Here is a 72,089-nt window from a genome sequence, read left to right as displayed (position 1 = left end):
TGCATAGCTTTGTTTCCATACAAATGTCCAAACCCTACCTCTGTTTACTTCCCCTCGGGTCAGAAACAAAAAATATCAATCTCTGTCATTGCATTAAAATATTTAGTAGACAGGGGTTTTGTACTCCTGGGGCCTCTGCCAGGTGTTTCTCATGGCTCAGTATCAGAATCAAGAAGATGCCAAAAGTTTCTAAAACTTAATGTTTCACAAATACATGTGGACCGATTAATAAATGAAGAGACCTCCCCTCATGTAGACTGAAAGTTATGAAGCTGCAAGACTTAAATATATACAGTTTGTGTGGACTTGTATCACCTCTTAGTCAAATGTGGTATATTACCTACATCAAATTAAACCTTCTTTGTCCAAAGGCAGTGTGAAATTTGTAGCAGTCTGTTCATATGCTCAGTATTGTGCATTCAGACAATTTTGAAGGTATAATATATATAAAAATCTCAGAATCTGTGATGTCCGCAATACGCACCCTTCTTCTGCAACCTCTTCAAGGCATCTTTGATTTCCTTGTTCCTCAGACTGTAAATCAATGGGTTCAACATGGGAATCATCACTGTGTACAAGACTGATGTAAGTCTGTCCAAATTGGACGACCCGACAAAGCTGAAATACAAATAGACAAAGCTACCTGAGGTATAGAAGAGGGAAACTACTGTCAGGTGAGAAGCACAAGTGTTGAAAGCCTTGTACCGGCCTTTAGCTGTAGTGATCTTCATGATGGAGATGACAATATAGACATAGGATATAATGACAACGAGGGCATTTATTATCCCAAAGATCATTGCTAATATAGAAAGTAAGATTTTGGCAAAGAAAATATCAGAGCAGGACAGGACTAACAGCTGGGGCATGTCACAGAAGAAGTGGCGGATGACATTAGGCCCACAGACGTGGAGTTGAAGAATGGCACACAGTTGGGATACAGAACCAGAGATTCCAGCCATGTAGGATCCCAGCACCATCCCAACACAGAGGGTGGGTGACATGATTGATGAGTAGAGAAGTGGATTACGAATGGCAGCATAGCGGTCATAGGCCATAGCTGTCATGAGACAAGTCTCAGTCAGTCCTGTGGTTGTAAAGAACAAGTACTGAATGGCACAACCCAATAGGGTGATAGTATGCTGTCCCTGGAAGAATTCAAAGAGCATCTTGGGGACTGTGGAGGTCACAAAGCAGATGTCTAGGAAAGACAGCTTACTGAGGAAGAAGTACATGGGTGTGTGGAGGTGGGAATCCATCCTTATTAAGATGATGAGGCTCAGGTTCCAAGTCAGAGTTGTAACGTAGATCACCAGGAACACAACAAAGAGCAGTGCTTTGAACCTGGAAAAATCTGAGAACCCCAAGAGGATGAAGTGGGTGATCTCTGTAAAATTTTCTCTTCTAATCATAGCCTTGGTGCTCCTAAGATCAGAAAAGAGACAATGAGTGCATTGCTGACTCAAGTGAAATGTGACCGCACGACAATTCCCTATGTGCCATTTTTTTCCTTCACGAAGCACCAGAAAAAAGGGAAATGCTTACTGTCCTGGTGCAAAAACCTTGGCTTTTCATCTCGAACTGTTAAGGAGTATCTGTTCAGTGTCAGGTTCTCTATTAATGCAGGAGGTGCCATGAGAATTGAAGATATATGTAGAAATTTGACTTAGACTATAAAAACAATAGATTATTATATATGTGTTTATTAAACTGATTCTTATATATGAAGTAGAGATCACTGATGAAAATAAAAGTTTTTTAAACACCTCTGACAATTATATAATCAAAAGCATGAGCAGCATCAAAATATATAATTTTGAAATAGGACTTCTGTTATACATGGTCTTCTGAGCAGATTTTTAAGTTTCTTCTATTATCCATGAAAAAATTATTTACCCTGTTACTAAAATTTTCCCAAATGTTTATATAAATGTGTTTAATGTATCATCTCCAATTAGAACTGAAACTTGTATCAGAATTCATAACTCTCATAATATTGTAGAGGGCACAGCATGGGAGCTCAATAAAGTTACAGAATGAATGTTCTAGGGATGCCTTCATATAAATATACCAAAGGGAGGCTAGTACCGTTCACTATTGATCACAATATATTATCAACTTAGACTATTTTGCTACCTGAGGAATAGCATGGGGCTTTAGTGAGAGGTTCAGACTTTGAAGTTTTTGTTCTGATACCCTCTTGCTCCATGTACCAGTCTCAGTGGCTTAAACACACTAAGATTGGCCACTTATGATAACCGAGAACAAGGAGAGCTCCTGAACCATAACGGTACTGGAGGGTTATATATATGAGGAAATTCACCAAAGTGCTCAGCACACAATCTGGCACACATAATTGTTTCAATAGAAGTTGGCTCTTACATCATTGCTTACAGATAGCCGTGAGTATCAGTTGTTCTCATGGATGGGAATTCCATTGGTCGTAGAGCTTTATGGGTTAAAGCAGAGAATTTCCTGAGAGATCATCACCCTTACAGACACTCAGGCATCATTGCCTCTAGGCAGATGTAGACTCAGACCTCATGGGAAAGCAAATAAATCACCTGGAGCCATGAAGACAAACCACATGCATTCATAAAATGAAGAACAACAAATCAAGAGAAAACTTCCCATCCTGCTGTGTTTAAACAGTTTTGGATATGACATTTAAAAAATACACATATCTTACCAATTATGGTTTTATGAAATTGAAATCTCTCTGCTACTCTTTGCATAGAGTCCTGCCATATAATTTCTCAATTGTTTATCCAAAATGAGTTAGAGTCAATGAAAATCTTTTAAAATCATAACCTCTCACACACATCTCCAAAATACTAACATGATAGATTAAGTTTGGAAAATAATTTAAACTGTGATGAAGCAGACACAGTGAAATTCTTCATTTTTTATCATATTCTGATAACAGCAGTGACCTTAACTAAATTTATTCTATGTACTTCATCATAGCTCCCCAAAAAAAGTGAACTGTGGATTCTTTTATTTATGAAAAACTTAATCCTGAAAATGTTATCTTGTTCAAATTGGACAAGCTAGAGAAAAAGAGAAAAAAATCTGAACATACTCACTCTGTTGGATTCACTTTTTCCATGTGCTCAGCATTTCCCAAGATATTTTGCAGAAGAAACAGTGATTGACATTAATGTGGTTGAAGATCTTTCTATGTGGATATAGTTAATCCAAACTGTTTCCAATCTGACCTACTAAGGACATGGTCAATTGGCAAGTTGTGCAGGCTAGAAAATATGGTTAAGAAAGTCAGGATCCTGCTGAATGATGAAAACTGTAAGTAAAAGAATCTAAGAGAGACACACCAGATCTGCCTGTGCTCGGGTGGGACATCTCTGAGATTGTGTCACCAGCACTAGTGCCTCCATAGCCCAGAGTTTCCAAAGATGACAATGGAAAACTATTTGAAGTATTTCAAAAGGCCACTGGAAATATACATGAGCACTCTGTCCTGTCGTTATGTAGTGACCAGCTTGTTTGTTAATACTCAGAACTTATGAATCAAAGCAATATACTTACATATATATTATATTAATTGTTATAATTGTAAAACCCATTCCTCAAACAAAAATTTTAAATAAAAGGGTCTTTGGGATGGATGATGTGAGGAAACACAGACAAGCGTGTTTTGATCTTAGGAAACTCTCCCAAAATTCATTTGATTAGTACTTTTTATTCAGAGTTCAGTTATGAACTTCTGAAATGTGTTAAGCTCAATAGACATTGTCCCAGCAGATATTATATGATCTTAATACCCTCATTTAAAAGTGAAAAAAAAGATAATGTGACAGAGTTCAAGACCGCATCCTTAAAAAACTATAGCACTAGGACTCGATTTCTATCCCTCACCCCAAAGTAATACCTAAAATTTTGGTTAAGATATTAAACTTTTCATTAAAGGTCAGACAGCATGGATTAGAAGACACCCAAGGAAGGACCCTAAGTGGAGGGTGTGGAGGTGGAGGGAGGGAGAGTGATGAACGGGGGACACTGAGGACCACAAGCCTCGTCCACACAGGTCCTACCGGGAGGACCACATGGCTATTGAGACACCACGGAATCCACTGATCCCTCTAATCTTGCCCTCTCACCTTGACCCAGATCTCCCAGGAACACAGAGTTCTCACCAAAGGTTGAAGTTGCTTATGTCTTTTCCAAAGGAGATTCCCGGTATTCCCTACTGCACTCCAAGAAAGAGCATTACACTATTAACTGGCTGTCCTCTCACTGCCAGAGAGATGCCCGCACAGGGTTCTCTCATATGTGTTGTCAAGGGCGGTGGTGCCAGGAGAAAAAGGCAGAGGGAGAAAAGCCCCAGGAACTTCCTCTCCAGAGATGTTGTTCTCACGGAGTTTTTATTCCTGCTCATTTCCTCCCCTCTTAGCCACGTCTCTCTGGGGTCCATTCCCTACATCCCCATAGTCCAATGATGAGCCCATGATGGTAGTTTTTCTTTCAACAAACTTGGAGTCATTAGAGCTGGAGATGATCTAGGGATCATCGAGTCCAGTGCCTTCAATTTCCAAGAGGGCAATCAGAAGTCAGAGGAGCTAAGGGACTTGCCAAGCATGAAACAGCTCGCTGGTAAAAGAGCCTCATATTGATAAAATAGGTCTGGGAATACTTCCCTATTTACAAAGCACTTTCATTTTAGATATATATATGTGGGCATTTCTAAAACATCTGACGTGAATCAATCATCACAATAACACTGTGAATCTTGGCATTATATCCCATGCATAAGTGAAAAAAAATGATTATAAAACACTTTCAGACTGTGTAATCCACAATATGTCTTCTATTAATAGTAGGTGTAACTTATGTGTTCTAAATTGGAGCCCTTTTCAACATACCATACTGTCTTACTGATGCTTCATTTAAAATACCAACTTAAGATCACTCCCACAATTATGGTTTTTTCCTTTTTTTGAAAAAGGAACTCGCTTAAATGTAATAAAAAGATACAAATTTCCATAAAAAGTGCACTAACAAATGGAAACTCATCCCATACTCCTGGCTAGGAAGAATTAATATTGTCAAAATGGCCTTCCTGCCCAAAGCAATATACAGATGCGATGCAATCCCTATCAAACTACCAACAGCATTCTTCAATGAACTGGAAGAGATAGCTCAAAAACTCATATGGAAACAACAAAGACCCCAAATAACTAAAGCAATCCTGAGAAGGAAGAAAAAAGTGGGGGAGCATCTCACTCCCCAACTTCAAGCTCTACTAGAAAGCCACAGTAATCAAGACAATTTGGTACTGGCATAAGAACAGAGCCACAGACCAATGGAACAGAATAGAGACTCCAAAAATTAATCCAAACATATATGGTCAACTAATATTTGATAAAGGGGCCATGGACATACAATGGGGAAATGACAGTCTCTTCAACAGATGGTGCTGGCAAAACAGGACAGCTAGATGGAAGAGAATGAAACTGGATCACTGTCTAACCCATACAGAAAGTAAATTCGAAATGGATCAAAGACTTGAAAAAAGTGATGAAAACATAAAATTCTTAGAAAAAAAATATACGCAAAAATTTCTTAGACATAAACATGAGTGACCTCTTCTTGAATATATTTCCCCGGGCAAGGGAAACAAATGCAAAAGTGAAAAATTGGGACTATATCAAGCTGAAAAGCTTCTGTGCAGCAAAGGACACCATCGGTAGAACAAAAAGGTATCATACAGTATGGGAGAATAAATTCGTAAATGACAGATCTGATAAAGGGTTGACATCGAAAATATATAAAGAGCTCACATGCCTCAACAAACAAAAAGCAAATAATCCAATTAAAAAATGGGCAGAGGAGCTGAATGCACAGTTCTCTAAAGAAGAAATCCAGACGCCCAACAGACACATGAAAAGATGCTCCACATTGCTTGTCATCAGAGAAATGCAAATTAAAACCACAATGAGATATCATCTCACACCAGTAAGGATGGCGACCATCCAAAAGACAAAGAACAACAAATGTTGGCAAGGTTGTGGAGAAAGGGGAACCCTCCTACACTGATGGTGGGAATGTGAATTAGTTCAACCATTGTGGAAAGCAGTATGGAGGTTCCTCAAAATGCTCAAAATAGAAATACCATTTGACCCAGGAATTCCACTTCTAGGAATTTACCCTAAGAATGCAGCACTCCAGTATGAAAAAGACAGATGCACCAATATGTTTATCGCTGCACTATTTACAATAGCCAAGATATGGAAGCAACCTAAATGTCCATCAGTACATGAATGGATAAAGAAGATGTGGTACATATACACAATGGAATATTACTAATGGAACATTACCATTAGAAAAAAACAAATCCTACCATTTGCAACAACATGGATGGAGCTAGAGTGTTTTATGCTTAGTGAAATAAGTCAGGCGGAGAAAGACAAGTACTAAATGATTTCACTCATATGTGGAGTATAACAACAAAACAAAACTGAAGGAACAAAACAGCATCAGAATCACAGAACCCAAGAATGGACTAATAGTTACCAAAGGGAAAGGGAGTGGGGAGGACGGGTGGGAAGGGAGGGATAAGGGTGGAAAAAAAAGAAAGGGGGCATTATGATTAACATGAATAGTAGGGGGGGACACGGGGAGCACTGTGCAACACAGAGAAGACAAGTAGTGATTTTACAGCATCCTACTATGTTGATGGACTGTGACTGTGAATGGAGATGTCGAGGGGACTTGGTGAAGAGGGGAGCCTAGTAAACATAATGTACTTCAGGTAATTGTACATTAATGATACCAAAATAAAATTTTTTTTAAAAAGGTACAAATTTCCAGTTATAATATAACTAGGTCAAAGGCTCAAGAAGGCAGCATGAGTAGGGCAGCAGAAATCTCCTCCCAAAACCATACATATTTTTGAAAATACAACTATTCCTAAAAGAGAGACCAGAAGATACAGTACAAAAGGCAGACTACAACTACATCTGTGAGAACTTAGCATCCCATGAAAAGGATAAGATAAAAAGCCGTGACCCAGTGGGACCTGAGCACTCCCCACACCCCAGCTCACTGGTGGGAAGAAAAGAATCAGAGTGGGGAGGGAGTGGAAGCACAGATCTCCTAAATAACCAGCCCTAGTAATCTTCCCCAGGAGCACAGACACACATTGCATGGTGTGCTGGAATTAGAGAAACGGGAAAGTAAAATTCGAGATGGAGACTGTGAACGGGTCCCAAAAGCCGGCTCCACTCAGACAAAAGAAAAGCAGACAGTTTTCAAAAGTCTTAAAGGGACAAGGGCTCAACAACCGGAGAAAATCGTCAGGAGAGGAAACTTGAGGAACTTCAGGCCCCCTTAGCCTCTGGAGGGTAAAGCATCCCCAAAGCACGGCAATAAGCACCCAGCCATTCATTCCCCCCGGCTAGTGCTGCAAGCAAAACGGCTGACCAGCCACCACTGCAGAGCAGTCGGTGAACAGCCCCACCTGCAGCAACCACACAGAGTCCCCTACCAGGGCACAGCTAACCGGGACAGACAGAGGAAGCCAGAGCAAGGTCCAGAATTCATGAAAGGCTGCCTTTCTTGCAGGAGAACACACCCAGGCATGTGTGCCAACACCCTCAGTGCACTGGACTATCCTGAGGGCTTCCCTGTCCATGGCAGCTCAGGAGATTAGCCCAGAGTCTGCTCTCAGTGTGTGGGTAACCAGCAGAGGCAGCAGAAGCTGGAGCAAGGTCTGGAAGGCATGAAGGGGCACCATTCACAGTGTACCTGCACACTGTGTGGGCGCAGATCCGACCACCCACAGTGTGCTAGGCAATCCTGAGGGCCACACCACCCACTGCAGCTCAGGCTATTATCCCAGAGACAGCCTCCCAGTGTGCAGGTAGGTGGCACAGGCAGCAGAGAAGGGCAAAGCAACCAACAAGCAGGAAGGGACTTTGTTCTCCCTGCTGACACACACGACACCTGCCTGCAACCACTTCTATCACCATGAAAAGGCAGAAGAATCTGGTCCACTCCAAAAGCACTCAGACAACCCCAGAGAGAGTGTCTGCTGAGACAGATATAACCAATCTTCCTGTAAAAGAATTCAAAATAAAAGTCATAACCATGGTTATGGGCCTGCAGAAAAATATGCAAGAGCTAAGGGATGAAGTCCAGAGGGAGATAACAGAAATGAAACAATCAAAAGATGGGCTTAAGAGTAGACTTGATGAGGTGCAAGAGACTGTTAATGGAATAGAATTCAAAGAACAGCAATACAGAGAAACTGAGAGAGAGAGAGATACAGGATATCTATGAATGAAAGAATATTAAGAGAACTGTTTGACCAATCTGAAAGGAACAATATTCACATTATAGGGGTACCAGAAGAAGAAGAAGAGAGAAAAGGGGATAAAAATTGTCTTTGAAGAAATAATTGCTGAAAACTTCCCCAAACTAGGAGAGGAAATGGATTATCAGACTGCAGAGGTACACAGAACTCCCATGACAAGGGATGCAAGGAGGACAACACCAAGACACATAATAATTAAAATGGCAAAGATCAAAGACAAGGACAGAGTATTAAAGGCAGCCAGAGAGAGAGAAAAAAGATCACCTACAAAGGAAAACCCATCAGGCTATCATCAGACTTCTCAACAGAAACCTTACAGTCCAGAAGAAAATGGCATGATATATTTAATGCAATGAAACAGAAGGGCCTTGAACCAAGAACACTGTATCAAGCACGATTATCATTAAAATTTGAAAGAGGGATTAAACAATTTCCAGACAAGCAAAAGTTGAGGGAATTTGCGTCCCACACACCACCTCTTCAGGGTATTTTAATGGGACTGCTCTAGAAGGAAGCACTCCTAAGGCTAAATAGATGTCACCAGAGAAAATTAAATCACAGCTAAGAAAACAGAACAACCAGATACAAACTAAAGGTAAAAAATAAAACCACCTATCCAAAAAGGAGTCAAAGGAAACACAAAAGAGTACAGACTGACACACTTAACATATAAAGAATGGAGGAGGAAGAATATGAAGGGAGAGAAATAAAGAATAATCACATTGTGTTTATAATAGCTTAATAAGACAGTTCAGTTAGACGGTTAGATAGAAAGAAGCTACCCTTGAACCTTTGGAAACCATGAATCCAAAGCCTGTAATATCAATAAGGACATATCTATAGATAATCATCCTATATGTAAATGGACTAAATGCACCAGTCAAAATACACAGAGTAATGGAATGGAGAAAAAAGCAAGATCCATCTATATGCTGCTTACAAGAGAATCACCTCAAACCCAAAGATATACACAGGCTAAAAGTAAAAGGATGGAAAAAGATAGTTTATGCAACTAATAGGGACAGAAAAGCAGGTGTGGCAGTGCTTGTATCAGACAAAATAGACTTCAAAGCAAAGAAAGTCACAAGAGACAAAGAAGGACATTACATGATAAAAGGGGCAGTACAACAAGAAGATGTAACCATTATAAATATAACTGCACCTAACACAGGAGCAACAACATATGTGAAACAAATACTAACAGAAATAAAGGAGGAAATAGAATGCAATGTACTCATTCTAGGAGACATCAACACACCACTCACCCAAAAGACACATCAATCTGACAGAAAATAAGTAAGGACATAGAGCTTTTGAACAATGCAATAGAAAAGATGGACCTAACAGACATGTACAGAACTCTACATCCAAAAGTAGCAGGATACACATTCTTCTCAAATACAGATGGAGCATTTTCCAGAATGAACCACATACTATGCCACAAAAAGAATCTCAGTAAATTCAAAAAGACTGAAATTCTGCCAACTAGCTCCTCAGATCACAAAGATAGTTTTGAGTGTGACATTTAAAAAATACACATATCTTATCAATTATGGTTTGATGAAATTGAAATCTCTCTGCTACTCTTTGCATAGAGTCCTGCCATGTAATTTCTCAATTGTTTATCCAAGATGTGTTAGAGGCAATGAAAATCTTTTAAAATTGTATCCTCTCACACACATCTCCAAAATACTAATATGATAGATGAAGTCTGGAAAAATAATTCAACCTTTGATGAAGCAGTCACACTGAAATTACTCATTTTGTATCATATTCTGATAACAGTAGTACCCATAAACTAAATGTATTCTATGTACATTTCCCCCAAAAAAGTGAATTATGGATTGTTTTATTTATTTATGAAAAATTTGATCCTGAAAATGTTACCTTGTTCAAATTTGGCAAGCTAGAGAAAAAGAGAAAAAAATCTGAACATACTCACTCTCTTTGATTCACTTTTTCCATGTGCTCAGCATTTCCCAAGACATTTTGCAGAAGAAAAGGTGATTGACATTCATATGCTTGAAGATATTACTAAGTAGATATAGTTAATACAAAACTTTTCCAATCTGACCTACTAAGGACATGGTCAGTTGGCAAGGTTGTGCAGGGTACAAAATTAGGTTAAGAAAGTCAGGATCCTGCTGAATGAAGAAAACTGTAAGTAAAAGAATCTAAGAGAGACAGACCAGCTCTGCCTGTGCTTGGGTGGGGCATCTCTGAGATTGTGTCACCTGCACTAGTGCCTGCATAGCCCAGAGTCTCCAAAGATGACAATGGAGAACTATTTGAAGTATTTCAAAAGGCCACTGGAAATATACATGAGCACTCTGTCCTGTCGTTATGCAGTGATCAGCTTGCCTGTTAATAAACAGAACTCATGAATCAAAGCTATATACTTAAATATATATCATATTAATTGCTATAATTGTAAAACCCATTCCTCAAACAAAAAACTTAAATGAAACGTTCTCCGGGATAGATGATGTTAGGAAACACAGACAAGCATGTTTTCATCTTAGGAAATTCTCCCAAAATTCATTAAATTAGTACTTTTTATTCAGCGTTCTGTTCGATACACATTGTCTCAATAGATACTATATGATCATATTATCCTCATTCACAGGTGAAAAAAGAGAAGGTACCAGAGTTCAAGACCACGTCCTTAAAAAACTATAGAATGAGGACTCAATTTTTATCCCTCAGTCCAAAGCAATACCTAAAATTTTGGTTAAGATATTAATCTTTTCGTTAAAGGTCAGATAGCATGGGTAAGAAGAAACCCAAGGATGGGTCCTAAGTGGAGGGTGTGGAGGTGGAGGGAGGGAGAGTGACGAACGGGGGACACTGAGGACCACAAGTCTCGTCCACACAGGTCCTACCAGGAGGACCACATGGCTATTGAGACAGCACAGAATCCACTGATCCCTATAATCTTGCCCTCTCACCTTGACCCAGATCTCCCAGGAACACAGAGTTCTCACCAAAGGTTAAATTGCTTATTTCTTTTCCAAAGGAGTTTTCCCGGTGATCCCTATTACATTCCAAGCAAGAGCATTACACTAACTGGCTGTCCACTCACAGCCAGAGAGATGCCCACACAGGGTTCTCTCAAATGTGTTGTCAAGGGCAGTAGTGCCAAGAGAAAAAGCAAAGGGATAAAAGCCCCAGGAACTTGTTCTCCAGAGATATGGTTGTCATGGAGTTTCTGTCCCTGCTCATTTCATTCCCACTTTGCCACATCTCTCTGGGGTCCATTCCGTACCTCCCCATAGTCCAATCATGAGCTCATGATGGTAGTTTTCCTTTTAACAAACTTGGAGTCATTAGAGCTGGAGATGATGTAGGGATCATCGAGTCCAATGCCTTCAATTTCCAAGAGAGCAATCGGAAGTCAGAGGAGCTAAGGGACTTGCCAAGCATGAAACAGCTCGCTGGTAAAAGAGCCTCATATCAGTAAAATAGGTCTGGGAATACTTTCCTATTTACAAAGCACTTTCATTTTAGATATATACGTACGGGCATTTCTAAAACACCTGACGTGAATCGATCACCACAATAACTCTTTGAGTCTTGGCATTAAGTCCCATGCATAAGTGAAAAAATAATGATTATAAAACACTTATCAGAGTGTATAGGACATAATATGTCTAATATTAATAGTAGGTGTAATTTATGTGTTCTGAATTGGAGGCCTTTTCAAGATACCATACCGCGTTACTGATGCTTCATTTAAAATACCTACTTATTATCACTCTCACAATTATGGTTTCTTCCCTTCTTTGAAAGAAGAACTCATTTAAATGTAGACAAAAGGTACAAATTTCCAGTGATAAAATAACTAAGTCAAAGGCTCAAGATCACAGATTGAGTAAGGTGGCGAAATCTCATAAAACTATATATATATTTGAAAATGCTACAAATACAACTATTCCTAAAAGAGAAACCAGAACATACAGTACAACAGCTGGGCTACATCTACATCTGTGAGAACTCAGAATCTTACGAAAAGGGCAACATACAAAGGCAAACCCAGTGGGACCCGAGCACTCCCCACACCCCAGCTCATTGGCTGCAGGAAAACGGTCAGAGTGGGGAGGGAGTGGAAGCACAGGATCGCTAAATAACCAGCTCTAGTAATGTGCACCGGGAGCACAGACATACATTGGATATTAGAGAAACGGAAAAGTAAAAGTCGAGATGGAGACTGCAAGTGGGTCCCCACAGCCAGCTCCCCTGGGACAAAAGGAAAGCAGGCACTTTTCAAACGTCTTAAAGGTACAAGGGCTCAATAGCTAGGCAAAATGGTCAGAGCACACTCAGCCCAACAGGCTGGGAATCTTGAGGAACTTCAGGCCCCCTAACCCCCTGGGGGTTAAAGCAGCCCCAAAGCCCCTCACAGCAGTAACAACCAGTAATTCATTCCCCCAAGCTAGTGCTGCAATTATACCAGCTGACATGTCACAGCTGAAGAGTAGCCAGAGAATAGCCCCACCCACATCAACCACCCGGAGTCTGCTCTCACTGCACAGCTAACCGGAACAGACGGAGGAATTCAGAGCAAGTACGAAATGCATGAAGAGGTGCCTTTCTTGCAGGAGAGCACACCCAGGCATGTCTGCCAACACTCTCAGTGCACTGGGCTACCCTGAGGGCTGCCCTGCCCATGGAAGCTCAGGAGATTATCCCAGAGTCTGCTCCCAGTGTGTGGGTAACCGACACAGTCAGAGGAAGCCAGAGCAAGGTCTGGAGGCTACAAAGGGGTTCCGTTCCTGCTAGAGAGCACACGCAGCATGGCTGAAACCCCCTGGAGTGCTCTAGGCTAGCCAGAGGGCCGCCTCGCCTAAGGCAGATCAGAAGATTATCCCAGAGACTGCCTCTCGGGGTAAGGGTAACCAGCACAGGCAATGGAAGCCTGAGCAAGGTCCAGAAGGCCTGAAGGGGCACCATTCACAGTGTGCCTGCACACTGTGTGGGCACAGTTCTGCGCACAGCGTGCTAGGATATCCTGAGGGCAGCCCCACCCACTGCAGCTCAGGATATTATCCCAGAGACTGGCAGGGGAACCCAGAACAAGGTCCAGAAGGCATGAAGGGACATCGTTCTTGCAGGAGATCACACCGGGCATGGCCGTGAACACCTGCAGTGCTCTAGGCTAGGCCTAAGGCCACCCTGTCCACAGCAGCTCAGGATATTATCCCAGAGACAGCATCCTGGTGTGTGGATAGACGGCACAGGCAATGCAGAAGGGCAAAGCAACCGGCAAGCAGGAACGGACTTTGTTCTCCCAGCTGAAATGCGTGCTACCTGCCTGAAACCACTTCTATCACCATGAAAAGGAAGAAGAATCTGGTCCACTCAAAAATCATTCAGACAACCCCAGAGAGAGGGCCTGGTGAGAGAGATATAACCAATCTTCTTGAAAAAGAATTCAAAATAAAAGTCATAACCACGGTGATGGGACTGCAGAAAAATATGCAAGAGCTAAGGAATGAAGTCCAGAGTGAGATAACAGAAATGCAACAATTAAAAGAAGGGCTTAAGAGAAGACTGGATGAGGTGCAAGAGACTGTTAGTGGAATAGAAATCAGAGAACAGGAATACAGAGAAGCTGAGGCAGAGAGAGATAAAAAGATATCTAGAATTAAAGAATATTAAGAGAACTGTGTGACCAATCCAAACAGAACAGTATTTGCATTACAGGGGAAGCAGAAGAAAAAGAGAGAGAAAAAGGGATACAAAGTGTCTTTGCAAAATAATTGCAGAAAACTTCCTGAAGATGGGAAAGGAAATGGTCTCTCAGATGATGGAAGGCCACAGATCTCCCAACACAAGGGACCCAAGGAGGACAACACTAAGACATATAATAATTAAAATGGTAAAGATCAAAGATAAGGACAGAGTATTAAAGGCAACCAGAGAGAGAGAAAAGATCACCTACAAAGGAAAACCCATCAGACTATCATCAGACTTCTCAACAGAAACCTTACAGGCCAGAAGAGAATGGCATGATATATTTAATGCAATGAAACAGAAGAGCCTTGAACCAAGAACACTGTATCTAGCATGATTATTGTTTAAATTTGAAGGAGGTATTAAACGATTTTCAGACAAGCAAAAGTTGAGGGAATTTGCATCCCACAAACCACTTCTACAGGGTATTTTAAAGGGAGTTCTCTAGACGGAAGCACTGCTGAGGTTAAATAGATGTCACCAGAGAAAATTAAATCACAGCAAAGAAAATAGAACAAGCAGATACTGACTAAACACAAAAAATAAAATCAACTATCCACAAAGCAGGTAAAAGAAACACAAAAGAGTACAGAATAAAAAACCTAGCATATAAAGAATGGAGAAGGAAGAATAAAAAGGGAGAGAAATAAATAATCATCAGTCTGTGTTTATAATAGCTTAATAAGACAGTTAAGTTAAATGGTTAGATAGAAAGAAGCTACCCTTGAACATTTGGAAACCATGAATCCAAAGCCTGTAATATCAATATGTACATATCTATTGATAATCACCCTAAATGTAAATGGACTAAATGCATCAGTCAAAATACACAGAGTAATAGAATGGATAAAAAAAGCAAGATCCATCTATATGCTGCTTACAAGTGACTCAGCTCAAACCCAAAGATATACCCAGACTAAAAGTGAAGGGATGGAAAAAGTTGGTTCATGCAACCAATAGGGAGAGAAAAGCAGGTGTTGCAGTACTTGTATCAGACAAAATAGACTTCAAAACAAAGAAAGTCACAAGAGACAAGGAGGGACATTACATAATGATAAAAAGGGCAGTCCAACAAGAGGATGTAACCATTATAAATATATATGCACCCAACACAGGAGCACCAACATATATGAAACAAATACTAACAGAACTAAAGGAGGAAATAGATTGCAATTCATTCATTTTCAGAGACTTCAATACACCACTCACCCCAAAGGACAGATCAACCAGACAGAAAATAAGTAAGGACACAGAGGTACTGAACAATGCAATAGAACAGATGGACCTAACATACATATACAGAACTCTACACCCAAAAGCAGCAGAACACACATTCTTCTCAAAATACATGGAGTATTTTCAAGAATAAATGACATACTAGGCCACAAAAAGAGCCGCAGTAAATTCAGAAAGATTGAAATTCTACCAACCAGCTTCTCAGATCACACAGGTATAAAACTAGAAATAAATTGTACAAAGAAAATGAAAGGTTCACAAACATATGGAGGCTCAACAACATGCTCCTAAATAATCAGTATATCAATGACCAAATTAAAACACAGATCAAGCAATATATGGAGACAAATGACAACAACAGCACAAAGACCCAACTTCTGTGGGATGCAGAGAAGTCAGTTCTAAGAGGAAAATATGTAGCAATTCATCCCTATTTAAGAAGGAAGAACAATCTCAAATTAATTGTCTAAACTCACAATTATTGAAACTGGAAAAAGAAGAACAAATGAGGCCCAAGGTCAGCAGAAGGAGGGACACAATACAGATCAGAGAAGAAATAAATAAAACTGAGAAGAATAAAACAATAGAAAAAATCAATAAACCAAGAGCTGGTTCTTTAAAAAAATTAGCAGAATAGATAAACCCCTAGGCAGACTTATTAAGAGAAATAGAGAATCTACACACATAAACAGGATCAGAATTGAGAAAGGAAAAATCATGACAGCCCCCACAGAAATACAAAGAATTATTAGGGAATACTATGAAAATCTACATGCTAACAAATTGGAAAACCTATGAGATATTGATAACTTCCTAGAAAAATACAACCTTCCAAGACTGACCAAGGAAGAAACAGACCACTATCCCTGATGAACATAGATGCAAAAATACTCAAGAAAATAATAGCAAACCGAATTCAAAAATACATCAAGAGGATCATACACCACGATCAGGGATGCAAGGATGGTTCTACATTCAAAAATCCATCAACATCGTCCATCACATCAACAAAAAGGACAAAAACCACATGATCATCTCCATAGATGCTGAAAAAGCATTCTACAAAATTCAACATCCATTCATAATAAAAACTCTCAACAAAATGGATGTAGAGGGCAAGAACCTCAACATAATAAAGGCCATGTATAACAAACCCACAGCCTACATCATACTTAACAGAGAGAAGCTGAAAGCTTTTCACCTAAGTTCAGAAACAAGACAGGGATGCCCACTCTCCCCACTGTTATTCAACATAGTACTGGAGGTCCTAGCTATGACAATAAGACAAAACAAAGAAATACAAGGCATCCAGATTGGTAGAGAAGAAGTCAAACTATCACTATTTGCAGATGACATGATATTGTACATAAAAAAATCCTAAAGAATCCACTCCAAAACTACAAGAGCTAATGTCTGAATTCAGAACGTTGGAGGATACAAAATTAATACAAAGAAATCTGTTGCTTTCCTATACACTAACGATGAGCTAGCAGAAAGAGAAATTAGGAAAATAATTCCATACACAATTGCATCAAAAAGAATAAAATACCTAGGAATAAACCTAACCAAGGAACTGAAAGACCTACACCCTGAAAACTACAAGACATTCCTAAGAGAAATTAAAAAGGACACTAACAAATGGAGACTCATCATATGCTCTTGGCTAGGAAGAATTAATATTGTCAAAATGACCATCCTGCCTAAAGCAATCTACAGATTCAATGCAATCCCTATCAAAATACCAACAGCATTCTTCAATGAACTGGAACAAATAGTTCTAAAATTCATATGGAACCACAAAAGACCCTGCAGAGGCAAAGCAATCCTGAGAAGGAAGAATAATGTGGGGGTTATTATGCTCCCTGACTTCATGCTCTATTACAAAGCCACAGTAACCAAGACAATTTGGTACATGCACAAGAACAGACCCATAGACCAATGGAACAGACTAGAGAGCCCAGATATAAACCCACGCATATATGGTCAGTTAATACACAATAAAGGAGCCATGGTCATACAATGGGGAAATGACAGCCTCTTCAAAAGCTGGTGTTTTCAAAACTGGACAGCTACATTCAAGAGAATGAAACTGTATCATTTTCTAACCCCATACACAAAAGTAAATTCAAAATGGATCAAAGACCTCAATGTATATCATGAAACTATAAAACTCTTAGAAAAAAACATAGGCAAAAATCTCTTGGACATAAACATGAGTAACTTCATGAACATATCTCCCCTGGCAAGAGAAACAAAAGCAAAACTGAACAAGTGGGACTATATCAAGTTGAAAAGCTTCTGTACAGCACAGGACACTATCAGTAGAACAAAAAGACATCCTACAGTATGGAAGAATATATTCATAAATGACAGATCCGATAAAGGGTTGACATCCAAAATATATAAAGAGCTCATGCACCTCAACAAACAAAAAGCAAATAAGCCAATTAAAAAATGGGCAGAGGATCTGAACAGACACTTCTCCAAAGAAGAAATTCAGATGGCAACAGGCACATGAAAAGATGTTCCACATCACTAATCATCTTAGAACTGCAAAATTAAAACCACAAATGTGATATGACCTCACACCGGTAAGGATGGCCACCATCCAAAAGACAAACAACAACAAATGTTGGCGAGGATGTGTGTAGAAAGGTGAAGCCTCCAATACTGCTGGTGGGAATGTAAATTAGTTCGACCATTGTGGAAAACAGTACGGAGTTCCTCAAAAATCTCAAAATAGAAATACCATTTGACCCAGGAATTCCACTCCTAGGAATTTACCCTAAGAATGCAGCAGCCAGTTTGAAAAAGACATATGCACCCCTACATTTATCGCAGCAGTATTTACAATAGTCAAGAAATGGAAGCAACCTAAGTGTCCATCAATGGATGAATGAATAAAGAAGATGTAGTACATATACACAATGGAATATTATTCAGCCATGAGAAAAAAAATCCTACCATTTGCAACAACATGGAGGGTATTATGCTCAGTTACATAATCCCGGTGGGAAAAAAGCAAGTATCAAATGATTTCACTTATCTGTGGAGCATAAGAACAAAGCAAAAACTGAAGGAACAAAACAGCAACACACTCACAGAACCCAAGAAGGACTAACATTTGCCAAAGGGAAAGGGACTGGGGAGGATGCGTGGGAAGGGAGGGACAAGGGGGAAAAGAGGGTATTATGATTAGCAGACATAACATAGGGGTGGGGCACAGGGAAGGCTGTACAACACAGAGAAGGCAAGTAGTGATTCTACAGCATCTTACTAGGCTGATGGACAGTGACTGTAATGGAGTATGTGGTGGGGACTTGATGATGCAGGCAGTCTAGTAACCATAATGTTGTTCATGTAATTGTAGATTAATGATACCAAAATAAAAGCAAATAAATAAATAAATAAGTCATGGGGATATAATATACAGCATGATGACTACACTTAGTAACACTCTATTGCATATTTGAAAGTTGCTAAGGATGTGGAGAAAAGGGAACAGTCCTACAGTGTTGGTGGGAATGTCAATTGGGGCAGCCAATTACATCTTGAATGTTCTCACCCCAGGGAGAAATAATTCTGTAACTGTGTATGGTGACCAAAGTTAACTAGATTTCCTGTGATGTTCATTTGGTAATATATAAATACCGAATCATACCGTACACCTAAAATGGATATAATGTTGTATGCCAATCACACCACAACTAAAAAACAAAAAATAAAATAAAAATGAGAGAAGCAAAGAAAAGCTTGAAGCTCTAAGAAGGAACACAGAGGTTCAGTTTTCTGGGACTAGGTCCCCCCCTCCTTAGACTCACCACAAAGTCATCATTTCTGAAGGAAGCTACTAGGAGCAGCTCCAGGCCCATCTGTGCCCAGAACGTGGCGATTTTACCTTCTTTCTAGCTCTGAGAATCTCCCCAACCTTTAAAAATGTCCGCTTCCTTCCACCATTGCTCTCTCCCATCTCTTCTTCACAATTCACTCCACAAGGAGGCTCAAGCAGTAAGGAGGAGAGAAGCAGGCTACTCAGGGCTAAACAGAGCAATCTCCATCTCTCCTCCCTCTCTCACTAATGCTCTCTCTCTATCTCTGTTCTGGATTAAAGGTATAATGTGTTTCCACTTAAATTATTTTTAATCTGGACATTTAATTTTATACATTATTTTATTTGTATTAAAGTATAAACACATTTAACAGCAAAACTCAATCAAGAAAATCAGTGAAGGAAAGACTCTGTATGGCTTCCTAGCTTCTAGTGGTTTCTCTAATGTGACATTTGTCAGAACCTCTATTCTCAAAATCTAGGATTTTATCTACTTGAGTCTATCATGGAAATGACTTTTTACACTGAATTAAATGTAGTGGCACTAAGGCAGATCACATGTGGGTCCCAGGTAAAAAAAAAGTGGCACCAGGAATCAAGGAAGCCACATTTTCCCTTCCTCTCTACCAGCTATTTTTGAGACGTGTACAAGGTCACATATATTTTGACCCGTCTTCCTTATAGAAGTCAAAACCCCTGCCCAAATATCATTCCTACTGAGGTAAATGGGGTGCCTTCTTTATCAGTTTCTTTTTTAATTGAAAAATAGTTAATATACAACATTATATTGGTTTCAGTATATATCACAATGATTCAACAGTTACACATATTACTAAACACTCACCCTAACTAGTGCAGGTACTACTTGTCAACATAGAAAGATGTTAAAGAACCACTCACTATATTCTCTATGCTGCACTTCCAGCCCTGTGACAAACTTATATTATGACTGAGATTCTGTGTCTCTTTATCTTCCTCACCCACCCCATCCCACAAACTCACCCATGGTAACCACCAGTCATTTCTCAGTGTCTAAGAGTCTACTGCTATTTTGTCCACTTTGTTTTTTTTAGATTCCATATGTAAGTGAAATCATATGGTATATTTCACTCTCCACCTAGCTTATTTCACCTAGCATAATACCCTTTAGATCGATCTATGTTGTCACAAACAACAGGATTTCTTCTTTTTATGGCTGAATAATATTGCACTGTATACATGTACCACTTCCTCTTTTAATTATATTCATCTATTGAAAATCAGATATTTTGTTTCCTTTGGGTAAATTCTTAGAAGTGGGGTTACTGGGTCATGTGGTATTTCTGTTTTTAGTTTTTTGAGGAACCTACATATTGCCTTCCACAGTGGCTGCCCCAATTGACATTCCCACCAACACTGTAGGACTGTTCCCTTTTCTCCACATCCTTGCCGACACTTACTATTTCTTGTATTTGGATAGCGGCCATTGTAACTGGGGTAAGGTGATATATCATTGTGTTTTTTCTTTGCATTTCCATGATAATTAGGGATATAGAGAATCTTTTCATGTGTTTATTGGCCATCTGTATTTCTTCTTTAGAAAAATGTCTGTTCAGGTCCTCTGCCCATTTATTAAGTTATTATTATTATTATTATTATTATTAATTTGGAGCTGAATCATACGAATTCTCTATATATTTTGGATGTTAACTCATCAGATAAATCATTTATGAATATATTCTCCCATGATGTAGGTTGCCTTTTTATTTATTACTGGCATCCTTTGCTGTACAGAAGCTTTTTAGTTTGATGTAGTCCCACTTGTCCACTTCTGCTTTTGTTTCCCTTGCCTTGGGAGATGGGTCCAGACAATAATTGCTCATGTTTATTCTCAAGAGACTTTTGCTTATGATTTCTTCTAAGAGTTTTAGGTCTCATGTCTTATATTTAGATCTTGAATCCATTTCAAGTTTACTTTTGTGAAAGGAGTCAGACAGTAATCCAGTTTCATTCTCTTTCTCATAGCTGTCCAGGTTTCCCAACACCAGTTTGAAGAGGCTGTCTTTTCCTCATTATATATTCATGGCTCCTATATCATACATTAACTGACCACATATGCATGGGGTTATTTCTGGGCTTTCTTTTCTGGTCCGTTGATGTATGAACCTGTTCTTGTGCCAGTACCATACTGTTTTGATTACTGTAGCTTTGTAGTATACCTTGAAGTCAGGGAGCGCAATACTCGAACGTTGTTTTTCTTTCTCACTATTGTCTTGCTGATTTGGAGTCGTTTGTAGTTTCACATGAATTTTAGGATTATTTGCTGTAGTTTATTGAAAAATGCCATTGACATTTAGATAGGGATTGAATTGAATCTGTAAATTGCATTGAGCAGGATGGCTATTTTGACAGGATGAATTTTTCCTATCCATGAGCAAGGCATGTATTTCCATTGATTTGTGTCTTCAATTTCTTTCATCAGTGTCTATAGTTTTCAGAGCACAGGTCTTTCACCTCCTTAGTTGGTCTTATTCCTAGGTATTTTATTCTTTATGATGCAATCATAAGTGGAATTGTTTTCCAGATTTCTCTTTCTGCCAGCTCACTCTTAGTATACAATAATGCAACAGATTTCTGTGTATTAATTTTGTATTGTGCAACTTTGCTGAATCCAGTTATTAGTTCTAATGGTGGTTTGGTGGAGTCTTTGGGGTTTTCTATGTATGATATCATGTTGTCTGAAAAAAGTGACAGTTTAACTTGTTCCTTACCAGTTTGAATATGTTTTATCTCTTTGTGTTATCTTATTGCCATGGCCAGGATCTCCAGTACTACGTTGAATGAAAATGAGGAGAGTGGACATTCTTGTTTTGTTTCTGATCTTAGATGAAAAGCTTCCAGCTCTTCACTGTTGAGTATGGTGTTGGCTGTGGGTTTGTCATATATGGCCTTTATTACACTGAGGTGTGTATGTTCTATATCCATTTTGTTGAGAGTTTTTATCACGAATAGATGTTGAATTTTGTCCAATGCTTTTTCAGCATCTATTAAGATGATCATGTGATTTTTATCCTTCTTTTGGTTAATGTGGTGTAGCAATTGATTGATTTACCAGTACTGTCCCACCCTTGCATCTCTGCAATAAATCCCTCTTGGTCAGGATGGATGATCCTTTTGATGTACTTTTGAGTTCTGTTTGCTAATATTTTGTTGAGGATTTTTGCATCTATGTTCATCAGGGTTATCAATCTATAATTTTTTTTTTTGGTAGTGTCTTTGCCTGGTTGTGGTATTAGAATGATGCTGGAATCATAGAATGAGTTTGGAAGTATTCCCTCCTCTTCAATTTATTGGAATACTTTAAGAAGGATAGGTATTAGCTCTTCTTTAATTGTTGGGTAGAATTCAGCTGTGAAGCCATCTGATAATGGCCTTCTGTTTCTTGGGAGCTTTTTGATTACCAGTTTACATTCATTATTGGCAATCAGTTTGTTCAGATTTTGTGCTTCTTCCTGGGTCAATCTTGGAAGTTTGTACTTTATTAAGGATTTGTCTGTTTGTTCTAGGTTGTCCAATTTGTTCTCATATAATTTTTCATAGAATTCTCTAATCATTTCTTATGTTTCTGAGGTGCCAGTTGTAACTATTCCTTTCCTGTTTCAGATTTTGTTTGTGTCCCCTCTCTTTTTTCATTCATAAGTCTGGGAAGGAGTTTGTCTATTTTCTTCATCTTCACAAAGAACCAGGTCTTGGTTTCATGGACTTTTCTATTGTTTCATTTTTCTCCATTTTATTCATTTCTGCTCTGATCTTTTTATGTCCCTCCTTTTACTGACTTTAGGACTCATTTGTGCTTCTTTTTCTAGTTTCTTTAACTCTTAGTTTATACTGCTTATTTGGGATTGTTCTCATTTCTTGAGGTAGGCCTGTATTGCCATGTAGTTCCCCCATATAACCACTTTTGTGGTATCCCACAAATTTTGGACTGTTGAGTTTTTGTTTTCATTGGTACCCATGTATTGCTTGATTTCTGTTTTAATTTGTTCACTGGTCCATTGATTATATGGAAACATTGTTGTTTAGCCTCCATGTGTTTGTGGGTTTGTTTTCTTCATGTAATTTATTTCTAGTTTCATACCATAGTGATCTAAAAATATGCTTAACACATTTGCAGTATTTTTTAATTTATTTGTTGTATGTGTCTTAATATATGATCTGCCTATATGGTCTTTTTGTGTCTTAATATGTGGTCTACTCTGGAGAATGTTCCATGTACACTTCAGAAAATTTTGTATCCTGCTGTTTTTGGGTGGAATGTTCAGTATGTAACAATTAAGTCCATCTGATATGATGTGTTATTTAATGCCTCTGTTTCCTTATTTATTTTTTGTCTCATTTACATGTCCATTAATGTAAGTGGTATGTTAAAGTCCCCTAATATGATTGAGTTGCGGTCTGTTTCTTTCTTTAGTTCTGTTAGTATTTGTTTCACATATTTAGGTGGTCCTATGTTGTGTGCCCAGATATCTATAATAGTTACATTCTCTTGATGGACTGATCTTTTTATCATCATGTAATGACCTTCTTTGTCTCTTCTTAATTTCTTTATTTTGAAATCTGTTTTGTCTGATACAAGTACTGGTATTCCTGGGGGTTTTTTCTCCCTATTATCTGCATGAAATATATTTTCCACCCCTTGACTCTCATTCTGTGTATGTCTGTGGGTCTGAAATGAGTCTCTTGTAGGCAGCATTGGAATGGGTCTTGTTTCATTATGTATTGTGCCACTCTATGTCTTTTGTTGATGCATTCAGTCCATTTACATTTAAGGTAATTATTGATAGATAAGTACCGCCTGCCATTTTATTAACTGGTTTCTGATTGTTTTTATAGTTCCTCTCTGTCTCTTTCTTCCTCTCTTATACTGTTCTCCTAATTTGATGGTTATCTTTAGTGTTATGCTTATATTTATTTTTTAAATTTTTATGTATCTATTATAGGCTTTAAGTTTGTGGTTACCATAAGGTTCATCAATAGTTTCCTACATATATAAAATTGTATACTAAGTTATGGTCACTCTATTTCAAATACAACTTAAGTGTACTACTTTTTCTTATTCTTCATCCTCCACACTTTATAAAGACAAAGTAATAATCTACATCTTTTGTGTAGGCAGTGCAGGTCACAGGGGCGGGCGACTAAGTGCTGAGCTGCCAGTGAGGGAAATGGCATGTTTGGAGCTGGTTCCCATGAATGCCTGAACACTTGTGCTTAGGGAGGGCTTGGGAAGAATCACCCTGCCCTTTCTCCTTGAAGAGACCTCCCTCCAGCCCCTGACCCTCTAACACATTTCCCAATACTGGTAAATTGTTCAAATACCAGCGCTGTGCTGGGTCTCAGAGGAACCAAAGGAGCCTGCTGGCCCTCCACTAGTGATAGGAGTCTCAGGCTCCCAGAGTTCTAACACTACACACCTACCCTCCTACCTCCACATTTTATGTTTTTGATGCATAAATTTACATCTTTTTTGTCTTGTGTATCCACTAACTAATGGTTGTGGTTATAGTTATTTTTCTACTTTTTCCTTTCAATCTTCTTACTAGATTTGTAAGTGATATACCACTACAGTGACAATATTAGAGTATCTAAACTTTACTTCTCTGTAAGATATCTTATCCATAAGATATCTGAGTATGGTTCTCTTTGGATTCACATTATTTGGAATTATCTGGGATTCCTGGATCTGGATGTCTGCTTTTTTCCTTAGGTTAAGGAAATAGTAAGCCATTATTTCTTGAAAATGCTTTGCAACCTTTCTCTCTCTCTCTCTCTCTCTCTCTCTCTCTCTCTCTCTCTCTCTCTCTCTCTCTCTCTTTCTCTCTCATCACCTTCTGGGACTAAAATAATGCAAATATTGATCTGTATAAATCCTTGAAGCTGTCTTCATTCTTTTTGCTTTTCTGATTGCATTACTTGCACTGACCTATCTTCAATATAACTGATCCTTATTTATACTTCCTCTAGTATGCTACTGAATATCCACTTTGAATTTTCATTATATTTTCTGAATCTCTGTGATTTCTATTTGATAATTTCTTATATTTTGTAGCTATTTATTGAAACTCATTTTGTTCATGCATTATTCTCCTAACCTTGGTGAATATCTTTATCACCAGAAATGGAACTATTTATCAGGTAAATTCCTTATCCCTATTTCAATAAGGTCTATTTCTAGATTTTTATTTTCTTCTTTTGTTTGGAACATGTGTCTCCATTTCTTCATTCTTCCAGATTCTCTGTATTGGTTTCTGTGCCTTAAATAAAATAGCCACCTCTCCTACTCTGCAAGGGGTATCTTGTCCATCTGGGCCCAACCTCATGATTATCTCTCAATCCTTTGTGGTGTCCAGCAGCCTTCATTCCCCTTAGTAGCTCCTTATAGTTATGGCATAACAAGAACTGTCACTGACCCAAAGGAAGAATCCCATTCAACAGCTACATGCAGGGTAATTGGGACCAGACACTCAGGACGCATTTTGAAAGTGTGTACATAGATTTCTTTTGGAGAAATACTGGGGTTGGGTGTTTCCTTCTTTGCCCTCTGCACTAATCCCTGGGGATGGTAGTTAACAATTGTTTCTTTGTGGGCTACAGACCTCAGGAACACAAGAGTGTAAGCCCCAGTGACCCAAAGAGCCAGGCTGACGTGTAATGTACCTTCTAAGCAGTAATCACAAAACTAAGTTAATAATTGTCAAGTACTCATAGTACTGAAAAACAACTATACATTCAACATAATCTCTAAGAAAATTCTAATGGCATCATTCACAAGAACAGAAAACACAATACTAAACTTTGCATGAAACGACAAAGGACATTCAATACCAGAGCAATTCTGAAAAAGAACAAACCTGGAAGCATCACACTTCTGATTTAAAACTATCCTACAAAGCTTTGCTAATCAAAACAATATGAGCTACCATAAACATAGACATATAACCCAGTGGAACAAATAGGGAGTCAAGCAGTCTGCATGTGTAGTTAACCAGTGTTTGAATAGAAAGGCAAAAATACTCAATGGAGAAAGAGTAGTCTCTTAAACAAATGGTGTTGGAAAACTGGATAACCATGCATGATAATGAAATTGGACCACCATCTTCCAGCAGTCACAAACAATAACCATAAATTTATTAAATATTTGAAAGAAACACCTAAAGCATAAAATTCCTAGAAGAAAAGACAGAGAAAGAACTCCTTGAAATTGGCCTTGGCAATAATTTTTTAGGATATGGCACCAAAAAAAAACAAGCAACAAAAGCAAAATTCAGCAAGCGGGAAATCAAATTAAAATGTTCCGGCACAGAAAAGAAACAACATGAAAAGACAACCTGGAGAATGGCAGAAAATATCTGCAAACCATATATCAGACAAGGCATTGATAGCCAATATATACAAAAAACTCGAACAACTCAATAATAATAGAACAAACAAACCAAATAAAGGATGGACAGAGAAACTGAATAGACGTTTTTACAAGAAGACATCCAAATGGCCAACAAATATATGAAAAGGTGCTCATCATCATTAATAATCAGAGAAATGCAAAATTAAAGCATAAACAAAATGAGATATCACCTCACACTTGTTAGAATGGCCAACATCAAGAAGACAAGAGATAACATGGGTTGGTGATGTACACTTTGTGATGAGAATGTAAATGGTTTAAGTCACTATTAGCATGGAGGTTCCTCCAACTTTTACAATGGTACAACCATACAGTCCAACAATACCACGTCTGTGTATATGGCCACTGCATATGAAAAAATGATATCAAAAAGATATCTGCACTCCCATGTTTACTGCAGCATTACTCGCAATAGCCAAGATATGGGAAAAAAAAGTGTCCATCAGTGTGTGAATGGGTGAAGAAGTCATGGCATACACTAACAGTGGAATATAATTGAACCACAAGAGCAAAGGAAATGCTACCATTTGTGACAATATGGATAGAATTTGGGATCATTATGCTAAGTGCAATAAACCAGAAAAAGGCAAATACTGTATGATGTCACTTATTTGTGGAATCTCTTAAAAGTCAAATTCAAAGAAATAGAGAGTAGAATTGTGGTTACCAGGGGCTGGGGGACAGAACACTTGAGGAGATGTTATGAAAGGGTATTAACTTGCAACTAGAAGATGAATAAATCTGGACACTGAATGCACAGCATAGTGATTAGAATCAACGACACTGTATTATAAACCTAACAGAGGTCTATCTCCCGAGAAAGTCCTCATGGCCCCTTAGAAACAGGCTTCTCACACATTCTCACACATTTTAAAGAGAAATCCTTCAAAAAGCATGCCTATGCCTGCACAGGGACCACACATCCTTGATTCATACCACATTCTTTCCTTGTCAGGAGGAAAGCCCTCACAAACTTTCCCAGAGGATCAATAATTCCACTCTTTCGACCCTGCCCATGTGGTGTCTCATGGAAGACTTGGAAAAGCCTTCAAACACCTCCTCACTTACAGTCCTTCATTAAACAGAGGTATTCATGTGACCCATCATATCTGAGATCCCAAAACAACAGTAAGAATCCAATGAATCTCCAAGGATAATATGTAAAAGTAATGACATCTGTTCTGTGTCAGTTTGTTCATGCCTGGCCAATCTGGCAAATTAATAGCAAGTATCATTGTACATGTTCCATGTTTTTTTAACCAGACTACAATCAGCCAAAGTTGTGTGTCCTTCTTCAGACAGAGGAAATTGCCTAGATCTGCGAATGATACATATCCCATTACTATTTCCTCTCCTGAGTCTTGAGGGTTTCTGGAAAGTATCAGTATTAAATGAACTCTAACCATTCTACTCCATTCATTAGCACCTCATACAACCATAAATCTCTAGGACAAAAAATGCCAAACACAGATGACAGGAAAGAACATATACAGTTTGTCATATTTATTCTTAGTTCAGCAACACTGAATATGCAGTAATTCTATTACTACAATGAGATTTCCCATAATTCTCCTCCTACCAAAAATGAACAGATACTGAAATATCAGAAGTGACTTGATAGTGCGAACCATCAGCTATGTCAACCAAGGTACATTTCTAGATTTAATGGGGAAGAGAGATGTTTGAGTCCCACAATAACAGAAATGGCTGTTGGCTATGACGTGGATTTTGAGTATCATCTCCCATGAGAAATCCTCATTAAACACTAGATACAAGAAACTAAATCATCGGAATCATAAGTAAATGGCACTGAATGGATCACATTCTTCATTTCATTCCTCTTTATGATTCAAGTCACCTCCTCCTTCCTTAGATGGCAGCTGGCGGTGATGAGGATAGAGCTTAAGCATTGTTACATGGTTAGTTCTGAAAGAGGCCTTAGAAAAATATTAGCTGTCTCAGATTGGTGTTTCCAGAAGTGTTTTGCCAAAGATAAGGTTCAAAGGATCTGATAAGGCAGAAATGCGATTGTATGCAATAATACATTAAAGAAAGAAACGTTTACTGCAAAGTATGAAGACAAGCAGATAAATGGGAAATACAACTAAGAATAAAAATCTTCACCAGATGCACTCAGCAGCATCTGAGTTGCACCAGCTGGGAAGCCCATGAAAACAGCCATCCTGACCCGCTTTGGGACAATGATGCTAGGCAGAGCATCTCCTCCATGTGTGAGGCTTCATGGTGTGGCCCTAGGGCTCCTGTTTATACTCTAGTACAAACAGCTTCTGTAACTATTATTATACAAGCCTCATTTATTATGATTTCATGCAACCTTGCAAGACAACTGACTGTTCCAATGTTCCCTGAACAGGCCATGATCTGAGCACATTATGAGGAGTCAAACTCTCTTAAGAGTCTCTTCAAGCTCTGTTTATTGGCAGAGTTTGCCCCAATACATACCTAAGCAATCTTCCTTTTCCCTACAAGGAGGTACAACCAGGCCAACTGTATAGCTTTGTTTGTCCAAAGGCACTTCATCTGCCATGGTTCATTCCCATTCCGGTCAGAAACACACAGCAAGCATGGATCACTATCATGTCTGGATTATGTTGCATCAGAACATGTGGGAGACTGTGTTCCTACATTCCTGGGCCTCTGTCAGGTATCTCGCCTTTACAGTCAGAAGGCTGTCATTAAACAGGCCTCATTCTCAAAAGAAAAAAATAGAAGTTTCTGAATCTGAATGTTTCATCTATATTTTAGGGTATATTAATAAATGAAGCCTCTCTTCATGGAGGGGGAAACTGGAGAAGCTCGAAGAATTACACTCATTGTCTTTGTCTGGATTTGTATAAAAAGTTTTTCCTTTTTGGCATAGAACCTGTCAAATCATCCTTCTCTGTCCAAAGGCAGTATGAATTTTCTTATAGTCTATTCATGGCCTCAGTATTGTGGGTTAAGAGGATTCTGACAGGATGAATCTGTCAAAAATACCAGAATTTGTTAAGTTAGCAATACCCTCCCTTCTTCTGCAACCTCTTCAAGGCATCTTTGATTTCCTTGTTCCTCAGACTGTAAATCAAGGGATTCAACATGGGAATCATCACTGTGTAAAAAACTGATGCAAATCTGTCAAAGTTGGAAGAACCACCAGAGCTGGACCTCAAATAGACAAACATACCTGAGGTATAGAAGAGGGAAACCGCTGTCAGGTGAGAAGCACAGGTGTTGAAAGCCTTGGACCTGCCTTTAGCTGTAGTGATCTTCATGATGGAGATGATGATATAGCCATAGGATACTATGATAACCACGACATTTATTATTCCATAGAATATTATTAATACAGCAGCCAAGAGTCGAACAAAGAAAGTGTCAGTGCAGGACAAGACTAACAACTGGGGCATGTCACAGAAGAAGTGGTGGATGACATTAGGCCCACAGAAGTGGAGTTGAAGAATGGCACACAACTGGGATAGGGAAGCAGAGAGGCCAGCCATATAGGAGCCCAGCACCATCTGAACACAGAGGGTGGGTGACATGATTGATGAATAGAGAAGTGGATTACAAATGGCAGCATAGCGGTCATAGGCCATGGCTGTCATGAGACAAGTCTCAGTCAGTCCCAGGGCTGCAAAGAAGAAGTACTGAACAGCACAACCCACTAGAGTGATGGTATGCTGTTCCTGAAAAAAGTCAGACAGCATCTTGGGGGCTGTGGAGGTCACATAGCTGATGTCTAGGAAGGACAGGTTGCTGAGGAAGAAGTACATGGGTGTGTGGAGGTGGGAATCCATCCTTATTAAGATGATGATGCTCAGGTTCCAAGTCAGAGTTGTAACGTAGATCACCAGGAACACAGCAAAGAGCACTGCTTTGATTCTGGGAAAATCGGAGAACCCCAACAGGATGAAGTGGGTGATCTCTGTAATATTTCGTCTCCTAATCATAGCCTCAGTACTCCTGAGATCAAAAAAAGGGAATGCACCGCTGACTCAACGGAAATGGCAGCATTACAAGTCTCCTAAGTGCCCGTTTTTTCCTCCATGGAGCACAAGAAAAAGGGAAATGCTCACTGTCTTGCTGTAACCACTGCTGCTTTTCATCTCACATTGTCGAGTACCTGCTCAGTGCTTCAGGTTCTCAGTTAAGGCATGAATTCCTATGAGAATTGAAGGACATATTTAAACACTTGATGGAGAATTTTTTAGAAACAGTAGAAAATCTGTGATTATTGTACATGGAGATCATTGATGAAAGTGTTTTCTCAAGACTTCTGTTTATTCATTATATAACTACACTTTCTGATAATAATAGTGTAATAATTTGTAATAGACCTTCTGTCCCACATGGGCATCCTGATAAATTTTAAAAATTGATCCCATGATGCATGAGAAAAATGATTACCCTGTTTGTAATAATTTCTCAACTTTTGCAAATGTATTGAATATTTCATCTCCTAACTGGCCTGAAAATCATATCACAATTTATAACTCTGATAATATTTTTGTAGGGCATAGCATGTGTGACCAAAGAAGTTATAGAATAAATGTTCTTATGGAAGTCTTCATAGAAAGTACACCAAAGGGAGGCTAGTATAGCTAACTACTGACCTCAATATATTATTAACTTAAGGTGTTTTTCTACCTGAGCAATAGCATGGGACTACAGTTCAATGTTCAAATTTTGGAGATTTTGTTCTGATACCCTCCTGTTCTATGTACCTGCCCCTGTGGCTTAAACACACTAAGATTTACCACTGACAATAAATAAGAACAATAAGAGGCCTTGAAACATCATGTTACTGGGAGGGCTGTAGGGAAATTCATGCAAATGCTCAGCACTCAATCTACTACATAGCAACTGTTTCAATAGGTGTTGACTATTATTATCATTAATTGATTACAGGTAACCATGAATTACAGTTGTACCCCTGGATAGGAATGCCAGGGCTGCTAGAGTTTTATGGATCCATTTAGCGAATTTCCTGAGAGATCACCAGCCTTCTAGGCAGTCAGGCATCATTACTTCTAGGCAGACATACATTCAGACCTCAGGTAGAAGCAAATCTCCTGGGGCCATGAAGATACAAGCCAGTGAAGGACTTCATATCAGGCTTGTTTGAGTTTGAGTCCACTTGGGTCAGTTGACAAGAAACATCACTCTATGACACGTCTTGGTGCAGACAAAGAGTCCATGTGGAAAATTTCAATTCTCAAGTTCTTCATAGTTCTTTTTAATATTTTTTTGTTGATACAGTCAGCTGGTTAGAACTTAGTAACAGATTCACAATAGATATAACCTCTTGGTTATGATCCATAAATTTTCTGACCTTCCTTGAAATGAAAGAGTTAATCATTGAGAATAGCCAAGAAAATTTTTGACAAAGATTAATAAGGAAAAGGACTTGAAATGAGCAAACAAGCAAAACCCAAATCAGGAATGGACCATAAATACAGAGAACAAACTGGTGGTTGTCGTAAAAGGTTGGGGTAGGGGAATGGATGAAATAGGTGATGGGATAGAGGAACAAACTTCCAATTGTATAATAAATAATTTATGGGATAAAAAGTACAGCATAGGGAATAGAGTCAATAACTGTATGGTGACAAATGGTAACTACATTTACAGTGGTATGATTTCATAATGCATAAAATTGTATCCCTATGCTGCACACCTGAAACTAATATAGTGTATGTCTACTATACTATAATTTTTAAAAATGAAAAAGGTTTAAATATAAAAATTGAAGAAGTAAATAAAAAGCCTTGTACTTTCAGATACTAAAAAGTTTAATAAACATGAACAATTTATAATTCTTGTAGAAGTAGAAAAGCATCATAAGAACACACGGAAATTGTGGAAAAATGGAAATATTAGTAAAAATTGAAAATACAATAAAACTAGAACTCCCTTTTAAGTTATTATTTCAGTTGATAGCGAAGGATAAACACTTATTTTGCTTTTAAGTAATCTTGGGATGGGAATGATCTATCTGAAATATAACACCAAAACAGAAAACATAAAGAAAAAATACTATTTAACAATTTAAAATATGGTTACAGCAGAAAAATCCACTTAAGTAAAATACCCTTGAAACACAGTTGCTGAATTGGGAAAAAAAGAGTTCCAAAACAATAAAAAAAGACAATGTTGGGGGGTGGGAGAAAGAGGAAAGCTGTACAACACAGAGAAGACAAGTAGTGATTCTACAACATTTTGCTATGCTGATGAACAGTGACTGTAAAGTGGTTTAAAGGGGGGACCTGGTAGAGGGGAGAGCCTAGTAAACATAATATTCTTCATGTAAGTGTAGATTAATGATAACAAAAAAAAAAGAAATAAAAGGGGAATTACTCCCTGACAGGATAAAAATAACTGTAAACCAATGATTAATGCATGCTTTAAATATCCTTAATTTTGATCACTTAAAGGGTGTCAGATGATTGGCTATGGAGGTACATTTTTATGATAATATTCCTTTCTTTTAAAAAAAAAGCATTTCCTGTGTTGTGACCTCCAATGAGTTCTACACAATGGTATAAAGGGAATATCAAAGTGTGGGCAAAGGGTCTGTTTGTGTTTATACAGAGGATCAAAGCCTAATTTGGCGACCCAGAAAATGAACTAAGATACGATATGAAGAAGAACTTCCAGCATCAGCACTCTCTGGAAGAGTCATACCGGAAGATGATCATCAAGAAACCTCAACAAAGATCCAGGCGATGCTGCAGTTGCAGCTGCATTCATCCCACCGGTTCCTGGACTTGCCATGGGAATGAAGAAGGAGATATCTAAGCTGGCCTGTGCATACAGTAAAACAACAAATTTGACTGAATATATACTGTTGGAACTCAACCAAGAATTAGGAGAAGTGCAAGTTGTAGCGCTCCAAAACCTTACAACTACAGACTATCTACTGTTAAAAGAACATATGGGATGTGAACAGTCCCCAGGAATGGGTTGTTTTAATTTGTCTGATTTCTCACAGACTGTTCAAGTTCAGCTGGACAATATCCACCATATCATAGATAAGTTTTCACAAATGCCTAAGGTGCCTAACTGGTTTTCTTGGTTTCACTGGAGGTGGCTGGTAATTATAGGTCTGCTTTGGTTATGTAACTGTATTCCTATTAAGTTAAAGTGTGTACACAATTTAATTAGTAGTTTTAAACCTATACATGCTGAAGTTACTCTACAAGAAGATATGTCAAAGAAATAATCAATCTTCCCATGTTATCTTCCATCTGCTACTTCCATAGCTTTTCTTCTTCCTTCCTAATTACAACCTTAAATAGAATTCGTGCCTCATATCGAGTATACCGAGAATCATAATTCCTCCAAGTGGTAAAGATACCTCAAGACAAATGCTGGGCATAGAAGCCACAGGGCATCAATATGCAAAGAAGTAGAAAGCTAACCTTTTCAAACAATAAGGCTTCTCTCTCACTTACCAACTTTACATTACCCTGTATGGCCCTGGAAGATGACTGGTTAGCCAGAGACGGGTAAGATTCTTCAAGGGAGGAACAACCAAAGACAGGCACAGTCGTAGGGGAGCCATCAGGTGAGAAATTGGGGATCAACAGAGGTGAGGCTTAGAACCTCACCCCCCTGTTTTAAGAGAAATCTTCTGCATCCATGGATGTTTTATTGCCCTTGTCTAGCTTGGATTAACACTTAGTCTACAGGCACCCACCTGATCATCTACATTTGCTCTCTTACAGCACTAAACTATGTTTTCTACCTTTATCTTGCATCTACCTACTACTTCAGCATTTTATTAAAAATTAATAATAATAATAATAATATTAAGTGAGAAATGTGGGATTCACATATAAATCAAGTATAAAAATCAAACGAATATTCATATTTGACCTGATTGTTTATAGTTCATAATATGTTATCAAAACCGAAAGTTTCTGTGATGACTGCCCTTGTACTGTTCACCATGTTAAGAACTTACTCACTATGTAAGAACTTGTTCACCATGTAAGAACTTGTTCATTATGCTTCAAAAGATTGGAGACTGACGAGAATTATGCTTGGGGTGGATTAATGATTGTACATTGAGCATTGAGTCCTCTATACGGAATTTTATTGTTGTTAACAACCATTTGATCAATAAATATGAGAGATGCCCTCTCAAAAAAAAGACAATGTAGTAATGTCTTTTATATAAAAAGCATAAGTTAATGAAGGATACACATTGTCATATATTGCTGATGATTGCACAAAATACTTCCACCTCACTAGAAGAAAAAAAACGCTTTACATAATCTCTCTCTAACACACACACACACACCCATGAACCAATTACAAATACCAAAATAATGAGTGGTATGATTTTGGTATTCTTTATACTTGTATTTTCAATTTTCTTCAACTCCTACATTTATAGTTAGAAAATCTATTAAGATACACAAATCCATAATCCTTAATCGTTAGCACAGAGAGACAGAAGGAGAGTGAGAGAGCGGGAAAATGATGGAGAAAGAATGAGAGGGAAGACTTCAGACTTTCCTGACTTTTATTTCCTGGCATAGGACTCTTAGCCAGTTATTACCCGCTCTGTGCTCCAGTGGCCTCATGTATACACGGGGCTATAGTGCTTACCACCTCATGGGGTTGCTGCAAGGATTGAAGAGCATAAAGGGTTTAAAACAGTAAGACCTAAATAAATGTTAGCAATTATCATTCCCACAGTCTTTCCTCTCTGTGAAAGAAAAATAAGGCAGAGCTAATACTGAAGCATCAGGGACTCTTCATATAATTATTACTGAAACAGATGTTCTCTAACACAAGAATATTGTTGATGAATGATCATCTTTGTTTTCATCGTGTATTGCTCCATTATCTCCCACTCAGATGGATTATCAACTCCTAATGCTACTTTTTATGTTCCACCTCCACCCAATGCAGCTGAAATGATAATACTGATGAGGTACAGTACATGGCCTAGTGGAGCTGGTTTATTTAACAAGAATCTGGCTATAGTAACACATTAGTAATTGCATTTAACAGTAAATACATATTGATTATACTAATAAATTATTCATTGTAGCTGTTTTGGATGTGGAAGTAAAAATATCCTGCTTTGCGTCATCTCAACTGTGTTTATATGGACTTGGAAATCTTTCTGCTACTCTTTGAATAGAGTGCTGCCATGTCATTTCTCAAATGTTTTATCCAAGAGGAGTTCGTTTCAATGAAAATGTTTTGGAAACATGGACTGCCACACATACCATCTCCAAAAATACTAACATAATAGATCAAATCTGTGAAAATAACTCAAGCTTTGATCAAGAGGTTGCACTAAAATTCCTCACTTTATTACATTCCAGGAACAGAGGCAGCCACAACTAAATGCATTCTGTCTAACCCATCAGAGACCCAAAAAGAGTGAGGAGCGGTGGGTTGTTTTACTTCTTTATGATAAAACTGACCCTGAAAACATAGAGTTTAATATCTGGTAAGCCAAAAACAGGGGGGAAACATTCTAAATATAATCACTCTATTCGATTAATTTTTTCCATGTGTTCACTAACTCATGAAAAGTTGGAATAGAAAAGATGACTGATGTACATATGCTGGAGATTTTACTATGTGGATAGAGTTAATACAAAACTTTTCCAGCCTTCTCTCTTTAGGACATAGTTTACAAGGTTGTGGGGAGTATACTGTGGGGTTAAGAAAGACGGGATGTCGCTGAATGGGGAAAATACAAGGAAAAGAAGGTGAAAGAGGGCACCACTACCTGTGCTCAGTGGGGCGTCTCTGAGACTGTGTCAACCAGCCACTGCCTTCATATCAGGCTCCTCAAAGGTGACAACAGAGAACTATTTGCAATATTTCAAAGAAATGAAATTATACCAGAATACTCTGTCATATCATTATGTAGTAACTAACTTGTCTTTCCCTACTCAGAAATTATGTATCAAAGCTAAAATTTAAATGGCAATAAAGTTTTCATTATTATAAAAGCAGTACCCTCAAAGGAAAAATCATATTAAAAGGGTCTTTGGGATGGATAAAGTTAGGAAACAAACATATTTAAACTTAGGATATCCCCCTATAATTTAGTAAATTATTAATTTTTATTAAGTCCTCATTTACTAACTTCTAAAATTTGTTAGCATTTAGAGGTATTGCCTATTATATTCCAGATAATCCTATTATCCCAGTTAACAGGTGAAAAAACAGAGACAAGAGAGTTCAAGATCACGTCCTTAAGAAACTGAAGACCTAGAGCTCAACCCCTGCCTCTCACCCCAGAGTAACAGCTGAAATGTTAGGTAAGAGGTTATTAATCTTTTCACTGAAGGACAGACCACATGGATAAGGAGAAAACCCCAGGAAGAGCCCTAAGTGGAGGGTGTGGGGGAGAGGGGGAGGGAGACTGAGGAACGGGGACACTGAGGACCACAAACCTCGTCCGCACAGTCCTACCGGGAGGATCCCACGGCTATCAAGACAGCACGGAATCCACTGAGCCCTCTAATCTCACCCTCTCACCTTGACCCAGATCCCTCAGGAACACACAGTTCTCACCAAAGGTTGAAAGTGCTTATGTCTTTTCCAAAAGGGGTTTCTCAGTGAGCTCTATTACACTCCAAGACAGGAGCTTTAGTCTATAAACTGGTTGTCCACTCACAGCGAGAGAGATGCCCACACCCGAGGGTCCTCTTAAATGTGTTGTTCAGGTGCCAGGAAAAAAGACAGTTAGAGGGAAAAAAGCCCCCAGGTACTTGCTCTCTGGAGACATAGTTGTCAGGGCAGTTTTGTCCCAGCTAATCTCATGCTCCAATTTGCCCCGTGCCTTCTGATATAATCACCCAGTTCCCCGTGGTCCTCTCATGATCTCATGATGGTAGATTTTGTTTTAACGAATGTGGGGTCAGTAGACCTGCTGTGTATCTAGGGATCATCTAGTTTGATACCTTAAGTTTCCAGATGGGGAACCTGAAGCAAGAGGAGATGAAATATCCCACGATCGTGACACAGCCAGCGAGCTGGTAAAACAGCTTCAGAACAGTAAAGTAGATCTGTGGGTACCTCACTGTTTATAAAGCACCCCCATTACACACACACACACACACACACACACACACACACACACACACACGCACACACACGCACATTTTTTCCAGTACCTGATCTTAATTAATCATCACAGCAAACCTGTAGGGCAGACATGGCCTTATTTTCTAAGCATAAGTGAGGAAACTGAGGCAATAAGGGATACAATAAAATTAATTCATGACAGAAATGTGACTTTTGATGGTTCCAATATGAACACTGGTATCAGACAAGGTGGGTGGAATTCTGGCTTTCCACTTGCTGGTTTGTGACCTTGAGCAAATTAACCTCTCCCAGCCTCACTACTGGCACCTATAAAGTAGCGCTGATAGTAGTGGCTACTGCATTACTGCTCTTCATAGAAATAATCAAATTAGATAATGATTACACAGCACTTATTGGAGTGTGTCACACACAGCATGCCTCCTATTAATAGTAGATATGATTTTGGCATTCTGAATTGGAATTCTTTCCAATATATTAATGCTGTATTGCTAATCCCTCAGTTAATATATCAATAAAACATCATTCCTACAATTATTGCCTGGTTCATTTTTTTTAATGGTGCTCATTTGAATGGAGTCAAAAAGTATAAACTTTTAGTTATAAATAAGTCATGGGTTGCAATGTAGTGTATTCCGTCAGGGTGTATGACCTTTGAAAAGAATTGTTGAATTCAGTTTGCCAATATTTTTATGAGGACTTTTGCACCTATATTCATTCAGATATTGAACTTTTCTTTCCTTTATATTAGTGTCCATGTCCCATTTTTGGTATCATTTAAATGCTGCCCTCATAAAAAGGGTATAGAAGTGTTACATCCTCTTCTACTTTTTGGGAGAATTTGAGAAGGATTCTCAATAATTCTTCTTTAAATGTTTCATAGACTCCACCAGTGAAGCCATTTGGTTCTGAAATTCTGGTAGGAAGTTTTTGATGACTGATTCAATCTTCTTGCTAATTGGTTTGTTGAGGTTTTTTATTTCCTCATGATTCAGTCTTGGTGAACTCTGTGTTTCTACCATTTGTCCATTTCTTCTAGCTGGACCTGTTTGTTGGTTTATAATTGTTCCTGGTAGTCTCTTATTGTGCTTTGTATTTCTGTGGTATCACTTTGAATGTCTTTTCGTTCATTTATAAATTTATGTATTTCAGTCCTGTATTTTTTTCTGTTGATGAGTATAGTTAAATGTTTGCCTGTTTTGTTTATCAGTTTAAAAAGGTAGTGCTTAGTTTCATTAATGTATCCTACTATCCTTCAGTTTGATTATATGTACTTCTTCTCTGATCTTTGTTATTTCCTTCCTTCTACTACTTAGTTCTAGTTACATACATTATAATCTTAGGTTGTTTTAATGACTTTCCTTCTTAATGGAGGTATTCATCATTATGAACTTCCCATCTAGAATGGCTTTGCTGCATTCCGTAAACTTTGGTATGTTATATTTCTGTTTCATTCAACTAGGACATTACTTTCTGTCTCTTTTGATGACTTCTATGACCCCCTGATGTGCAATAGCATATTGTTAAATCACCTCATATTATGAATCTTTCAGCTTTTTTTTCTACTTGAATTCTTACCATTGTGGTTGGAAAGGATACTTGATATGATCTCAATCTTCTTAAATATATCAAGGTCTGTTTTGTGGCCTAACATATGGTCTATCCTGGAGAAGCTTCCAAATAACTCTAGAACAATGTGTATGCTGCCTCCTTTAGATGAAATGCTTGTAAATATCTGTAAGTCCATCTGTCCTAACATGTGGCTTAACTCCAAAGTTCCATTGCTGGCAGTCCATCTGGATGATCGATCTATTGTTGAAAGTGGGGTGATGAAGCTCTCTGCTCTTATTGTATTGCTGTCTAGCTCTCCCTTCATCTCTGTTAATATCTGTCTTCTTTATATAAGTGCTCCTCTATGGGGGACATAAATACTGACAAATGCTATATCCTCCTGCTGGATGGACCACTTTATTATTATTATATTATACCCTTCTTGTCTCTTCTCAGTCTCTGCCTAGAAGTCTGTCCTTTCTGATGTAACTATAGCTATCTCCTCTCTCTTTGTTCTCCATTTACATGCAGTTTCTTTGCTTATCCCTTCGCCTCCCATCTATCTGTGCCTCAAAGGCTGTAATGAGTCTTTGTTAAGCAGCACAGAGTTGGGTTTTGTTTTTTCATATATTCAGACATTCAATGTGTTTCACTGGAGAAAGTCCTGGTACATGTAAAGTATTATTGAGAGGTGTGGACTTACCCTTATCACTTTGCTCATTGATTTCTGGCTGTTTTGTGATCCTTCCATTCTTTTCTTCTCTTTTTGCTCTCTTCCTCAGTGATTTAATGATTTTCTGTACTGGTATGCTTAAATTCTTTTCTCTTTGTGTATTTCCTAGAGGTTTTGGCTCTTTGTTATGATGAGGCTTATATAAAACATCTGTTATAGTTATAACAGTCAATTAGAAGCTGCAAACAACTTAAGCTCTAACACACACTAAAACTACAGTGTTACCCTTCTGACTCCACATTTTATCTTTTTGATGCAAAAACTTACATCTTTTTTTATCATGTCTATCCAGTAACAAACTTTTGTGCTTATAGTTGTGTCTTAATTTTGTCTTTCACTCTTCATACTGGATTTATAAGGTACATACCACTACAATGACATTAGTGTATCTGAACATAACTAGTTTTACCTTTCCAGTGATAGTTACATTTTCATATGGTTCATATTAATCACTGGCAAGTTTTCATTTCTACGTGAAGAAGTTCATTTAGAATCTCTTGCAAAACCAATAAATAGACTGTTAATGAAATCTTTAGGGTTCATTGTCTGGAAAACTCTCTATCTCTCCTTCAACTGTGAAGGACAGCTTATCCTGTAGACTGTTCTAGGATGGCATATTTCTCAACACATTGAATATATTGTACTATTCTCTCCTGGGCCTGCAAAATTTCTGCTGGAAAATTTACTGATAGTCTTCCACAGGTACTCTTGTACATAACAGGTTGTTTTTCTCTTTCTGTTTTAAGATTCCTTGTTTTAATATTTTTATGTTTTATTTATAATACATTTTGGTTTGGTTGTTTTTGGAATTTACATTATTTTGAGTACTCTGAGATTCCTAGATCTGGATGTCTGTTTTTTCCCCAGGTCAGGGATATTTTCAACCATTAGTTCTTGAAATAAGCTTTCACACATTTCACTTTCTCTTCCCCTCTGAGACTTCTAGAATGCAAATATTGATGTGCTTGTTTGATGGTGTCCCACAAGTCCCTTAAGCTATCTTCACTTTTTCCATTCTTTATTCTTTTGCTCTTCTACAAGGATGAACTGCATTGACCTAGCTTCAATTTCATTGAGTATTTTTCTACTTCATCCAATAAGCTATTGAATCTATTTTGAATTTTTCAGTTTACTATGCATCTATGTGATTCTATTTCTTTTATTTTGCAACTCTTTGCTGAAATTCTCATTTTGTTCATACATTATTTTCCTAACCTTGGGGAATACCTTTATCTTCATAAGTGAACTGGTTATCAGGACAGTCACTTCTCCCTATTTCAGTAAAGTCTATTTCTAGAGTTTTATCTTCTTTTTTTTCGTTGTTTGTTTGCTCTGTTTCTTCATTTTTCTTAACTCTCTGTGTTGGGTTCCATAAATAAATAAAAGAGCCACCTCCTGTAGTCCACAAATGCTATCTTGTGTAGATGTAAGTTATCATCCATCCAGGCCCTACCTCATAGTTATCTCTCAGTCCTTTGTGGTTTCCCAGGAACCTTTGTTCTTCCCAGTAGCTTCTTGAAGTTCATGGCATAAGAAGAACTGTTAGTGACCTGAAATGGAGGATCTCTTTCAAGAACTAGATGCAGGGTGACTGGTACCAGACACTCAGGAAGCATTTTGAAGGAACAGAAATAGATTTATTTTGGAGAAATACTAGACTTGGGTGTTTCTTTCTATATCCTCTGCACTAGTCCTGGGGATGATAATCAGTTAAGAACTATTTTCTTGTGGGCTGCAATCCCTGGGACTCTTGTGGAAGTGCTAATGACCAACAGGGCCAGGCTGACATGGGATGTACCTCTGAGCAACAATCACAAAAACTTGGGCACCAGGTGTGTGCACAGGCTCCTTCCCAGGAGAGACTGGTGACCTGGAGTGGGAAAGTATGAAAATGTGAAGATGACACTTGCAGACCTCCCTGGTCTCCAGCAGGGCTGGCAATCTGTCTGTAGGTGTGTGTTAAATTAGAAGCCTCACACATGGTCTGCAGCTTTTACAATAAGCAAATAGATCTTTTCCATTGAGATGCTGGAAGTTGGATGTTTCTGAATGCTGTCCCTTTACTAAGACCTGGGAGAAAATCGGGGAGAAATGTCGCTATGCTCCAATCTGTGGGTCTCCTGGATTTAAGTCCAGTTGGATTTCAGAACTCGATGTTTTTGGGTTTCATCCCTCAGACTCTTGAAAGTTGGGACACTGGCTATTGGGTCCAACTTCTTTACTACTCAAAGAGAAGCTGGGAGAACTCAGAACTACACACCAATGGCTCTGATGGTATAGATGCAAAAACTCTTAACAAAATATTAATAAATGTATTTCAACAACACATCAAAAATATCATACATCATGATCAAGAATAATTTATTCCTGAGATGCAAGCATGGTTCAATATATAAAAATGATTAACTTTGATACACTGCATTAATAGAAAGACAAATATCATACGATCATCTGAAAAGAAGTTGAAAAATTATTAACAGAATACAACACTTTCATTATTAAATCAATCAAAAAATTGGATAATAAAGGAACATACCTCAACATAGTAAAAGCCATATATAACAAATGTGCTGAACAACACAAACAACGTGGGAAATGCAAAAAACCAAAATGAAACCCACCTCACACCTTCAGAATGGCATCATCAAGAAGACAAGGGTTGGCACGCGTTGGTGAGGACGTGTAGAAAATAAGCCCTTATATACTCCTTTCGGGAATGTAAATTCTTTTAGCCACTATTAAAAGTAGTGTGGAGGTTACACAAAGGGCAACAATGGGAATGCCTTATGACAGAGCAATTCTGCTTTGGTCTATATATATAGTGGAAATAAAAACAGGATACTAAAAGATATCCACACCCACATGCTTACTGAGCATTATTCACGAGAGCCATGATGCAGAAAAAACTAAAGTGCCTGTCAGTGGATGATGGGTGAAGAAGACACAGCAGATACAAACAGTGGAGTATTACAGGGCTATGAGAGTAAGGAAATCCTATAATTTCTGACAACATGGATGGAATTTAGGATCATTATGCCAGGTGAGATAAGCCAGAGAATAATGTGTCTAATGTACAATATCATTAATATGTGGAATCTTAAAAGTCATAATCAGAGACGTAGAGAATAAAATGGTGGTTACAAGCAGCTTGAGAACAAGAGAATTGAGGAGATGCTATTAAAGAATACACACTAGAACTCAAAGACAAATAAATCTGGAGATCTAATGCTCTGCATAGTAATTATATTCCATATGCTACTATAAACCTCACAGAGTTCTGTCTCATGAGCAAGACCTCAAGAACCCTTACAGACAGACTTGTCACACATTTTTATACATTTTTAAGAAGCAGTTCTTCAGAGAGCATGAGGCTACAGATTTATTCACACTGCATTCTCTCCATGGCTGGGTGAAAGCCCTCACATACTTTCCCAGTGGTGCAAAAATTTCACTTCTCTCAATTCTGCCCATGTGGAAGCTCATGAAAGATTTGGTAAAACCTTCAAATACTTCTTCACTTATATTCCTTTATTAAATAAAATAACTCATATCACTCACCAAACTGAGACCCAAACAACATTAAGAGCAAATGACATGCCAAAGATAGTATGTATTGTAATGACATCTGTTTCGTATAAGCTTATTCAAGTCTAATATCAATCAGGCAAATCAATAGTCGGTGCTATTAAATATGTTATTCTTTTTAACAGACCACGAAGACCAGAAGCTTTATATAACCCGGCCGGAGGTGAGAACCCTGCCTATCCTACTGTCTATTTTCTTCCTTGGTATTTAAGGGCTTCAGGAACATATCAGAATTAAAGTAACTCTAACCATTCTACGCCATCTATTATATCACCCCCTTTAAACATAAAACATTAAAACATAAAATGAAGAACATGGACAATAAGAGAAGATGTATACCAGTTTACCCTATTTATTCTTCTTTTTGGCAATATTGAATATTCAGTAGCTCTGTGATAACAATGAACTCTCACACAAGGCTCCCCTTACCAAACATGAACCGGTGCTGACATATCAGAATATATTTGATAAGATGAACCATTGACTATTTAAAACAAGGTAAATTTTCTGAATTTAATACAGGAAAGAAAGAGAGGTTTGAATGCAAACTCTCAGAAACAACTATTGGCTGTGACATGGAATTTGAAAATATCTCAATCAAAGACCCCCACTGGAAACTAAATGCCAGAAACTAAATCACTAGACTCATAAGTAAATGGCACTGCAGTGTCCACATCCTTTGGTTTATGCAACTTTATGATTCTGTTGGGATATTATATGGTTGGAATTTCCTCCTTCCATAGACTAGAGCTGGTAGACATGAGGATATGAACAAAAATGTATTAGATGGTTAGCACTGAAAGAGGCCTTACACAAATATTAGCTGTCTGAGGCTGCTGTTTCCAGGAGGCATAATCAGATCAATTTTATAGCTTTCTTTCTGTCCTAATGCCCAAACCCTATCTCTGTTTACTCCAAATCGGAACAGACACAGAAAAAAACATTAATCACCATCATGTAGTTCCATTAGAATAATTATCAGACAGGGATTTTACACTCCTGGAGCCTGTGCCAGGTTTTTCTCAGGGTTCAGTTTCAGAATCAAGAAGCGGCCAAAAGTTTTTAAACCTTGATGTTTCACAAATACACGTGGAAGGATTAATAAAAAATGAGACCATTCCTCGTATAGACTGAAAGTAATGAAGCTCCAAGACTTAAAAATCTTATGTGTGTGTGGATCTGTACCATGTATTGGTACATTTTGGTGTATAACTTATGTCAAATAAAACCTTCTGTGTCTGAAGGCAGTGTGAAATTTGTAATGGTTGATTCATATGTTCAGTATTGCGGGTTAAGATGATTCTGAAGGAATAATATGTTAAAAAATGTCAGAATCAGTGAACTCAGTAATGGCCTCCCTTCTTCTGCAACCTCTTCAAGGCATCTTTGATTTCCTTGTTCCTCAGACTGTAAATCAAGGGATTCAACATGGGAATCACCACTGTGTAGAAGACTGATGTGAATCTGTCAAAAGTAGAAGACCCACCAGAGATGGACATCAAATAGACAAAGCTACTTGAGATATAGAAGAAGGAAACTGCTGTCAGGTGAGAAGCACAGGTGTTGAAAGCCTTGGACCTGCCTTTAGCTGTAGTGATCTTCATGATGGAGATGACAATATAGACGTAGGATATCATGACAACAAGGGCATTTATTATCCCAAAGATCATTGTTAAGATAGCAAGTAGGAGCTTGGCAGAGAAAGTGTCAGAGCAGGACAGGACTAACAGTTGGGGCATGTCACAGAAGAAGTGCTGGATGACATTAGGTCCGCAAAAGTGGAGTTGAAGAATGACATACAGCTGGGATGAAGAAGCAGAGAGTCCAGCCACATAGGATCCCAGCACCATCCCAACACAGAGGGTGGGTGACATGATTGATGAGTAGAGAAGTGGATTACAAATGGCAGCATAGCGGTCATAGGCCATGGCTGTCATGAGACAAGACTCACTCACTCCCATGGTTGCAGAGAAGAAGTACTGAACAGCACAACCCACAACGGTGATAGTATGTTGTTCCAGGAAGAAGTCAGAGAGCATCTTGGGGGCTGTGGAGGTCACATAGCTGATGTCTAGGAAGGACAGGTTGCTGAGGAAGAAGTACATGGGTGTGTGGAGGTGGGAATCCATCCTTATTAAGATGATGAGGCTCAGGTTCCAAGTCAGAGTTGTAACGTAGATCACCAGGAACACAACAAAGAGCACTGCTTTGATTCTGGGAAAATCTGAAAACCCCAAGAGGATGAAGTAGGTGATCTCTGTAATATTTCCTCTCCTAAACATAGCCTTTCTGCTCCTAAGATCAGAAAAGAGACAACACAATTCATTGCTGACTCAAGTCAAATGTGGTAGCATTACAATTCTCACATGTGCCACCTTTTTCCTCCACTGAGCACCAGAAAAAGGGAAATGCTCACTGTTCTGGTGGAAACACAGCAGCTTTTATCTCACATTATCTAGGAGTACCTGTACAGTGCATCAAGTTCTCAACTAAAACGTGAGTTTCCATGAGAATTGAAAGAGGTATTTAAAAATTTGATGAAGAATATTTTAAAGAATAGAAATTCTGTGATTATTATACATTGAAATAAGTGATGAAAATATGTTTTTTAAAAAAACCTCTTTTTATGCATTGTAAAACTTGCTTTCTGATAAGAAAAGCATATGTGGCATCAATCCAGGTTAAATTTGTAAGAGCCCTTCTGTTCTCCATGGTCATACTGATAAATTCTTAAAAAATTTCTTCCAGTATCCATAAGAAAAGCATTTACTGTACCTCCAAGGGGAAATATGTTGCCTACCTGAGGCAAATAACCTTTGAAGCCAACACCACTCAAAGGGAGAAATAAAATGGGATAAACCTGTTTATTGCTTATAACTTCTGCTCACCCGTGTCTCTCGTGACCCGGGTGCCAGTCCTCACCTAACCACTCCAGTCCAGGTATGTGCTCACTATCCACACCCGTTGTAATCACCTAGTGATCTGAAGATGGAACACTTCTCTCCACACCCTGGAAACACCTATTGATATGGAAATGCACTAAGGCCGAGCCAGACATTCTGGATATATTGCAATGTTATACACAGTCCACCCTTCCAGAAATCTCACCTCACAATCTACTTGCTCCCCATCATCGGTAACAGCCAGTGTGCTAGAAAACTAGAGCACTGTAACCAGACTAATAACGTACAATAACAGCGGCAATAAAAACAAGATAATCCTCAAGGATTCAGCTAGGTTCAAAGTTCCATACAGATTAAGTCCCTGGCTTGCCCTTCCCACAGGAGCCAGTAGCTGAACAGGTAGGGAGTTCAGAGTAATTATCACTCAGCAGCTGCAGCCAGTAAGTCGGTCACGGACACAGGAACTATAGAAGAAAATAACCTTAAGGGCAATAGGATACATGTTTGAATGACACCCGCCTGGGAAAGTCTTGTCCATCAGGAGGATGCATGCAAGAGAGTGGTCCCGTGACAGGACAGTGTCAGGAAAGGGATCTCGTCCTGGTCTAGTACACCACACTTACACCCCCTCCCTGTGAGGGTTACAGATGGGTCACTGTACAGGGCTCTGGGAGGTGTATGCACTGGGCATAATGATAAAACAAAACTTCCCTGTAAGATGCTCTTACCTCCCGGGTGTTTTGGGTGCACTATGTGATCTTTGGGGGTCACTCTGCTGTTACTCCAGGAACACACAGGAGGCCAGCTTCCAGGCCTTTTCACCAAGGTGCCAGAAAGGCCAACCATCGTTGATCCATATGTTGAAATGTCCAGAATCACATCCACTCAACAGAGTCTCTAGGGTTTAGTGCAGTAGGGATGGCAGCAGGATGTTGCTCTGCTGGCCATATCCTGGCTTCAATAACTCCCCTTTAGTTTGCACATACAGTTTTACAGGAGAGGCAGCAATGTGTGTTAGCATGTCCACAGACCTCAAGGCTCCTTTTTGGGGCTTCTCATTCAAATGACATAGCACTGCCTGTAAGTGCACTGACCAGCACCATAGACTATTGTTGTATGAACTTGGGCCAGACTTTGAAAAACCATTGTACCTCCCTATCAACCCTGCCATTGTATGGTTATATGGTACATTAAACTGTCACTTTATCCCTAACTACTGCACACATTCTTGAAATGCATGTCCAGTAAAGTGGGTGCCTTGATCATTCTCAGTGACCTGCAGCCAGCCTAAGGCCGCAGAGATGCTCTAGGCCTCCTTGGTGGTTTGCTGATCTGCACGATGTGCAGGAAGAGCAATCAACAGTCCAGTAGCTGTGTCCACACAAGTCATAGCATACATCCCACATAATCTTTTGCCCCACATGGAACAAACACTGATGTAACCATTGGACAACATCAGTGGCAGGCTTTCCTTCTAGCCAACAAACACATCTGGGCCAATGTGTCTCCTTAATCATTCCCTGGGAATGCCAAAGGCAAATAATCAGTCACATCGTATTCAGTAACTGTCTTGGTCTGACAAGAGGCCCATAAGTCTTGCCACAACTCTTGCCCTCAAGGGGGCATGTGACCAACCATCCAGTTGGCACAGGACCATGGCAGTAGCCACACAGTCAACCCTGGTAGACGACCCAGCTGTCAGTGCAGACAACTATGGGGGAATGCTCCTGGCTGATCACTAGCCATACGGCCCACACATCACCCCATTGGCTGCTATTCCCCTCTCCATCCTCCATCCATACTGTCTCAGTCTTAGGATGGAAAGACACAGCCCTCCACTTAAGGGGTTGCCTGAGACTGGAGTAATTTGGGTACCAAGCATCTTCAAGTACAGGGCTTTTCCCTCCAGAAGAGGACTCTTGGATACCAATGGCTACTATCATATGCCCAGACAAGCATCAGAATTCTCCATATCAGGGGCTAGTGGAAAGTGTGCTACACTGCTCTAATTATGTGTCCCATTTGGCCATTGTAGGTGTCTGTACCACACCACTCCACAGCCTTTAGTTCCAGTCTTGCACCCACCCTGCAATGGGACATGTAGTTATTACTTTCATCAGAGTTGTTCCATTGATGGCCTCCACAGCTAGCCAAGTGTGGTACACAGCAGCCAGTTGCTTCTCTATCAAGGTGTACTGGGCCTCTGCTCCTTCCCATACTTGTGAAGAGAATCCAATAGGTTGGTGTTTCCATTCAAGCCACTGCCAAATGCCCCATCCACAGCCATATTTGGTTACATGAACATCTAGCTCACAGGGCCTTGATGAGTCCATTACACTCAAGGCCAGTACAGCCTTGATTGCTCACTTAGAAGCAGTAAGAGCAGCTCCACTTGTTTCATCCCGGTCCCACCTGAAGACTTTTTGTACCAACCAGTATAAGGGCTTCAGAATTTGTGCGAAGTGTGGGAGAAACCCTCTCCAGTAGCCCAAAGATCCCCAAACCTCTTGTAATACTGCCACAGTTGCAGGGGTAGAGAAAGCATGGAACTTTTCTGTGACTGCTTGTGGGATAACTTTGGTTTTACCCAACTATATACACCTTTAAGAAATTTACTATCTAAGAAGGTTCCTTAACCTTGGTGCTGTTCACAGCCCATCCTTTCTCCAGTTACAGCTGTCTAGGAACTCCTCCTTCTAAATCTTCAAGAGAATCAGACATGAGCATAATATTATCAATGTAGTGATACAGCTGCACAGTTTATGCTCTCTTCCATGTGGCCCAGTCCTGGGCTACAAGCCCATGACAAATGGTGGGACTGTGGAGGTATCCCCATGGAAGGAGAGTGAATCCCCACTGCTGTCCTTCCCACATGAAGGAAAACTATTTCTGACTTCCTGTGCTATGTCAATAGAGAAGAAAGCATTATCAAGGTAAACAACATAATGATATGTCCCTATTTCATGACAGTGTGTCCATAAAGGCTGCTATAGAGGGGCAGCAGCATGCAAAGGCAGTTTAACTTTACTCAATTCCCTGTAATCCAAGGTCATATGCCATGAGCTGTCCGGCATTTCCACGGCCACAGTGGGGAATTAAAAGGTCTATGAGGGAACTTTATGAAGCCCCCCTTCTTCAACTCCTGTAGAGTTCCCCCAGTTTCCTTGTGAAACCAGGCAATGTATACTGCTTACTATTTGTCACCTGTTAAGGTACAGGCAGAGCTGCAGGTGGGTGCTTAGCATGTCCCCACAGAACTGCCTTTACCACATGTTCCCTCAGTCTGAGCTGACCTGCAGTGGTCTGTAACCATAGGCCCTAAAGGATATCCACCCCCAAAATATATTCAGGGATGGGGGAAATGTACAGAGTACACTCCTTTGGGGTTCACACCCTAAATCCAAAGGGATTTGGGCTTTCATCACTCTAATTGCCTTACCCCATAGCCATCTATCAGCACAGGGGCCTCAGGAAAATGCTCTGGTTTCCCCTTAAATCAGAGAATATTCAGCTCCTGTGTCCACCAGCACCAGAGTATATTGTAAATTCATGGGGAACCAATGAATTGCTATTTCTACATGTGGCCTCCAGGCCCCACCATGTCCCCCAAGGTGGGAGCCTTGACCCCACCATACGCAGTCAAACCGTAATGCCCAGTCCTCCTCCTGTGGGGAAAAGGGCCCTGGCAGAGCCTGAGTACTGTCCCCCAGCACGTCTTGTAAGGACCCAGGCCGGACATGGGGCATTGCCTCTGGATTCATGTCATGGACCTCAGCAGCTGAAACTGCTTCTCTGGCTTTAATTGGTGCCACAGTTCTAACAAGATTCCTTTGGGCTGCCCATCAAATTTTTCTTTCACTACCCCTGCCTTTATCAAACCAACCAATACCTGTGTCCTTGAGACTTTCACGGGGCGCTTTCCACCTCTCCTTTCAGTCGTAGCCCGAACTTCGTTCCATGCTCTTATTTTCAACCTTCCCCATATCTGCTAAAGTACAGCTAACCTCACTTATGGGTTGCGCTACAGGGGTGGGGGGCGGCGGCAAGAATAGTCACTAGGGACCCAAAGAGAGATGGGGAAGCTGTGTGGAGCACCAGATTTATCATTCCTACAGTGAACAACTCCTCATCAGGGCCCTGGGGGTCCATACTATAGATGATATTTTTCATGCGCAGCTCCCATTGTACCTGCTGGAGCTCTGCATATGTTACCCAGCTAGTGGGTAAGTATGGTAAGTAACCCTGATTAGGCCAAAGTGCCCTGATGGCTGCTGTCAGCCAATCCAGATGTGCCTGATTCCCTGAGATGTGACAGGCAGTTTGCAACCACTGAGATAGAGAAGGATGAGTCATCAGGGAAGCGAGTCTACTCATTTCAGAACCCAACATAACAATGTTTTCCATCCTCAAAACCCAGATATATACAGGCTATGTAGGCAGAGGTTCCGAGGGCTTCTGCCTGTAACAGACACTCACGTCCACCAGCTCATCCTGGGTACAGGGGCTGAGCATGCAGTGCTCCACAACCTGGGGAGGGGGCCACTCCTCCCTCTGAGGAGCACACAGTTATTGCATTTTATTTACTTAATAACACCAGGTGGGCCTTCAATACAGGAGGGGCTAGTGCCTTTGGTGGTGTCCTTGGCAACAATTCTGCCCTCATTCCAACCCACTTACCCTCCCCAGGCTCCTGCTGCTTTGATCTGTCTCAACAACTGAGGACATCACTCCTTCCTCCCACACCCCCATGGCCCCCTGCACCACAGGTTCTCCTGCTGCCTCCTCCCTCGCTGATAACGTGTGTTTCAGGAGCACAACCTGACTGCCCAATAAGTGTCTCTCTTTCTTTAGGGCGTCCCATAGGTCATCGTCCAGCTCCTCCAAGCAATGCCTAAGTGTGCCTCTCTCCTCAATAACCTTTCCAATATCTTGAGAAACAAACATCACACAATCCCAGCCACCACACAACCACTTAGGGCCTCTAAGCAGTCTTCTATCTCCATCTCATGGAGGACTAATTCCACAGCTTCTGGTGTCTCAACTCTTCCCCATTTCTGGAGAAGGCACCACCTGTTTAGAAGGTGTTTCCCTCTATACCAGGTCCCTACTAGGGGCTTCCCATGTGGAAGGCCCATAGATGTGGCTTCAGGTGAAGCTGCACCCTCCACAGCTAAGGGGCCTCCCCACCATTCACAATGGGTTCTGCGTCTCTCCCCAACATCTCTAGGGGCAGCCTGCCCAAGTATCACACCCATGAATACACATTACTGTTTCAAAGTTCCTGCCAACTACCACCATGAAAACTCCAGGGGGAATACATGTTCCAAGCCAGGGGGAAATAATCTTTGAAGCCAGAATCAGTAAAAGAGAGAAATGAAGTGGAAGAAACCTGTTTATAGCTTCCAAGCAGCCGTCTAATTGTGCTGGCCCATGTCTCTCATGACCCAGCTGCCCGGCCCCACCAAACCTCTCTGGTCCATGTGTGCGCTCACTCTCCACCTCCTCTGAAGTCATCTAGTGATCTGGAAATGAAGTACTTCTCTCCACCCCTTGGTAACACCTATTGATATGGAGAGGCACTGAGGCCAAGTGAGAGATTCTGGAATATTGGAATTTTACCCACATTTACCCGTTTAGTAATAATTTCTCAAACTTGTGTAAATGTATTTAGAATTTGATCTCCAAATTGGTCAGGAAATTATATCACAGTTTATAACTCTGATAATATTTTGTTGGGGCACAGCATGTGTGACCAATGAAGTTATAGAATATGTGTACTAGGGAAGCCTTCATAGAAAGTACACAAAAGGGAGGCTGGTATAGCTCACTGTTGACCCCAATATATTATCATTTAGAGTATTTTGATACATAAGGAATAGCATTGGAATGTAGTTAGAGATTAAGACGTTCGAGTTTTCCTTCTGATACCCTCTTGCTCTGTGTACCGGTCCCAATGGCTTAAACACACTAACACTGACCACTTACAATAAGTGAGAACCATGAGAGATCCAGAACCATCCTGTTCCTGGCAGGCTTACAGGAGAAACTTCATACAAATGCTCAGCACACAGTCTAGTACGTAGTAACTGTTTCGGAAGGTGTTGGCTATTATTATCATTGATTGTTTACAGATAACCATGAGTGACTGTTGTCCCTATTGATAGGAATGCCAGGAGTACTAGAGCTTTATGGGTCAATCTGGGGAGTTTCCAGAGAGATCATCAGCCTTGCAGGCAGCCTCAGGCATCAGAACCTAGAGGCAGACGTAGATTCTGACCTCGGACAGAAGCATGTCAAATCACCTGAGGCCATGAAGTACAAGCCAGGTAAATGATTTCATATCAGGCTTGCTTGAGTTTGAGTCTCCTTACGTCAGCTGACAACCAACATCACGCTATGACGGGCCTTGATGCAGAGAAAGAGTCCAAGTGGGTAATTTCAATGCCCAAGTACTTGATAGGTTTATTTCATATTTTTTGTTGATACACTCAGCTGCCTAGAACTTACTAACAGATTCATAATAGATAGAACCTGTTGGTTCTGTTCCATAACTTTTCTTACTTCCTTGAGGTGAAAGGGTGAATCACTGAGAATAGCCAAGAAAACTTTGACAAAGGTTAATATGAAAAGTATTTGAAATGAACAAACAAGCAAAACACAAACCAGGAATGGACCATAAATACAGAAGACAACCTGGTGGTTGACATAAGCGGTGGGAGATTAGGTGAAATGAGTGATGGGATAAAGAGGCACAAACTTTCAATTACAGAATAAATAATTCATGGTATGAAAAGTACTGCATAGTGAATAGAGTCAATAATCATATGGTGACAGGTGGTAAACACATTTATCATGGTAAGAATTTCATAAAGCGTAAAACTGTTGAATCCCTATGCTGCACACCTGAAACTAATATACTGTATGTCAAGTATAGTATCATTTTTTAAAAAATGGAAGAAATGAAATATGAAAGTATTTAAAAAATAAATAAAAAGTCTTGTACGTTCAAGTATTAAAAAGCTTAATAAAGATGGATAATTCATGATTCTTGTAAAATTAGAAAAGTGCCATAATAATATCTGAAATTTCAGAAAAAATGGTAAATATTAGTAAAAATTGAATATGTCATAAACTTAGTAGTTTTTTTTAAGTTATATTTCAACTGATAGAGAAGGATAAAGACTTGGTAAGCATTTACATAATCTTGGATGGGAATGATATATCTGAAATAAAACACCAGAACAGAAAATATAGAACAAAATAAGATTTAGCGATTTAAAATCAGGTTAGAGCAGAAAAACCCACTCATGTAAAACACTCTTGAAATATAGTTGCTGAATAGGGAAAACAGTAACAAAACATGAAATGGACAATGTAATAATGACTTTAGTACAAATAGCATAAATCAATAAAGGTTATGCATTGTCATATACTGCTGATGATGGCACAAAATAGTCCCACCTGACTAGAGGAAACAATTGCTTATACAATCTCTCTCTCTCTCTCTCTCTCTCTCACACACACACACACATACACACACCCATGAACGAATTACAAATACCAAAATAATGAGTGTTATGATTTTTATTTTCTTCTCTATACTTGTATTTTCCATTGTCTACAACTCCTTTATTTATAAGTAGAAAATCTATTAGTATATGTAAATCCACAATCTTTAATAGTCAGCACAGAGAGACAGAGGGAGAGTGAGATGGGAAATGATGGAGAAAGGATCAGAGGGAAGACTTCACACATTCCTGGCTTTTAATTCCTGGCATAGCACTCTTAGAAAGTTATTACCCTCTCTGTGCTACAGCTGCCTCATGTATAAGCAGGGCTGTAGTGCTTAGCGCCTCATAGGGTTGCTGCATGGATTCAATGCCGTAAAGGGCTTAAAACAATAAGGGCTAAATAAACGTAAGCAATTATCATTCCTATTGTCTTTCCTCCCTATGAAGGAAAAATAAGGCAGAACTAACACTGAAGCATCAGGAGCTCTTCATATAGTTATTACTGAAGAGGATGTCTCTAGCACAATATCAATAATATTGTTAATAAATGATCATCTTTGTTTCCATCTTGTATTGCTCCATTATCTCACACTCAGATGGATCATCAACTCCTGATGCCACTTTCTGTGCTCGACCAGCACCAACGCAGCTGAAATGATAATACTGATGAGGTACAGTACATGGCCTAGTGGACCTGGTTTATTTAATATGACTCTGGTTTACTAATATTACTGATAATTGCATTTAACAGTAAATACATATTGAGTATACTAATAAATGGTTCTTTGAAGCTGTTTTGGATGTGGAAGTAAAAATATCTTACTTTGCTTCATTTCTATTGACTTTGGAAATCTTTCTCCTACTTTTTGAATAGAATGCTGCCAAGTCATTTGTCAAATGTTTTATACAAGAGGAGTAAGATTCAATGAAAATGTTTTCAAAATATAGACTGCCACACGTACCATTTCCAAAAACACTAACATAACAGATCAAATCCGTGAAAATAATTCAAACTTTGATTAAGCACTTGCACTAAAATTCTTCACCTTCTTATTACATTCTGGGAGCAGAGGCAGCCACAACTAAATGCCCTCTGTCTAAGGCATCAGGGGTCCACAAAGAGTGAGGAGCGGTGGGTTGTTTTACTTACTCATGATAAAGTTGACCCTGAAAACATATGTTCTTAAAATAAGGTAAGCTAGAGAAAAAGGGGAAACATTCAAAATATAATCACTCTCTTTGATTAATTTTTTTCCAAGTGTTGACTAATTCATTGGAGTAGAAAAGATGACTGATGTCAATATGCTGGGAATTTTACTTTGTGGATATAGAACAAAACTATACAAAACTCTTCCATTCTTATCAACTAAGGACATAGTCAGTTTTTAAGGTTGTGCAGAGTAAAGTAGTGTTAAGTTGGGATGTCGCTGAATGAAGGAAACAGAAGTAAAAGAAGGTAAAAGAGGGCAACACTACCTGTGCTCAGGTGCAGCATCTCTGAGATTGTGTCACCCAGCTAGTGCCTCCGTACTATGCCAGGTTTTTCAAAGATGAAAAAACAGAACTATTTGCAATATTTCAGAGGAATGAAATTATACATGAGTTCCCTGTCATATGATTATGTAGCGACTAGCTTGTCATTCCCTACTCAGAAATTATGAATCAAAGGTATAAATTTAAATGGACACCAAGTTAATTGTCATTATTATAAAAACAGAATAATCCTCCAGGGAAAAATCACATTAAAAGGGTCTTTGTGATGGTTAAAGTTGGGAAACAGACAAGAATGTTCCAGTTTAGGATATTCCCCTATAATTCAGTAAATTATTATTTTTGATTAAGTCTTCATTTACTACCTTCTAAATTTTCTTATCCTTTAGAGACCCTGTCTATTAGCTTCTAGATGATCTTATTTCCCCCTATTAAAGGACAAAAAACAGAAGGCAACAGAGTTCAAGATCACATCCTTAAGAGTCTACCATTGGCAACAACATGGATGGAGCTAGAGGGCATTATGCTCAGTGAAATCAGCCAGGTGGAAAAAGACAAGAATCAAATGAGTTCACTCATATGTGGAGTATATGAACAAGGAAAAAACTGAAGCAATGAAACAGTAGCAGACACACAGAACCCAAGAATGGACAACAGTTACCAAAAGGGAACGGACTGGGGAGGACGGGAGGGAAGGGAGGGAGAAGCGGAAAAAAGGAGGCATTACAATTAGCAGCCATAATGTAGGTGGGGGCACGGGGAGGGCTGTGAAACACAGAGAAGACAAGTAGAGACTCAACAGCATCTTACTACGCTGATGGACAGTGACTGTAATGGGGTTTGTGGGGGGGACTTGATGATGGGGGGAGTCTAGTAACCATAATGTTGCTCTTGTAATTGTAGATAAATGATACCAAAACAAAACTAAATAAATAAGAAATTGAAGAACTAGAGCTCAACACCTGCCTCTCGCCCCAGAGTAATACCTGAAATGTTAGATAAGAGGTTAGTCTTTCCACAGAAGGACAGACAACATGGATAAGGAGAAAACCCAAGGAAGAGCCCTAAGTGGAGGGTGTGGGGGCGAGGGGGAGGGAGACTGACAAACGGGGACACTGAGGACCACAAACCTCGTCCGCACAGTCCTACCAGGAGGATCCCACGGCTATTGAGAGGACATGGAATCCACTGAGCCCGCTAATCTCGCCCTCTCACCTTGACCCAGATCCCTCAAGTACACAGAATTCTCGCCAAAGGTTGAAACTGCTTATTTCTTTTCCAAAAGGGTTTTCTCAGATTACACTGCAAGACAGGAGCTTTAGTCTATAAACTGGCTGTCCACTCACAGCGAGAGAGATGCCCACACCTGGGATTCCTCTCAAATGTGTTGTTAAGGGCAGAGGTGTCATTAGAAAAGACAGTCAGAGGAAGGAAAGTCCCCAGGTTCTTGCTCTCTGGAGACATGGCTGTCATGGAGGTTTTCTCCCAGCTAATCTCATGCCCCACTTTTTCACGTCCCTTCTGATACCATCACCCAGTACCCCGTGGTCCTATCATGATCTCATGATAGTAACTATTTTTTTAATGAATGTTGGGTCAGAAGACCTGCTATGTACCAAGGGATCAGCTAGTCTGATACCTTCAATTTCCAGATGAGGAATCTGAAACAAGAAGAGATAAAATATTCCATGAACATGACACAGCTAGCTGGTAAAACAGCTTCACCACAGTAAAGTAGATCTGTGGATACCTCACTGTTTATAAAAATTTATAAAACACTCCCATTACACACACACACACACACGCACACACACACACACACACACACACACACACACACACACACACACAAGCACATTTTCTCAAATATCTGATCTTAATCAATCATCACACCAAACCTGTAGGGCAGACATGGCATTATTTCCTAGGCAAAAGTGAGAAAATCCACTCAATAATGAGTACAGTAAAATTAATTCATGACAGAATCATGACTTTTGATGGTCCAACATGAGCATTGGCATCAGCCGCAATGCATTGAATTTTGACTATCCACTTGCTGGTTTGTGACCATGAGCAAATTTACCCCTCCTGACCTCAGTACTGGCACATATAACGTAGAGCTGATAGTAGTAGCTACTTCATTACTGCTCTTCATGGAGATAATCAAATTAGATAATGATTACACAGCACTTATTGGAGGGTGTCATACACAGCATGTCTTCCATTAATGCTAGATATAATTTTGATGTTCTGAATTGGAATCTTTTCCAACATATGGTGCATGGCTAAGCCTTGAGTTACAGTATCTACTTAATATCATTCCCACAAATATTGTTTATAATTTTAAGGGGAGTTTATTTAAATGAACTCAAAAGGTACGAACTTTCAGTTATAAATAAGTCATGGGGGGCAATGTACTGTATCTGATCATGGTATATGACCTTTTAATGTATTACTGAATTCAGTTTGCCAATATTTATATGAGGATTTTTGCACCAATGTTCACTGGGATATTGAACTTTTCTTTCTTTTCTATTACTGTCCATGTCCGTTTTTGGTGTCATTTAAATGCTGCCCTTATAAAATGGGTTTAGAAGTGTTACTTCTTCTTCTACTTTTAGAAAGAGTTAGAGAAGCATTGCAATTAATTCTTCTTTAAATGTTTGGTAGAACTTAACCAGTGAAGCCATTTAGTTCCAGATACTTTGTGGCTTCTACGAAGTTTTTGATTTCTGACTCAGTCTTCTTACTAATTGATCTGTTGAGATTTGTTTCTTCAGGATTCAGTCCTGGTGAATTGAATGTTTTTACCATTTGTCCACTTATCCTAGATGGACCTGTTTGTTGGTTTATGGTTGTTCATGGTTGTCTCTTTTTATGCTTTGTATTTCTGTGGTATTAGTTGTAATGTCTCCCATTTCATTTATGATTTTATGTATTACAGTCCGGTCTTTTTTTTTCATGATGACTAAAACTAAATGTTTGTCTGGTTTGCTTATCATTCTAAAAGCCACATCCTTATATTCATTAATCTTTTCTAATGTCCTATAGTTTGTTTATATATATTTCGATGCTGATCTTTGTTATTTCCTTCCTTCTACTACTTAGTTCTAGTTCCATGCATTATAATGTTGGGTTTTTTTTTTCTTTTTTTCTTTTTTTGAGAGGGCTCCTCTCATATTTATTGATCAAATGGTTGTTAACAAAAACAAAATTCTGTATAGGGGACTCAATGCACAATCATTAATCAACCCCAAGCCTAGTTCTCAACAGTCTCCAATCTTCTGAAGCATAACGAACAAGTTCTTACATGGTGAACAAATTCTTACATAGTGAATTCCAGATGAACAGTGCAAGGGCAGTCATCACAGAAACTTTCGGTTTTGATCACGCATTATGAACTATAAACAATGAGGTCAAATATGAATATTTGTTTGATTTTTATACTTGATTTATATGTGAATCCCACATTTCTCCCATATTATTGTTGTTATTATTATTATTATTTTTAATAAAATGCTGAAATGGTAGGTAGATGCAAGATAAAGGAAGAAAATATAGTTTAGTGTTGTAAGAGGGCAAATGTAGATGATCAGGTGTGTGCCTATAGACTAAGTATCAATCCAAGCTAGACAAGGGCAACAAAGCATCCACGGATGCAGAAGATTTCCCTCAAAATGGGGGGGGGTTTCTAAGCCTCACCTCTGTTGATCCCCAATTTTTCACCTGATGGCCCCCCTGTGACTGTGCCTGTCTTAGGTTGTTCCTCCCTTGAGGAATCTTACCCATCTCTGGCTAACCAGTCATCTTCCGGGGCCATACAGGGAAATGTAAAGTTGGTAAGTGAGAGAGAAGCAATATTGTTTGAAAAGGTTAGCTTTTTATTTCTTTGCAGATTTATGCCCTGTGGCTTTTATGCCCAGCATTTGTCTTGAGGTATCTTTACCACTTGGAAGAATTATGATACTCAGGAATTTCATTATGAGGCACGAATTCTACTTAAGGGTTGTAATTAGGAAGGAAGAAGAAAAGCTATAGAAGTAGCAGGCAGAAGAAAACATGGGAAGATTGATTATTTCTTTGACATATCTTTTTGTAGAGTAACATGAGCATGTATAGGTTTTAAACTACTTATTAAATTGCACACATACATTAACATAATAGGAATACAGCTACATAACCAAAGCAGACATACAATTACCAGGCATCTCCAGTGAAACCAAGAAAACCAGTTAGGCACACCTAGGCATTTGTGAAAACTTACCAATGATATGATGGATATTGTCTAACTGAATTTCAATAGTTTGAGAAAAATCAGGCAAATTAAAACAACACATTCCTGGGAACTGTTCACATCCCATATGTTCTTCTAACAGTAGATAGTCTGTAGTCGCAAGATTTTGGAGCACTGCAACTTGCACTTCTCCTAATTCTTGGTTGAGTTCCGACAGTATAGATCCAGTCAAATTTGTAATTTTACTGTATGGACAGGCCAGCTTAGATATCTCCTTCTTCATTCCAATGGCAAGTCCAGGAACCGGTGGGATGAATGCAGCTACAACTGCAGCAGTGCCGGAATCTTCATTGAAGTTTTTTGATGATCATCTTCTGGAATGACTCTTCCAGAGGATGTTGATGTTGGAAGTTCTTCTTCATATCGTATCTTAATTCATTTTCTGGGTAGCCAAATTAAGCTTTGATACTCTGTATAAACACAAACAAACCCTTTGCCCACACTTCGATATGCCCTTTATATCATTGTGAAGAACTTATTGGAGATCACTACACAGGAACTGCTTTTTTTTTTAAGAGAATGGAATATTATGAAAAAAATGTACTTCCATATCTGATCATATGACACCCTTTAAATGATCAAAATTAAGGATATTTAAAGCATGCTTTAATCATTGATTTACAGTTAGTTTTATCCTATCAGGGAGTAATCCCCCTTTTCTTTCCTTTTTCTTGTTATCATTAATCTACAATTACATGAAGAATATTATGTTTACTAGGCTCTCCCCTATACCAGGTCCCCCCAAGAAGACGCCTTTACAGTCACTGTCCATCAGCATAGCAAAATGGTGTAGAATCACTACTTGTCTTCTCTTAATGTTAGGTTGTTTGAATGACCTTTCTTCTTAATGCAGGTATTCATCATTAAGAATTTCCTGCTGGAACTGTTTTGCTGCATCCCATAAACTTTGGTATGTTGTATTTCCATTTCATTCAACTAGGATATTACTTTGTATCTCTTTTTATACTTCTCTGACATCCTGGTGTTCAATAGCCTCCTGCTTAATCTCTACATATTATGAATCTTCCAGTTTTCTTTATTTACTTGAATCCTACTTTCTTACCATTGTGGTTGGAAATGATGCTTGATATGATTTCAATCTTCTTAAAGATAGATTAAGATCTGTCTTGTGCCCTAACATATGATCTATCCTGGAGAAGCTTCCAAATGACTCTAGAACAATGTCTATGCTGCTTCCTTTAGATGAAATGTTTGTAAATATCTATTAAGTCCATTTGTCCTAACATGTGATTTAAGTCCTGTGTTTCATTGCTGGCATTCCATCTCGATGATCAATCCATTGCAGAAAGTGAGGTAATAAAGCTCTCTGCTCTTATTGTATTGCTGTCTAGCTCTCCCTTCATCTCTGTTAAGACTTATCTTCTGTATCTAGGTGCTTCTCTATAGGGGACATAAATACTTAAAAATCTTATATTCTCCTGTTGGATTGACCACTTTAGTATTACTATATAATAAACTTCTTTGACTCTTCTCAATGTCTGCATAAAAGTCTATTTTTTATGAAGTAAATATAGCAACCTCTGGTTATTTTGGTCTCCGTTTACATGCAGTTACTTTGTTCATCCCATCACCTCCAGCGTATGTGTGATTCCAAAACTGTAATGAGTCTTTAATAAGCAGCACACAGTTGGGCTTTGTTTTTCCATATATTCATACATTCAATGTGTTTCACTGAAGAAAGTCCTGTTACATTTAAAGTATTATTGAGAGGTGTGGACTTGCAATTGTCATTTTTTTCATTGTTTTCGGGCTATTTTGTAATCATTTGGCTCCTTTCTTCTCTTGTTGCTCTCTTCCTTGATGACTTTCTCTACGGGTATGCTTAAATTCTTTTTTCTTTGTGTATTTACTAGAGATTTTGGCTCTTTGTTATCATGAAGCTTATATAAAACATCTATTATAGTTAAAACAGTCAATTAGAAGCTGAAAACAACTTGAGCTCTAACACATACTAAAACTACAGTGTTACCCTTCTGGCTTCATACTTTATGTTTTTGATGGAAAAACCTACATCTTTTTTCATCTTCTGTTTCCACTAACAGATTTTTATGATTACAGTTGTGTTTCTACTTTTGTCTTTCATTTTTGATACTAGATTTATAAGGGACATACAACTGCAATAACATTAGTGTATCTGAAGTTAACTAGTTTAACCTTTCCAGTGAGAGTTACATTTTCATATGGTTCCTATTACTAATTGGCAAGTTTTCACTTCTATGTGAAGAAGTCCATTTAGAATGTCTTTCAAAACCAGTCTACTTATAATGAAATCTTTAGAATTCCTTGTCTGGAAAACTCTCTACCTCTCCTTCAACTATGAAGGACAGCTTATCCAGGTAATAATAATGTTCTTGGATGGCAGGTATTTAGCACCACATTGAATATATTGTGCCACCTTCCTAGGCCTGGAAAATTTCTGCTGGTAAATTTACTGATAGTCTTCCACAGGTACTCTTGTACATAACAAGTTGTTTTTGTCTTTCTGTTTTAAGATGCCTTGTTTTTATATTACTATATTTTATTTATAATACATTGTGGTATGGTTCTTCTTGGATTTACATTATTTGGAGTACTCTGAGATTCCTAGCTCTGGATGTCTGTTTTTACTCCAGGTCGGGGATATTTCCAACCATTACTTACTGAAATAAGCTTTCATCCATTTTACTTTCTCTTCACTTTCTGAGACTTCTAGAATGTAAATATTGATGTGTTTGTTTGATGGTTTCCCTAAGTCCCTTAAGTTACCTTCACTTTTTTCATTCTTTATTCTTTTTGATCATCTAAAAGGATGAATTGCATTGACCTATCTTCAATTTCATTGAGTATTTTTCTAGTTTATCCCATATGCTCTTGAATTTGTTTTGAATTTTTGAAATCTTATTCTGCATCTATGTGATTCTATTTGATAATGTCTTCTATTTAGTAACTGTTGGTTGAAATTCTCATTTCATTCGTGCATTATTTTCCTAACCTTGGTGGACACTTTTATCTCCATAAGTGAATTACATATCAGGCAAGTCACTTGTCCCTATTCAGTAAGGTCTGTTTCTAGAGGGAGTTTTTTGGTATCATTAATCTACAATTACATGAAGGACATTATGCTAGGCTCCCCTCTTCACCAAGTACCCTCCACATCCCCCTTAACAGTCACTGTCCTTCAACATAGTAAGATGCTGTAAAATCACTACTTGTCTTCTCTGTGTTGCACAGCCCTCCCTGTGCCCCCCAACACTATACATGCTAATCGTAATGCCCTCTTTCTTTTCATCCCGCCCTTATCCCTCCCTTCCCACCCATCCTCCACACTCCCTTTCCCTTTGGTAACTATTAGTCCATTCTTGGGTTCTGTGCTTCTACTGCTGTTTTGTTCCTTCAGTTTTCTTTTGTTGTTATACTCCACATATGAGTTAAATCATTTGGTACTTGTCTTTCTCCCCCTGGCTTATTTCACTGAGCATAATACCCTCTACCTCCATCCATGTTGTTGGGAAAGGTAGGATTTGTTTTTTTCTTATGGCTGAGTAATATTACATTGTGTATATATACCACATCCTCTTTATCCATTCATCTACTGATGGACATTTAGGTTGCTTCCATTTCTTGGCTATTGTAAATAGTGCTGTGATAAACATAGGGGTGCATCTGTCTTTTTCAAACTGCAGTGCTGTATTCTTAGGGTAAATTCCTAGAAGTGGAATTCCTGGGTCCAATGGTATTTCTATTTTGAGCATTTTGAGGAACCTCCATATTGCTTTCCACAATGGTTGAACTAATTTACATTCCCACCAGCAGTGTAGGAGGGTTCCCCTTTCTCCACAACCTCGCCAACATTTGTTGTTGTTTGTCTTTTGGATGGTAGCCATCCTTACTGGTGTGAGATGATATCTCATTGTGGTTTTAATTTGCATTTCTCTGATGACAAGAGATGTGGAGCATCTTTTCATGTCTCTGTTGGCCACCTGAATTTCTTCTTTAGAGAACTGTCTTTTCAGTTCCTCTGCCCATTTTTTAATTGGGTTATTTGCTTTTTGTTTGTTGAGGTGTGTGAGTGCTTTATATATTTTGGAAGTCAACCCTTTATCAGATCTGTCATTTTCGAATATATTCTCCCATACTGTAGGATGTCTTTTTGTTCTATTGATAGTGTCCTTTGCTGTACAGAAGCTTTTCAGCCTGATATAGACCCATTTGTTCATTTTTGCATTTGTTGCCCTTGCCCAAGGAGATATGTTCAAGAAGAAGTCACTCATGTTTATATCTAAGAGATTTTTGCCTATGTTTTTTTCTAAGAGTTTTATGGTTACATGACTTACATTCAAGTTTTTGATCCATTTCGAATTTACTTTTGTGTATGGGGCTAGACAGTGATCCAGTTTCATTCTCTTACACATAGCTGTCCAGTTTTGCCAGCAACATCTGTTGAAGAGACAGTCATTTCCCATTGTATGTCCATGGCCCCTTTATCGAATATTAATTGATCATATATGTTTGGGTTAATGTTTGGAGTCTCTATTCTGTTCCATTGTTCTGTGGCTCTGTTCTTGTGCCAGTACCAAATTGTCTTGATTACTGTGGCTTTGTAGTAGAACTTGAAGTTGGGGAGTGAGATCACCCCCACTTTACTCTTCCTTCTCAGGATTTCTTTAGCTATTTGGGGTCTTTGACGTTTTCATATGAATTTTTGAACTATTCATTTCTGCTCTAGGAAGGTGTCCATTTCTTCTAGGTTTCCCAGCTTGTTAGCATATAGGTTTTCATAGTAGTCTCTAATAATTCTTTGTATTTCTGTGGGGTCCGTCTTGATTTTTCCTTTCTCGTTTCTGATTCTGTTGATTTCTGTTGACTCTGTTTTCCTCTTAGTAAGTCTGGCTAGAGGTTTCTCTATTTTGTTTGTTTTCTCAAAGAACCAGCTCTTGGTTTCATTGAATTTTGCTAATTTTATTCTTCTCAATTTTATTTATTTTTTCTCTGATCTTTATTGTGTCCCTCCTTCTGCTCATCTTAGGCCTCATTTGTTCTTCTTTTTCCAATTTTGATAATTGTGATATTAGACCGTTCATTTAGGATTGTTCTTCCTTCTTTAAATATGCCTGGATTGCTATATACTTTCCTCTTAAGATGGCTTTTGCTGTATCCCACAGTAGTTGGGGCTTTGTGTTGTTGTTGTTTGTTTCCATATATTGCTGGATCTCCATTTTGGTTTGGTCATTGATCCATTGATTACTTAGGAGCGTGTTTGTTAAGCCTTCATGTGTTTGTGAGCCTTTTTGCTTTCTTTGTACAGTTTATTTCTAGTTTTATGCCCTTGTGGTCTGAAAAGTTGGTTGGTAGGATTTCAATCTTTTGGAATCTCCTGAGGCTCTTTTGTGGCCTAGTATGTGGTCTATTCTGGAGAATGTTCCATGTGCACTTGAGAAGAATGTGTATCCTGTCGCTTTTGGATGTAAAGTTCTATAGATGTCTATTAGGTCCATCTGTTCTAGTGTGTTGTTCAGTGCCTCTGTGTCCTTACTTATTTTCTGTCTGGTGAATCTGTCCTTTGGAGTGAGTGGTGTGTTGAAGTCTCCCAGAATGAATGCATTGCATTCTATTTTCTCCTTTAATTCTGTTAGCATTTGTTTCACATATATTGGTGCTCCTATATTGGGTGCATATATATTTGTAATGGTTATGTCCTCTTGTTGGACTGAGCCCTTTATCATTATGTAATGTCCTTTATCTTTTGTTACTTTCTTTTTTTTTTGAAGTCTATTTTGTCTGATACTAGTATTGCAACACCGGCTTTTTTCTCTCTGTTGTTTGCATGAAATATCTTTTTCCATCTCTTGACTTTAAGTCTGTGCATGTCTTTCGGTTTGAGATGAGTCTCTTGTAAGCAGCATATGGATGGCTCTTGCTTTTTTATCCATTCTGTTACTCTGTGTCTTTTGATTGGTGCATTCAGTCCATTTACATTTAGGGTGATTATTGAAAGGTATGTACTTATTGTCATTGCAGGCTTTAAGTTTTTGCTTACCAAAGGTTCAAGGTTAGCTTCTTTACTATATTACTGTCTAACTTAACTCGCTTATTGAGCTATTATAAACACAGTCTGATGATTCTTTACTTCTCTGCCTTCTTATTCCTCCTCCTCCCTTCTTCATATGTTGGGTATTTTCTTCTGTGCTCTTTTTAGGAGAGCTCCCATCTAGAGCAGTCCCTGTAAGATGCCTTGTAGAGGTGGTTTGTGGGAGGCAAATTCCCTCAACTTTTGCTTGTCTGGGAATTGTTTAATCCCTCCTTCATATTTAAATGATATTCGTGCTGGATACAGTATCCTTGGTTTGAGGCCCTTCTGTTTCATTGCATTAAGTATATCATGCCATTCTCTTCTCGCCTGTAGGGTTTCTGTTGAGTAGTCTGATGATAGCCTAATGGGTTTTCCTCTGTAGGGGAACTTTTTTTTCTCTCTGGCTGCCTTTAATACTTTGTCCTTTTCTTTGATCTTTGCCATTTTAATTATTATGTGTCTTGGTGTTGCCCTCCTTGGATCCCTTGTCATGGGAGTTCTGTGTACCTCTGTGGTCTGAGAGACCTTTTCCTCCACTAGTTTGGGGAAATTTTCAGCACTTATTTCCTCAAAGACACTTTCTATCCCTTTTTCTCTCTCTTCTTCTTCTGGTACCCCGATAAAGTGGATATTGTTCCATTTCGATTGGTCACTCAGTTCTCTTAAAATTCTTTCATTTCTGGAGATCCTTTTATCTCTCTCTGCATCAACTTCTCTGCATTCCTGTTCTCTGTTTTCTAGTCCATTAATGGTCTCTTGCATCTCATCCATTCTGTTTTGAAGTCCTTCCAGAGCTTGTTTCATTTCTGTATTCTTCCTCCTTAGTTCTTGCATATTTCTCTGCAAGTCCATCCAAATGGTTATGACTTTTGTTTTGAATTCTTTTTCAGGAAGACTGGTTAAATCTATCTGCCTGGGTTCCTTTTCAGGGTAAGATGTAGCAGATGTTGAAGCTGTCTTGGTTTGTCTTGTCCGGATCAAATTTTTTCCCTTTCCATGTTGATAGGTGCAGTGGTGTGCTATTGGCTTTCTGTCAGCCCGTAGAGCTAAGACTTTCCACTTGCTCCTGGCCTCTTTACTGGGACAGCTGCGACCCCTAGTGGCTTGTGTTGGGTAATTATGTGTAGACTGGGTCTCTGTAATTACCCGGCTGGTATGGAGGAAGTTCCCTTGCTATGGGCATGGCCAGCCTCTGGCTGCTGCTCTGCTATGGCAGGGTCCCGGAGGGGTAATGAATGGCAGACTGTTTGGCTGCATACCTCCGTGAGGGGTCTCAGAGCAGCTGCCCAGGGGGCTAGTGCACCTGGGTTTCCCTGGAATTTCCACCTGCTGGACTGTGACCCAGGAAGCTTCTGTCCAGCTATGGCATCCCTGTCCCTTTAAGACTTTCAAAAAGCACTCGCTTTTCTTTGTCACAGGGGTGCTGGCTTCGGGACCTGCTCAAAGGTCTTGCTGTCCCGTTTCCCTAGTTTCCAGCACTCCACACATGCAGTGTGTCGGATGGCTGGGGCTGGGTGTTTAGCAGTCCTGGGCTCCCTCTCCCTCCCCACTCTGACCCCTCTCCTCCTGCCGGGAGCTGGGGTGAGGGGCGCTCAGGTGCCACCAAGCTGGGGCTTGTATCTTACCCCTTTCACCAGGTGCTGGGTTCTCGCAGGTGTGGTTGTAGTCTGGCTGTTGTCCTGTGTCTTCTGGTCTCTCTTTTAGGATTAGTTGTATTTGCTGTATTTTCAAAAATATACGTTTTTGGGAGGAGATTCCCACTGTCCTACTTATGCTGCCATATTAGCTCCACACCCCTATTTCTAGAGTTTTATGTTTTTTTGTTTTGTTTGTTTGGTACCTATTGCTCAGATTCTTCATTTTTCTTGATTCTCTGTGTTTTATGTGCATAAATAAAACAGCCACCTCTTGTAATCCACAAAGGCGATCTTGTGTAGATGAAACTTATCATCCTTCCAGGCCCTACCTCATAGTTATTCCTCAGTCCTTTGTGGCTTCCCAGGAGCCTTTGGTCTTCCAATAAGCTCCTTGTAGTTTATGGCATAACAAGAACTGTTAGTGACCAGAAAGGGAGGATCACTTTCAACAACTTGATACAGGGTGACTGGAACCAGACACTCAGGAAGCATTTTGGAAGTACATAAACAGATTTCTTTTGCAGGAATACGAGACTTGGGGGTTTCTTTCTATTCGCTCTGCACTAGTCTTTGGAGATGATAATCTGTTAAGAGCTGTTTCTTTGTGGGCTTCAGTCCTCTGGGACTCATGTGCAAGTGCCAATGACCAATAGTGCCAGGATGACATGGTATGTACCTCTGAGCAGCAATCACAGAACCTGGGGAACCAGGTTTGTGCAGAAGTTACTTCCCAGGAGAGACTGGTGACCCAGAGTGGGAAAGTGTGGGAATGCAATGATGGCACTTGCAGACCTCCATGGTGTCCAGCGAGGATTACTTTCTGTCGGTAGGTGTGTGTCAAATTAGAAGCCTCACACATGGGCTGCAGCTTTTACAATATAGAAACAGTTCTTTTTCATTGAGTTGCTGGTAGTTGGATATGCTGAATGCTACCCCTGCACTAAGACCTGGGAGAAAATCAGTAAGAAATGTCTCTATGCTCTAACCTGTGGGTCTTCTGGATTTAAGTCCAGTTGGATTTCAGATCTAGATGTTTTGGGGATTCATCCCTCAGCCTCCTGAATGTTGTAACACTGGCTATTGGGTCCAACCTCTTCACTCTTCAAAGAGAAGCTGGGAGACCTCAAAATTACACATTAATGGCTCTGATGATATAGATGCAAAAATTCTCAACAAAATATTAATAAATGTAATTCAACAACACATCAAAAAGATCATACACTATGATCAAGATGAATTTATCCCTGAGATCCAAGGATGTTTCAACATATAAAAATGATTAACTTTGGTACACTGCATTAATAGAACAACAGATAAATATCATATGATCATCTGAAAAGAAGTTGTAAAAGCATTAACAGAATTCAACACTTTCATTATTAAATCAACAAAAAACTGGATATAAAAGGAACATATGTCAACATATTAAAGACCATATGCAACAAACTCATAGTTAACATCATATTAAAAATAGAAAGATTGAAATATTTTACTCTAAAATTAAGAACAAAATAAGTATGCCTACAGTCACCACTCATTTTCAACTTGAAGACCTAGATAGAAAAGTCAGGCAAAATAAATAAAGGTCCTACCTAGAACAATCAGGAAAAATAAAGGAATGAAAGACATCTCAATCACAAAAGAAGAAGGAAATGTCACTATTGAACATGATATATATTTAAGTATAAAAAATATCCTAGAGCCTCAACCAAAAATCTGTTGGAGTTAATCAACAAATTCAGTAAGTTGTAGGATATAAAATCACCATATGAAAATCAGTTGCATTTCTATACACTAACAATAAAACATCTGGAAAAGAAATAACAAATATTACCCCATTTATAATAACAGTACAAACAATAAAACACTCAGTAATAAACTTAACCAAAGACATGAAAGCTCTCTACTATGAAAAACACAATACATTCCTGAAAGAAATTAAACACACGAATGGAATGATATCCCATATACCTGGAAAAAATTTAATAGTCTTCAAATGTCCAAATCAACCACACCCATCTGTATATTCAACACAATCCCTCTCAAAATTCTAATGGTGTTTTTCACAGGAATAGAAAACACAATACTAAAATTTGCATGAAGCCACAAGACACTCAATAGCCAAAGCAGTTCTGAAAAAGAAGAACAGAGCTGGAAGCATCACATTCCTGACTTCAAATTATGCCACAGGCGATGCTAACCAAAATAATATGGGCCTACCTTAAAAGAGATAAGCCAATGGAACTAAGACCACAAATAAACCCTTCCATGTATACTCAAGTAATATTTGAATAGAAAGGGAAAAATGCTCAGTGAGCAAGGTTATTCTCTATAAGAAGTGGTGTTGTAAAAATGGAATAACCATATGCATAAAAATGAAATTGGACTTCTATCTTCCACCACTCACAAACATCAACCATAAAAAATAAAAGTTCGACCTGAAACCATAAGATTCCTAGAATAAAAGATAGGGAATGAGTTCCTTGTCATTGGTCTTAGCAATGATTTTTATGACATGGCACCAAAAGCACAAGGAGAAAAGGAAAATCAACAAATTGCACTACATCGAATTAAAAGAACCTCTCCACAAGAAAAGGAGTGATCAAGTATGAATGAAAAGGCAGCACAGAGAATGATACAAAATATCTGCAAACCATGTCTCAGAAAATATCAGCAAACTATATACCAGATAAGGGTTGATACCCGATGAATACAAAAAAATCATACAACTCAGTAACAAAACAACAGACAAGCTAACAAGAAATGGGCAGAAGAACTGAAGAGAAATTTTTCCTATAAGACTAGCAAATGGCCAACAGGTATATGAAAACATGCTGAACAACAAAACAACCAGGGAAATGAAAAAGGAAAACCAAAATGAAACTCACCTCACATCTTTAGAAAGGCCATCGTCAAGAAGACAAGAGATATCATGCGTTGGTGAGGACATGTAGAAAATGAGCCCTTATATACTCCTTTTGGGAATACAAATTCTTTTAGCCACTATTAAAAACATTATGGAGGTTACTCAAAGGGCAACAATGGGAATGCCATATGACCCAGGACTTCTGCTTCAGCCTATATATAGAGTAGAAATAAAAACAGGATATTAAAAGATATCCACACCCACATGTTTATTGCAGCATTATTCACAACAGCCAAGGTAAAGAAAAAACCAAAGTTCCTGTCAATGAATGACTGGATGAAGAAGACATAGAATACCCAAACAGTGGAATATTATTGAGCTATGGGAGTAAGTAAATCCTATAGGTTGTGACAACATGGATGGGATTTCGGATCATAATGCCAAGTGAGATAAGTCAGAGAATAATGTCACTAATGAACAATATCATTAATACGTGGAACCTTAAAAGTCAAATTCATAAAAAATGAGAATAAAGTGGTGGTTACAATCAGTTTGAGAACAAGAGAATTGAGGGGATGTTATTAAGTATACCCACTTGCTCTCAAAGAAAAATAAATCTGGAGATCTAATGCACTGCATAGTAATTATTTTCAATATGCTACTATAAAGCTCACAGAGGTCTGCCTCCTAAGAAAGACCTCAAGAATCCTTACAAATAGACTTGTCACACATTTGTATATATTTTTAAGAAGCAGTGCTTCAGAGACCATACATATGCCTGCATGGGGCCACACAATTCACACTGCATTCTTTCCATGGCAGGGGACAGTCCTCACATACTTTTCCAGAGGTGCAATAATTCCTTTTCTCTCAATTCTGCCCATGTGGAAGCTCATGAAAGATTTGGTAAACCTTCAAATACCTCTTCACGTATACTCCTTAATTAAATAAAATAACATATCACTCATCAAAACAGAGATGCAAAACAACATTAAGACCAAATGAATTGCCAAGGATAATGTGTAATTGCAATGACATCTGTTTTGTATCAGCTTATTCAAGTCCGGTATCAATCAGGCACATCAATAGTCGGTGCTATTACATATGTTATTCTTTTAACCCGACCACAAAGACCAGAAGCTTTATATAACCCGGCCGGAGGTGAGAACCCTGCCTATCCTACTGTCTATTTTCTTCCTTGGTATTTAAGGGCTTCAGGAACATATCAGAATTAAAGTAACTCTAACCATCCTACTCCATCTATTATATCATTTCCTTTAACCATAAATCATTAAAACATAAAATGAAGAGCATGGACAATAGGAGATGTATGCCAGTTTACCCTGTTTATTCTTCATTTTGGCAATATTGAATATTCAGTAGCTCTGTTATAACAATGAACTCTCACACAAGGCCCCTCTTACCAAATATGAACAGATGCTGAAATATAAGAAAACACTTGATAAGGTGAATGATTGGCTATGTAAAGCAAGGTGAATTTTCTGGATGTAATGCAGGAAATAGAGGTTAGAATGCCAACTCTCAGAAATTACTATTGGCTGTGATATGGACTTCCAAATATATCTCAAACAAAACCCCCACTGGACACTAAATGCCAGAAACGAAATCACTAGACTCATAAGTAAATGGCACTGGAGGGGCCACATCCTTCAGTCTATCCAAATTTATGATTGTTCTGGGACCCCATACGGCTGAAACATCTGCCTTGCATAGACTAGAGCTGGTAGACATGAGGATGTGACCAAAAATCTATTAGATGGTTAGCACTGAAAGA

The 72,089-nt window shown here is 38.9% G+C and overlaps 2 protein-coding genes across 2 annotated transcripts; both read right to left on the bottom strand.

Annotated features, from left to right (window-relative positions):
• Window positions 1-29,582: 29,582 nt before the first annotated feature.
• On the bottom strand, window positions 29,583-30,521 carry LOC140847613 (olfactory receptor 5AN1-like). Its single transcript, XM_073228326.1, has one exon. The coding sequence runs from the start codon at window positions 30,519-30,521 to the stop codon at window positions 29,583-29,585; it is 939 nt and encodes a 312-aa protein (XP_073084427.1).
• A 14,344-nt stretch (window positions 30,522-44,865) lies between these two features.
• On the bottom strand, window positions 44,866-45,804 carry LOC140847632 (olfactory receptor 5AN1-like). Its single transcript, XM_073228349.1, has one exon. The coding sequence runs from the start codon at window positions 45,802-45,804 to the stop codon at window positions 44,866-44,868; it is 939 nt and encodes a 312-aa protein (XP_073084450.1).
• Between the last annotated feature and the right edge of the window lie 26,285 nt (window positions 45,805-72,089).

This window comes from Manis javanica, unplaced genomic scaffold (assembly GCF_040802235.1).
Source record: "Manis javanica isolate MJ-LG unplaced genomic scaffold, MJ_LKY HiC_scaffold_25, whole genome shotgun sequence".
NCBI classification, from domain to species: Eukaryota; Metazoa; Chordata; class Mammalia; order Pholidota; family Manidae; genus Manis; species Manis javanica.
This window is presented reverse-complemented; position numbering and strand designations above follow the sequence as displayed.

Bases quoted from the DNA above. Each gene is read 5' to 3' on its own strand.
- LOC140847613 (XM_073228326.1), bottom strand. From the start codon at position 30,521: ATGATTAGGAGACGAAATATTACAGAGATCACCCACTTCATCCTGTTG.
- LOC140847632 (XM_073228349.1), bottom strand. From the start codon at position 45,804: ATGTTTAGGAGAGGAAATATTACAGAGATCACCTACTTCATCCTCTTG.